Raw genomic sequence first — 61,644 nt, forward strand, 5'->3', positions numbered from 1 at the left:
GATTATATCAAAAAATAATAATAAATTTCAGTTAATTAAAAACTTTTAAAGATGATTAATATATAATTTATATATATATATGTTGTATCATTATCATTTATTAATCATTTTGTTATACTTCAAACATAGATGTTTTTATTCACGTGTTAAAATTTTAAAATTTAATTTGGATTTAAATTATCAAAAAAGTTATGTATTTTATTTTAAATCATTGTAAACAGACTTAATAAAAACTATTTTATTTTTTTTACTAGCACACAGTTTTAATTCAAAATAGATTTTTCAGTTCTAAATATGTAATAATTACATGTTTAAATTATGAAAATTATTATTATATTTTTTTAAAAATAATGTTAATGCAGTATATAATGTACTGTTATAAAAATATTGTACAAATATCAATGCATATTATTATAGAGTTTTCATGATACAATATCAATATTTTCTGTATAAATTATTTCTTATACAATTTATTTCATATTTATTGTTTATGTCATGTACAAAATTTGATATATGTATTGTTAAAAATTTTATAAATAATAGTAGTATTAAATAAAGAATTGCATTTGTTTCCAGTAAAGCATTTAAAATACAAATATTAAACAAATTGACCAAATTTTGAAGATTTTATATTTACACTATATAAAAAACATAATTTTACTTAAGATAATTTATAATAAAATATTGTTAAAAATATTAGATATATATACAGTATATAAAATTATTATTATGGTTATCTTATTTGTTACAGAATTCTATTGAAATTTTGTTTTCGATGATAATAAATTATCAATTAAAAACTATGTTTATATATAAATTTAAAAATAATACCAAAATATTTTAAAAATTATTTTCTATTTTAAATTAATCTGTTTGCAATATATGTAAAATCAAAGTTCTTTGACAAAGTTCTTAAAATTATTTCAAATTAAACATTTTCAGAAGTTACTGACATCACCAAAATGCTCATAAATTTAATTCACAGGTGTTTCAAAGTCTCAAAACTTTAATCCATTATAAATTTTTTGAATTTAAGAAAAACTGTTCATATTTTTGTATATAATATTTTTGAAAAGCAACACACATAAATAACTATGTATTTTTCAAGTATAAATTAATTTGTACCTGATATACAATATTTGTTTTTATTTCTATAACAACTGAATTACAAATTATTTTTAAAAGTTTGAAATGACTTTCAAAAATAGTTTTTTTAATCCAAAGCAGTTTAATATACAATAATAATATATGAGAATTTGCTTCCAGATTTTTTTAATGGATATTGATTACTTGAAAACAATATAAGATGGATTTTTCAAGTTAATTAAATTTATTATGTATTCCATTGATTACATAAATTTAAATTATTTGATTTTAACTTTTTTAATATATTTTCAACAAATTTTATGATAAAGTAAGTCTATTATACTCTACTCTTTAAAAACAAATATAGTAATTTAGATTAATTTTGAACTTGAAGAATTCACAAATTTTAATAAATTGTATTGTACAGTACATCATATTGGCGCACTTTTTAATGTGAGTGAGTATAATGTTATAGCACATTGGTGTAAATTTTAGATTTCTTTTATCATTTGCACTGTAATTTATGGCAAATATTTGTTGTTTTCATTCAATTTTTTAGAGATTAAACTTTTCCCCTCATGAAACTTAAAGTACTAAATTTTTAAATTATATTGTTTTTGTATCATTCCATTTAAAGTTAATAATTATTCCATTGGAAATTATATTTTGTAAGATTAATTCAAGTATTTACTTTATTTATAGGGAAAATTGTGAGGTAATTTCTTATTTTTTAAATACCTGAAAAAATATTATCAATTTGCAAACTGAAATAAGAAAAAACACAATTCACTTAATTATGACAAAAACAGCAGGATGGATTTTATTTATTATGTATTACTTTCATTTAAAAATGAAGTACAAATTCTTTAATTTAAAACATATAACATATTGACATAACTAGAATATAAAATTGTACTTTCTAATTGATGTTATGATAAAAAAAAATAAGTACTTAGTTTATAAAAAATGATATAAAAGAATCAAAGGAGATAAACATAGTAAAGCTTAATTAATCAGCTATCTTTCTACCTCATTTAAATATTTATATTTTATGATAATAAAGAATTTAATAAAATTGGATTTTTTTAATTAAAATTATATATTAAATGATAGAATAAATTAATTCTATCCATTTCTAAAATAATTTTCTTTTTATTAAATCATTTATTTAAAATAACTATAATTATTCATAATAAAATAATTTTTATAAAAATTATGCTTTTGTTTGTTTTTACAATATGTACTATATATCCTTATTTGAACTTGTGAGGAATGCGAAAACATTGTTTTCTCTTTTCAACCAATCACAATACTATAATCTGAGATGTGCATACAGATGGCAAAACAAGTAATGTGAATAGGAGACAAAATAAAACTGTGTTCCAAAAACCTTGCAAATCTGTGATTGGTGAAAACCGGAAATGATGTAATCAAATTTGTTGCTAGTTTATATAAGAATATTACAGTTACCAGCCTTTATACTGAATATTATGTATGTACATGGACAATACTTAATACTTAGAGACTATTGTGATATTAATTTATAAAAAATTCACTACCATCAGTCTGATTTTATCATCTATTTATGATGTTAAACACAAATTTTTAAAAATAATCCTGTTTTTTCAGGCTAAATGCACTATTGTTTTAGTACTTGTAAGATTTAATAAACTGTTTATATAGTTTACAGTAAATTTATAAAATTTTGTTTTACCATTGTTTATCTGAAAATTGATATTACATAAATCAAGTTCATCAATACCATTACAGTAGAAGACTGATATTGCAATAATCCCTTAAGTTTTTGAGCACTGTAAAAACTATGATAAATTCTCCATCAGATCTAGATCTAAATTTTACTTATTTTTTTTTGTTGTTTCCTTAAATGTACTTTTTTTCTCTTCTTAAAATTAATTTTATGTAATTTTAAAAATAAATCTAACATTATTGGATCATCTCAATGTCATAAAATAGCCATGCATATCTGTAATACTATGTCTTCTATCAAAATGAGAATAACTATCACATTGATTATATTATTCATCCATTAATTATAAATAACAATTCAGGATATTCAATATAAATTCAGATCACACAATATTAAATTCAATAATAATCACAAAATAATGAATAATAATAATTTTCTATGCATTATAGATTATCAATTTTAATATTTTCAAATTTGATTAATCTTAATTTAATTTTTCATCATTAATTCAATAGTCAAAATTATTAAAATAGAATCGACTCTTCCGTTTTGCAAATAGTAAATTAATTAATAACACTCAAATATACTTGCATACAAGTATTGATATTTATTTATATTTGTTTGTCAATAAAATTAGCTTCTACAAAATTTATTATTATTCATGATTTTATTTCCTCTGAATGTGAATTTTTTCATAATATAGGCTACAAATTTCTGTTGTATATTAGAGTAATTCGTAGGAACTATTAAACAAATACTGATGGCATACTTGTTCTTAATTTCAGATTCAAAGCAGTTTAATTAGAAAAGTGAATTCCACTATTTTAAGTTATTTTTATGACAAGTAATGTTTTACATTTAATATGTGTATCTGGAGCAATGGTGCTGGAGCTGGAGAAGAGGTATCAGTTGCCCCCACACTAGTTATTATGGGAGAAGTGTACATTTTGCCTCCATATCCGTTTGTGGAAGTGAATAAAGTATATTTTCAAGNGCCTCTTCTTACGGTAGCGTTGAATATTTACGGCCTCAACTATGACGTCACTCCCCACTAACCCCCTGTGGTGATTGTGCATCTCCTGTACGTAGCACGCTTACTCTAAAATCTTTTTCCCCAACTTTAGCAAGTATCCTATCTGCACACCTCCCTTCTTTACCAAAAGTATGTAGTTTTTCTCCCTCGGTATCGTATACCTATCATCGACAAAGACGTCACGGGTAAGACGACACCTGGGTAAACATTGGCAGCATTTAAACTTCTTCTAACCGACGCTCCACAGTGTACCCGAGGAAGGCCTATTAAGAAGGCTGAAAACGTTTGTACTCCAGTTAATAAGGCTAGAAATTAGTGAGAAAGGTTTTGTGCTGTTAGTCTTAGAAATAGTTCTAGCTACATATGCATAGTAATTAATAACACTCAAATATACTTGCATACAAGTATTGATATTTATTTATATTTGTTTGTCAATAAAATTAGCTTCTACAAAATTTATTATTATTCATGATTTTATTTCCTCTGAATGTGAATTTTTTCAGAATATAGGCTACAAATTTCTGTTGTATATTAGAGTAATTCGTAGGAACTATTAAACAAATACTGATGGCATACTTGTTCTTAATTTCAGATTCAAAGCAGTTTAATTAGAAAAGTGAATTCCACTATTTTAAGTTATTTTTATGACAAGTAATGTTTTACATTTAATATGTGTATCTGGAGCAATGGTGCTGGAGCTGGAGAAGAGGTATCAGTTGCCCCCACACTAGTTATTATGGGAGAAGTGTACATTTTGCCTCCATATCCGTTTGTGGAAGTGAATAAAGTATATTTTCAGTATACTGTATTATTAATATATAACAGAAGATTTTTATATATTTTAAATTTGTTTTCAAGTTTTATACAATCCCATAGTCAGGAATAAATCATTGGAGACTAGAGGAGGAAACTGAAAAACTATGAATGGTATATTTCTTTTTTGAATTAGCAATAGGCCTATTAGTGAAGTCCTAGCCTAAAAAGAAGTAAAAGTAGCCTAAGTTTACATTATGAAAGTGAAAGTATATATTATATATAATGCATATGGGCACTACTGACTAAGCTGAGAGGGTTAGCCATCTCATAGTCCCTTTGTAGCTCCAGGCAGGGTTGTTTCTGGGTTGTTGGCTGCTCGGATGCAAAAACATTATTACCCTTATTAGTCAAAATTTTACATACAATAACAGTCTGCAGCTATCCAGGTGCAGGATACCTTTTGCACTCCAGGAATGCTCCTGGTTCCAAATCTGATTTTATATAGTTTACATATGAATATTTTATTTGCTGATTCAAAATAACACGGCATTTCGTTGATTCATATATAATACGATTATTCCCAAACACGAACCTATCAGCAAAAGGTGGCAATTCGTCATAGTGCTGTACTTCCCTTAAATCCATGTTTGTTTTGTGCAATTTCGGAAAAAATATAACATCATGAATGCCATAGGAAATAGCAACTTGGTTTGGCAAGAATTAACTTATAAATGCATGAACGGAGTGTGGAAGAAGTTATGGCTGAAGATATCCAAGAATTCTCATCAAGAAGAGCCTATCACTGTATCATTAGATTGACAAAATTGTCAACTTAATCAATACAGGAGATGTAGACAAGCAGGATATTGGGGAGTTACTTCAGGTTTCTGGAAAGAGCCTTCCTTATCAACGATGACTTCAAGAATTGGCAGAACAAGGAATTCATGTAGAACTGGAAAACTGAGAACCCAAAGAACTTGCTACAGATTTCTCTAGTAAAAGTTTGGTAACGATAACCGAAATCGTTGATCAAATTGTAACGAATGATCTAGATTTTGAAAGGAGTGCAAAAGCAAAACGAGGTGTTTTGGATGTGATGATCTTCTGCTACCAACATTTGCTTAAGGAGAGAAAAAGCGACAAATGAAACTTCATGACTTTATTGCAAAAAAGATGATTTTCAGAAAAGTCAGTACTTTTTATCACAAAAAATGAACTAATTAATATATATGTAAGCTGTAGCTTAGGGCCTAGAGTTTCAAGGGACCTCAAACATTTCTACTAAAAAGAAAATTGAAGTCAAATTTTGTAATAAATTTTTTTTTTATTTTTAGTTGCATGTTCCCCTATCCCTATTTACTCTGTTAAAATGGTTTGGTTTAACACTGTTTTGCTTAGCGCTTTGTCGTCTAGGAACTCATATCCCACATTAAGTTGGGTCTTACTGTATAATACTTTAAGTAAATCTTGTTGATTTTATTTAATAATAACTGATCAGAATTTATGCTTCCCATGTGATTGTAGTAAATATTTCCAGATCACATAGAATAGTAGAATTTTGTAAATGCTAATTTTTTTAGGGTTTGGAATATGGTGGTGTTTGTTTTTGGTTGTTAACTATTCAGTTGCTGCCAACTCTCAGTCATGCTATGGATCAGATCTTTTTAGGACTGTCTCTCTTAGCTGGCACAGAGACAGGCCACTGTCTCTGTGCCAGTTAAAGACCGTGAATGCAATTAGCTTTCTTAAATGAATTCTTGATTAAGCTGTAAATATTGAGACTTTGTATTGACCTGAACAAAGTAATTATTTGATCTTTTTTTTTTTTACTTGTAGATCTGTAATCTTTAGGAACCTTGATATAGTAGTACCAATAAATTAAATGACTTTTTCATTTGATCTAAAGATGAATTTGAAAGTAATGTTTGGTAAATGCTTCATAAAACATGCCAAAAGTCAGTATTGTCCTCATTCAAATAAGCTTATATCCAAAATAAAACATTTGAGATCTAAAAATGTTACGCCAAGTAAAAATTTATGACAATTTTGACCACAGCAAAAATTTTTCTTAGGAGTTTTTCTTTGGTAAAGATAAGTTTGGCACTTAAAGACAAAATGCAAGGTAAATACAGGTAAAAATCTTGTTGTTACCGCTTTCAAGTGCACTACCTAAGAAAACAGTTTTCTTTTGAATGTGATATTCAGAATTACTTCAGGTTTTTGGGGTGGACAAAGCGACCACCGAAAATCGGCAACTCCGATTTCCGTATATATATAAAGTAAGTTTTTTACTTGGCGGGGATTCACTGCCACGACTCCCGATTTTTGTATTAGTCTTAACAGGAAAACAAGATGTCACGATGCTCTTTTTGACAAGTTTAATTTCCTTTTCGATATCTTATTTTCTAGTTAAGAGTAATGGTTGTTTCATCAGATACTTTATACAAGATAATCCTATATAGGAGGAAACTGCAATGGGCTTTTTATAAACCGAAACACAGACTCGTTTTTAAATAATACGATTAATGTTGAAAGTTAACCTTACGTTGTTTGCATTTATATTCTCTATTATAGAAATTTGTCATCATTATTAGTTGCCTACTAGCATATAGAAAGAGCAATGTACTCGAAAACAATGTTTAAAATCACAAAACATTATTGGTTAAATGGAAAAGTTTCTGGAATTTTCTAGATCTACAGAATATTCGATTTGTTCTCCGACAGACGGAATTTAGAAGTTTCTTACAAGATACGTAAATGAATGATATCAAGGTGCACGGCCATAACCGGAAAGATATTCTGCGTGACAATACCAAGTTTTTAAATACATCAAATTTGCAAAGACGATCTTTACGATATCAATTTGGTATAAAATAAACTCAATCTTATTGCCGTATGGTGCAATTTTTTGATAATCACGTCTTCTCCGAGTCTACAATTTACGATTAGTAAATTTAAAGTTAAATAAGTTTTAGGGAAAGATACGTATTTAGAATTTTTAAAATAGCGAGATTTATGAGTTTCGTTAACGATCGAAATTCGAGACCATTTTTATGGTTAGAAAGTAATGCATATTTTTATACTATTAAAAATGCTTTTAAATGGATGACGATAAATATCTTCGAACCATATTAATTGTCTTAACATATTAAGCCAGCAAACGGCCAAGCGATTAGTTAACGAGAAAATACGCGAAAGTATTTCACGTAATTACTGTTCATTTTTTTTTTTTACAGAAATGGCCCGCGGAGATTTATTTTCGGAATTCATACAGAATTTCCAGATCCAGGATATTTCCAACGAGCAAACAAGGTAAATAACGTTTTCGTAGTTTCGTTGTTAAACGAGTGTCCGGAAACATTAGCTAGGAGTAAAAGCCATACATACGCACGAGGAGGGGTTAGCTCGTAATTTACCAAGTCAAAGGGTCTAATGCCGGCTCTCTACTTAGCGCGATTGGCGGAGCGAGGCCATCGCCGCCCTACGTGCTTACACACTTTACGCGAAACGGAAGGCGATTTCCGACCAATTATGGAAATTTCTTTTTAAATCTAATATTTGCACTTTTTCGAAATTTCCACTCCGGACCGTATAAGGTGTTAAGGACGACGTGGCCTACGCTGGGAATTACGGATTCCCTGTACTTTGGGGCCAAAGTACACGAAAGCGATTTTCCTACGCACGAACCATGACAGAGGTCATCGAATGGCCTGAAAATCGCGCTAAGGAGAGAGCCACGCCACGGTAACGGGGAATTGGACCTAACGTATTATCGGGTGGTGGGAAAAGTCGGCAGCCGTTTGGAAGCTTCCAAAAATTAGAAAGTGATAGGAAGAGGGTATTATCCCGCTTCCCCTAGTAGATAGTAAGGCGCTTACGTAAAGCAATAAAGGTAGTTTTTAGTTTTAAAACCGTCACGTTTCTCTTGGAAACGGCCACCAGCTTGTTCGGTGTATAAAATTTCGCTATAAAAGACTTTTTTAAAGGAATTTTTACTTATTTAAAAAGGCCGGGCACCGGAAGCCCACTCTTCGAAACGACTACCACCGAATTCGGCGGTGGCGCGTCCGCTTTGCCGGGACGAGTGCCCCAGGCCGAGTGGGGGCACCCGTCCCGGCCCCGATTTTGGTTTTCGACTGCTAAAGGGGAGATGGTTGCAGGATGTACCAAGATCCGGCGTCGTCGGCCCAGTCGTCCGACATGACCGACGTGGAGGTGGCCATCACGACGTCCAAGACCCCGGCCCTGTCCAGACAATCGAGCATGGGATCCCTGAGCGACATGCCCTCCAGACCCGGCACCAGCACTCCCTCCGAAGACTACACAGACAGCGAGTCCGAATCGTCCAGCGTCGGCGACCTCAACTAGCCGCGCCCCACTACACGCCTCCCGCCCGCCCCACCACCTTCATTTTATACATATTCATTTTCATTTTGCTTCCTGTGTAATTACGTCACTACAAACAACGCATTCGAGTTTTAATTTAAATTTTATTTTAAAGTAGACTCTCGATCGGTCCGCTACGGAATCCGAGCGCGGAACGACCACCCACGGCTTCGTACGGCACGTTATCGGGAAAAACGCACAACCGTTGGTTTCTGCGGTAGCCTCTTAACGCGTAATCCAAACAAATCAAAATTAATCGACGGGCCTTTCCCTTACGTTCGACACCGATTATGCAAATTTCCTTCGGCCCGATCAGTAAATCCACCGCATTTTGCCCGTGCCGCCCGCCGAGCGATTTCGGAAGCGTCCCGACGCGGAACCCACCGGAACCGCGCGTCTCACTACGCAATACTTCGACCACTTCCAGGACCAAGTTTCTAGAAATTCTCTCGTCTTTTCGGCGGCGCGAGCCGATAAATTATTATTGTTTGGTGATTTTGGGGGAGGCGCGGGTGACCCGCGCGTTAATTTTTTCGGGCCTCCTTCCGCCGTCGCTAATTGTGGGTCGCGCTGGGAGTCGACTCCGGACGCGGCCGGAAAGTACGTAGTGCCACTCGCCAATGTATATAATTGTTACCGATTTTTTTTAATTGTATAATCATTTTCAAATGTAGTACGTAATTTCCATTGTATTTGAATATTAATACAAATATATTAAAAGAGAGTAATATTTGACAAGATACTTTCGCCCCAAATAATTGTCGTTATTTTTTTTTTACGCAAACGGGATTCGTACCGACCTACGGACTGGTCGTCCGTTAATTTAATGCTTCGTTTCCTACTCAGTAGCGTTTCGACTCGGGTTAATCCGGTGTATAGCCACGTGCGCGTCCGTCGTCACCTTTCTCGATCGCCTCTCGGATCCGCGGACGTTAAAGCGTCGCTTCTTCCGTTTGTAATTTTTTGGTAGTTTTGAATTGTTAACTACGTCCTATCGTTTACCGTAGTTACGAGCGTTAAATATATGATTCAATAAAACTTAGAATTACCGACGTTCGGATTAAACATGCCATAAACCGATAACCATTTTGAATTTTGTTTTTTCTCTCCAGAACTGCCAAAGAATCCGTAGCCACTTTCACTCTGCGGGGCGAAGGTCGACGTGGCTTCCACGCGCCTTTCTCGCTTAATTCGCTAGCGACGCGCGAATAGCTTACCACCGTCGAAATGACCGATCGCGTTTCTGCGGGATTATTTCGGATCTTTACAACCGGCAAGTTGGGTTTTATCTGTATACGGTCGGGCGAAAGGCGGGCGATCGCTGCCTGCAGGTCTTTCGTGCGAAACCGGACCCGGATTGGCCAAATCGTATGGCGACTTACGACGACCGACGTCGTCGTAAGTTGCGATGCCACGAAATTCGGTATTACGAAACTTGTAACCGAAAGTGTCGTAAATAGGCGTGGTACGTACGACGTAATGGGTTGTAAGTCTAGACAATTTGAGACGACCGACGAGTATTTAGCTTTCTCCATCGATGAATTATACAGTTCGTAGAAAATTGATCGTTTTCCTCGTTCGTCGATCGAAGATCTTCGTTATAACCCGTTCGCACCGAGCATTTCGATCTAGATTGTGACCAAGGTCGGCGACTATGCCGGGTCCGACCTCTCTCGACCGTTTTAATCTCGACTGAAACGAGCTTCAATCGCGATCGACTCGAGAGTTCTTGAAACGGGGTGCGTTTTTTTACTCCGCGTGAGCGACATCCTTTTAAAAATTCCTGCGGAACGCGTTCCTAAATTCCGATCGGAGTGCGCGCCGTCGAACGCCAAAATCGGCCGCTTGTAGCAGTAGTTTACCGTCGTTTCTAAATGCCTACAAACAGCAGCGCACTCCCGTAGTAGCGGAGACGCAGAGCGACCGCTATTAAACGAAAGCACCCTACATCCAGTCATTAGAGATCCCACAATCACACGCGCGCGAGAAAATACAAGATGGCTGAGGATCATGTGTTGGGCTATCAACAGAGAAATAAAAAAAGACATCTGGAGAGACGATGAAATCTATTATTACATATATGGCAAGAAAAAGTATTTATTTATTATTTTCTTCAAAAAGAAAAAGTATTTATTTTTAACCAAAACTTCCATTTTGTTTGTTCGTGTTCGTGACTAATCGCGTAGTTATGTCAGTTTTATCATCGCGTATAATAGCCGGGTTCTCAAGCGAACTGCCTGTGCAAACAGCTCGACGTTCGTCTGGCGACAGTTACAATCCAGATTGTAGGTAAATCGAGATCGAAGTGAATCGTGGATTGTATGCGCACTTAGTATATTACGTTCGCACACGATTCAAACAAATTCCAAAACGATTCTGATTCGGGTGAAAACATTTTTCAGAGTTGTTTTGTGCTAATTTATGATTCTAAGGGTGTGACTACGCAGACGCGAATTTAGTAGCGAGCGATATAGTTCTCGCGAAAGTGATTTTGGAAGAGCGATCTTTCTCTATCGACCATACCGTGATACTCACTACGAAAGATGATAAGGTGTGTAAGGATCGAGTTATAAACTCCATAACGTAAGCGTATCCGTATAGCGCGGTTATAAACTCCGTATCGCATCCGTATTCAGTAAGAAAAGTTTGGATACGGAGAATTGACCAACTGCGCATGCTCTAAGTCGCCATCAGTCTATGTACAATCGGTAGTTGTGCCAGAAGCAACCGACGAAACTTTGACAAATTGATTGAAACGTAATTTTTGACCGACAGTGCTGCTTCTGAATAGTATAAAAAAATTTTGAGATAAGGATTACTTTGGTCATAATAAAATGAATAAATAATTATATTGTTAGATCTGGCAATAACTACCGATGATTTTGCGCATGCTCGCGATGGACTGCTTCGTAAACCGTAAAAAAGTTGTTACGGAAAGGTAAGTTTATAACTATTGCTATAGATATCCGGTGTAACAAACATTTACAATTAGAATTATAAACTCCGTAACGTAAGGCCAGGAACACGCGTAAAATCTAGCATAAAACAAATCGTAAAAATTTTTCCGAAATTTTGGTTGAAACACAACCGAAATCAGAGTAGTGTGTGTGTGTGTACTTTTTAAGCCAAAATTCCTCCAATAAAGAGAAGTCTGTTTTGTGACATCAAAGTAAACACGTGGTTTTTATTCTAACAAAGGCGGCAATGAAGGTTAGGTTTGTGATGCAACGTCCAAAGACTCAGAAGCGATGTTAAAGCGGAAACACTAAAATTCGGCCTATCCATTTTGCATGCCGGAACCCGTATGTTCGAGAGTTTACCGCATCTCGCCTATGAGTTGCCCGTTAACTCCTATTTTTTATCGAAATTTTCTGGAATTTTGCAGGAAGATCTGTGTATTAGAAAGATTCGTGGTATAAGGTCAACGGGGTGGTGAGATAAGAGAGTGGTCGGGTGTCGTAGGGTCGGACTTAATGACGATTTTAATGTTGTTAGCATTTACAACTTTTTTTAATATAAAATTCATCCTTACTCTCAAAATTAAGTTTTCTGCTACTTTATAATAGATAAAAATGTAAACAGTTTTTAAAAATGAAATATCATAACAGATAGATCCACCATGAATTTAAATGTTGCTGGATTTTTTACATTTAAATGGACCTACATTACATTTCTGGATTTCTCGTCTCGATTAATAGAAAATGGCAAAGTTTTATCAAAATCGATCCATTTTGGGAACGAGCTCGATTCCATAAGTCCAAACAAGACACGCTAGCGACCGCAAAACGTCGCACGACAAAGTCGCGCGCGCTGGCGAAACGATCTTATATCTCGAAAACGAAGTCGTGGACCCCCATTTTTACTGCATTTTTGGAATCTGCCATTTTCCGTTAATTGCCATGCGAAGTTTAATTATTATTTTATCTAATAATAATAATAATTATTATTATTATTATTCGATATGTTGAAATTGTACGAAAATGCGTAAAATTTAGATTATGCCATTCGGAGGTTTGTTTTGCATCAGATAAGAAAAGTTGCGAAAACTTTTCCGTCGTAAGCGGGGTTTTAAAAATATTTTCTTATAAGGGGGGTTTTAGATAAAAAGTTTGAGAATCTGACGTAGAGGAACCTAATAATACTTCTATAGACAGAAGACATAAGTGTAACGGATCGTTACGGCCGTAAGATTGGCAACTTTGCTCGGGTCTGATCCAAGACGTTGCCCTCCCGTGACAGAAGAATAGAAATTAAAACGTCGGTCGACATCCGGATGCTACGCCTCGAAAACATTCGTCTCGCATCAGATACTCGGTAGTCAAATCGACCGTACCAAATTTGGCCCTCCGAGTTTTTTTTTTTGCAAATCTCCACGTTTTGAGACCCCGAACCCAAAAGAAAAAATACAGTAGACCCCCCCTATAACACGGTAGATACGNTCTTACAATAAAACTCCAAATAAACAATGATACTCACCCCTTAAGATATAGTTTTTATATATCTTGTCTTAAAAAACGATTAATACTCACCTTGTCGGTCTATTGGTTTAAAACTTACCTTGCGACGACTGTAAACGCGTCTTCCGTTATATAACAGTACGGTTTTATAATTACAAATACCATATTTAAATATACCTAAATTCTTGTTTCTGTTACCGAATTAAGAACTTATATTATCAAATATTTACAATGTACAATCCATATATTTAAATATAAGCATCTTAATCATTACACAATTTTCCTAAACTATGAGGAAATCCACTCGAAAATGTTTGGTTTAATGACTAATTTACCAAGAGTTAAAGTCTTTGGCTATAAGAATTTCTCTTTACACTAGCTGAGAATAAAAATGTAAGGTTATTGTTTTTCTTTTTGTTTGAATTAATTAATGTTTTCCCCTTCTTGATTACAAAAAGATAAAATAAAGGGATTTGAAATTTAGTTATTATTAGTGATTTAAACTGACAAATTTACTGCCGACTTAATAGTAGGAAGCAACTAAATAAAACAAACTGGACTATTGAAAATGCATTATAAACTGAGAAGAAAAGCTGCCACTGTCTAAAAGAATAATGATGATTAATAATCTAGACATTTTTAGTTATTCCAACTAATTATTGTCTAAAAGTGTCTTGTGTTTATTTAAAGTGAATACTAAAATAATTTATAAAGATAAGACTATCATTTTTGAACTATAAAATTTTGCAACAATTAATAGAGGTACCAACTAACTGACATTAGGAATAAAAAGAAAATGCTTTAACTAATAATTTTTTGATTAAAAAAAATTTGAAAAAATTTTTGAATGAAGAATCAAAATAAATGCAATAAAATATGTTTATATACAAAGAGTTTATTTGAATAATTTTATATTTTGAATTCCCTGCCATTATTTTTTTCTTTGTACACAATTACCAAAAAAATTTATATTTTTCTACACTTTAAAATTGACTTTAATTTATATCTGTTTGTATTTTCAAAAATGACTATGCATGAAAAAAGTATGAGATTATATTGAGTGATTTCATCATTTTTAGTTTAAAAATCCCCCATTACTATTATCTAAAATTTTTTTAAACAAAAACATTACAATAGAATTTACATTTTTAGACAAAATTATCAGAATTTCACTTATAACTAAACCTTTTCTTTAAGTAAAAAAAAAAGCAAAACACTCTAAAACTTATTTATGACCTCCATTTGATTGCTACGGATATCAAAGTAGTAAAATATTCTGTCAAAATAATTAATATTACATTATGTAAATTATACGTGCAGCCTAGTTAATTATCAAAATGTTTTCCACAGATCTTTGATATATATGATAAGTCTGTTATTCTTATATTAAAGAATTTTTAAAATAAATTTAAAAATTAATAAATAAAAATTGAAAATTAACACACTTTTAGGAACTTTTTAAAGTGGTGTTTAAATGTTTAAATTTTCCTTCATGTCTAAAAGTCATTTTCATTTGTGAAATACTTATTGCTAATTTTAATTTTTGCAGACTTTTGTAAATTAGTAGATTACAGAATGGTGCAAAATTAAATTTAGCAAGAATTATATGAATGTCAGTCTGAAAATCACTGGTCTATAGCAATCCAATAAAGATCAATTGAAATAAATTAAAGCTCTATTTGCTTGAGTACAGACATTCCAACTTCACTCAAGAATAATTTTATCTAAGCAATATTTTTAATATCCACAAAAACTGGACATTAGAAATAAAACTTTTTTGAGAATTAAAAAATTATTACCAAAACGTTTATAAATTTGAATTTCTAACTTAAATTAAAGATTTATAACAACAAAATTACGACATTTTTAGACAAATACCTTTGGATAATACTTATAATGTATTGATACATACGATTTAATCATGGCCTTCAATGCAATCTTTCTTTCCCTTTCTGCAACCCAATCAATCAAATAACCTGCCATTTTAGGAGCTGATTGATACAATTTAAAAAATTTATGATAATTATTTAATACCCATGCAGATAACAGTTGTAACGAGTGGGCAATAACTTCATTCTTTTTGTCCGTCGGGCTCAGACCGGCTACCAACGAACGAAGTTCTGAAATCGTGTAAAATTTTTTATTAAGTTTCATTATTTTAAATGTAACAGAGAAAAGGTTATAATTGTTATGATAATGATAAGTTAGGGAAACTTACTTATTGTAAATTAAGATATTAAGTATGCAAGATGTTGCTTACTGAACATAAGAGAAAGGGAGAAAACAATAGTGATATTACGATACTAAATTTTTTTTCTAATTAAATCTGATCAGTAGTCAAAATTCTAGAATAAAGTAGTTCACTGCATGCATTCTCACTAATATTTTGGAAAAAGCATTCCTCAATTTATATTTAGCTTGAAGATCATAAATTAAAGTTGCACTATTCCAAAAATGATTCTTAAATTTTAAAAAATAAAATATACTTGCATACTTTTTATTTTGAAAATGTTAGCAATAATCATTTATTGGTATCAAAATTTTCAATGATAAAATAGTATTTAAACAAAACAAAAGATATTGCCAGATTTTAATTAAGCTGTAATATGGCTAATTAATTATAAAGAAAGATTATTAAGTATAATTAATTAACCAGGGAAATACTTTATAATTAATTAATTATAAAGTATATTAAAGTATAAAGTAATTAATTATAAATTATTTCCATGGAATTTGAATGTAAAAGTGCATTATTTTTCTTCTTTTTATTTGGTGTAATGTTTCAGTCAATCCTTCAGATGCATTAATTAACTCTATGGCTAACTTGGTTATGGAAAACATGAAAAAGATAGAAGTTATTGCATCTCACTTGTGAAATAACTTCAGTTTCTTAATTGTGATGTCTTCATTGTTATTTTGGCCTTTTAATATAACTTTTATGTATTTTTATCGTGTGAGTTTAACTGGAACACCAACTGAATGGGAACTAATTTAGAGTCCGAAATGCATTTTGGGTATATTTTATATATTTTATACATATTAGTTTTATTATTTATTAGTAATTATTGTAAAATCTCTTTGTTTTGTAAACTTAAATATATATTAAATTTAAGAAATTTTTGTGTTCATACTCACTGGTGTGATAAGCCCTAACATAAAAAACATTTCTACTAACTTAAACCAGTTAAATTATAAAGATATATAATTTGAACTAAAGGTAAGCAGTTATGCCACATATAGCATTGAAGTTAATACAATAAAACCTCAATTTAACAGAATTAAATTCCTGAATTAAACCTTAATTCAGGAAAGGAGTGGCTGTTAAAGCCAAATTCCATTATATAATAAAGTAGGTTTTACAAATGCATATGTTCTAAACTAACTAATTTGTCAATTTTTCCTGTTTTTACTTACCTAGATGTGTTTGCATAATTTAAACTTCTGATATATAATTTTATTTCACAAAAAAGTTTTCTACATGTTTTATTGCTTATGTACTTATGATAGTTGTGAGACTGTAATAAACAAGTATACAATCTAAATCAAAATAAATAACCATTTTTGGAAAATACATTTTATGAGAAGTGACTCCGATTTGAAAAAAAAAAACCCTGTTAAAATGCTTTTTATATAAAATTAAACTAATTTTAACTCTGGAAAAAAGATTGATTTGAGTGAAACTCAAACTTGCAATTCCTGCTTGCCATGCAGGCAGGAATTGTGAGTTTGTTTCCAACTACACTACTCAGATCTCTATGCAATCTTTGCTTCCATACCAAATTAATTTAAAAGATATAAACTGTGAACGACCTGTATGGATACATCTAAATTAATTGCTTTGGAAGTGAAAACTGGCACAAGATTGTGGCAGCTTAATCATCCACTTTTAGTTGAAATTATATATCTTTACAATTAATTAGCCATATTATAGCCTGATTAAATTCTGGTAGGATCATTTGTTTATAACTATATTTACTTGGTTCATATATAATTTTATTTAATACCCTTCCAAAAATGAAAATCAAATATTATAGAAAAATGATTTACTTACCAAGAGTATTTTTGGTAAAAATATAATATATAATGTGATATCCAGTAAATTCAAGTTTATTGCCCATTCCCGTTTCAGAATACAAAGCTTTTAACTGAGTTTGACACTGATTGAATTCTGCATGGTCACCCTAAAATTATGTAAATTATTTTAAATTAAGAAACATTTTTTTATTTCTTAAACAAAATTATTTTAGATTTAAATTATTTATTTAGAATATTGGAAATTTTTAAAAATTTAACATGAACATATCCAAAACCAAAATAACATATCAGACATTTATCCCATTTGAGAAAAATGTATAAATCTGTTATTTATTGTTAACTTTTTGTCCATATATGAATATGAAGTAATTTGTGCCAAAATAAATTAATAGTTTAGACATAAATGCAGTACAATATGGTAAATTACGTAGGATACAACTTTTTGTAAAAAAGAACAGTTGCCCTAAGTCTTATATGTAAAATTATAATCTATAGGCTAATGAATTCCTAAAATAGCCTTCAGTATGCTAAACTCTAATTTTTACCTAACTCAACTCTTTAACAAAAATGTTATTGTCTAACTAAACAATAATAATACCACTACTAGTTTTAATTATTTAAAGCAGAATTATTCTTAATATTTTTTCAATAATTTAAGGTGATTATCAATAGATCAATTGTCATGTGCATCCAACTCTAATCAATACCGCGTACTACTATTTATTTCAAACCTTGTCACAGTTATTTTATTATGTGAGATGGTTTAAATACATTAAATACTATTTTCCTAAATATTCTATGATGATATGGAAATGCATCTTATATGTGATAAAATATGGTAAGGATCCAGTTCAAACTTTGTTTCAGGAGTAAATGTTTTATATACAGTAGAGCATAGATCATCCAAGTATCGATCAACTGAAACGTCAATTAACTGAAAGCTTTCCAGTCGGCAAATTTAAATTCCCACTAGTGCTGTGATACTACAATCTTTGGCTATGTCTTGGGCTACTCCAATATTATTTTTGTTGCTGTGCGTATTTTAGCTGGCAGCACTGGCACAACCATGAGAGGGTACTTAAGGATGTGCCAGGATTTGAACAAATTTCAACATGAGATAGGTTAATATATTTTTTTGTACATAATCGGTTATCCGAAAAATCAACCCTAGTCCCCAATTGATTCAGATAATCGATGCTCTACTGTATATATAACATCTGGAAGATGCATATTATTTTTACTAATAAAAGTGAAAAGAGATTTGAACAGTAAAAATTTCCATTACATAAATTGTAATAAATCCAAAACAGAAAAATTTAATTAAATTAATTCTAAACATTTCAAATAAAAATAATTATGTGATAATTTTATACATTTAAAAGTATCAAAATGCACATCAATGGCCAAGTTTAAAAACATTGGAATTCAGAATATCAATAAAGTTAGTATATAATAAATATATACACACACACACCTTTTCTAATGCTATTCTAGCATGAGTTTCATATACTTGAACGGTGAAGTTGTCCCTAATTCCTTGAACCTATTTAAAATACTCTCGACATTATTAAAAATATAAATACTTTCAATAACATATTTATTGACATAAGATCAAAATGATTATAAAAAAGAAAAAATATACAAAATTCAATTAATTAAAATTCTTATGTTTAATGTACTTGTAACTTATTTATGTATGTGTTTTAGCTTGTTAAGCTAAAGATAAGGTAATAAAAGAATTATTTTATAGTTAATATCTGGAAACAGAAAAAAAACACGGAATTAAATTATTCCTAATAATACACTCATATCCAAAAAATAAGCATAACCGTCCAATCCACAATAGAAGTTTGGGCATGGTCTAAAAAAGTAATTTCTATCAGATTAGAATTTGGAGATGGCAGGAATTTTGATGCCAGGGGCATATCCAGGTGGAGTGTTTATGGTACTGCAGCATCTCTTGATACCAAAGTGACCAGTTTAGTTATTTTAAAATAAAAATAAATATGGCAACACATACATGATTTGAATTAGATAATTTTAAAGCAATTATAACTGAAATACTTTTAAGGTAATCAAGAAACATTCTCCAATAAACTACAAGTGCAAGTGTCTTAGTCCCCTGCATTTTCAGAATATGGGAGTTGCCTTGAGCAGCTCCCATATTCTGAAAATCCCAGACATGCCATTGCCCAATGCAGTCTTACAAACATCATGAAAAAAGACCTGTTTGCAGATAGTGATATCATGATCTAGGGTTACATTATGCTTTATAGTTGCACCGAGCTTTACATTTTTGCAAGGTGCCATTACTAAAAGAAGGTACAGTACAGTACATAAACAAGGTGTTGTGGATGCAATTTCATTTTTGTGAATGATGATACTTATACACTTAGGGCTCACCAGTTACTTTCTTGAGAGTGGAGATTGTTGGTTATATCATGTTACAAATAAATCTTCAGATGTAAATCCTATATAATATGCATGGGATGCTCTAGGGCAGTGTTCTGCAACCTTTTTCTACTCACGGCACACCTAAGATTCGACATGACTCAACACGGCACACCAAAATGTTATTCCCCTCAAAAATATATGGTATGATACTATTAATAGAATTTTGTAATGCCTTAAACCTATTATTATTATTATTATGTTGAGTTTTGTGAGTTACACTCCGTTGACACTGATGGTTGTGTACTATGCCGGACCAGAGTCAAGACATAGTAACTTCAAAACAAGACAAAAATTAAATAAGTGTGTCGGTGTGTGTCTGTATTCAGGAATTTCTTAACAATATGGCACATATTCAATATAGTGGTCTTCTGTAGTGTGATGTATGTGTTTCTATTCAATTTTAACTTTCCCAAACTTTTGTGTAGCATGTGTGGTATGACGCCTGTAGAGAACAACAGGTACAATAAGCATCCTATCCATCCTCCATAGATGCCTTATTTCCTGGGCGAGTTCTGTGTACTTGCTGATTTTTTCAGTGCATGAGTTTTGTACATTTTGGGAGTGTTTGGAACAGATATGTCTATAATGTATGTGATTTTATTGTGTTTCTCAATGAGTGTGATGTCTGGTCTGTTGTGGTAAATTGTTTTATCTGTGACTATGGCTGTTGTAGTAAATTTTGTGCATGTTGTTTTCCAATACTGTCTGTTGAACATATTTGTAGTATGGTTCGTGGATGTCTAATAATTTGTGTTTCTTTGCAAGCTCTTGATGTATTTGCTACTTAATTGTCTGTGTAAATAATCTGTCTGTGCCAAGAGCTTGCAATCAGAAGTGATGTGTTGTATGGTGCCTGGCATGAAGTGACGTTTTCTGCATGTATCGTTTGTGATTGTTATATTTTTGAGTATGTGTTTTCTGTAGTTTTTAGTATTTATGACCTGATCCTGTATGGCAATCATGAAACCTTCCATCTCCCCAAAGAGGCATCCCTGAGCTAACCAGCTGTTTGATGCAGTTTTGTTAACAAAATCCTGGGCCAGGTCAAAAGGATGCATGGCAGGCCATGGAGTGCCTATCATACTCATGATTGCTTAATGGTGTCTATGTTATTTATATGTTATGTTGTGTCCATACGTTGTGAATGTAAATTTAATGGTTGTATTGTTTGAGTTTGCTAGAGTTACTGCTTTATGTAACTGTGACATTTCTTGTTTTTTGTAGAAAAACTCTCGCAATGTCTGTATTCGTTTATTATGGAGGTTAGCTATGTTGATCAGCCATGTCTGCCATCTTTACATGGAAGGGATATCTATGCAGGGTCTTTCTATGGCAGATTTAGGATGATGTTGTTTATGCTTAGTAAGTATTGTTCTTGTTTTCATTTGGAGTTGCTCAAGACCTGTGTGAGTCCAATGTATAACTCCAAAAGAATAAGTGAGTACTGGGACGACATATGTGTTTATTGCTTTATCATCATCTTATTTCATCAGTGAATAAAATACAAGCATAAGAAGCACAGCAATTGTAATAAAAATATATAAATAAAACTTGAAATTAACAGAATATGTAAAAGTTCACATCACACCTTTCACCTTGTGATGGCACACCGGTTGTGGAACACTGCTCTAGGGTGACAAGTTGCATCTAATCAGCCTTCACCAAGAACACTCCAGGAGCTTCAAGATGCTCTTTGCTCCCAACAGAGCTGATAAACACAATTATAACTGATATGAACAATCACTATGCAACATGCATGAAGAAGGCAACCACATGCCATATTAACTATTTCTGTGCAAAAACATTAGAATTCTTCTTGTTTTTTATTTGACATAATTCAGATTAAATTATTGATTTTCAACTATTTTGTTGCATAAAGAATACATGTTCTGTTCTTATTTTAAGTTTCATGCTGTTCTGATTAGAAGTTCCCAATATATAGGCTTAATTAATTAATGATTATGCTTGTTTTTTTTTTTTGGACATGAGTGTAGTTCAGCATTTATGCAAACTATCAAATACATATTAAATTTGAAGTTTCTTAATGAATTATTAAATGCTGGAAAACTATAGAAAATATTAATATATGCAATTATATAATAAACATATCCTTTTCAGAATTATAAACTGAATTTGCAGTCAAATTATTTTTAGAACTCTGACAACAAATCAAGTAAAATCTTATTTCATTTTAACTGCAAACAAAGTTTGGAATATTAAATTACCGAAAATTAATTACCGTTAAATCCTGACGAATGGATTTCAACTGGTCGCATGCGTAGTGATAATCTTGATGTTTTATCCAGTGATCCCGCACCATAACAAGCGACTGCCGAAGAATATCGACTGGACGAATTGTTGAAGGATCTGGAGCCTGTAAAAGTCATTAATCAAATTTTAGTAGTTTTTAGATTACTAAATGAATCAATGATATAGATATAGATAATTATATTATAATTTTTATTTTCACTTACAGTTGTTAACCTAAGATACTGTTTTTCAATGTCCTTTGATGTTCCTACAATATTGCATGCTTCTGAATCAGTTTTTTCACTAGCCTGCAAATTTTCCATATCTTAGTTTCTCTGTTTAAACGATTCATTTTCAAAATTGTTAAGTAATTTTTACCGTTAAATTATTTATTGTTAAAACTATAGATTGTGTTTTTCCTTTCTTTCCAGAACTATCTGTTTGGAATCTTGCAGCTCTCTTTTGCAATCTTTCAGATGATGAAAATTCTACTTCCATTCCAAAGTTACTGAAATATATATACAACTATAAAGATAAAATTTGTGAAAAATCTACATTATTAACTATCAATTATTAATATTCAACATATAAATTTTAACAATCGAATAAATCAACAAAAACTGGAAAAAAATATATACAGAGTTTGGGAATATAGCTAAATACTGTAACAATGAGATACTTTAAGAAATGCAGAATCTAATAACTTCCTACATCTGCTTATCACCAGCTCTACATGAATCTCCTTTTATTGACAAAGTGTATGTTTCTTTGGCAACCACATTTGAATTCAAAATTTTCTTACAATCCACTAATTATGTCATTTTAGTTTTTATCATCGCCATTCAATAGAATCAATCAGTTTTTTTTTTTTTTTACAAAATCTTATTGGTGAGTAAAATTGGTGAAAAAAATGTTTATATTTATGAGGTGATTAGAAAAATAGACATTATGTATTGTATTTTGCAGTGTAATTTTCGATTGGACTGTAGTAATAAAACCAATTGATTTTCATAAATGTAAGTGGTAGAAATTCAAAAATTATTATAAAATTATATCTTGAATTGAAAAAATTTACTCGATAATGTTATCTGTGGTGGACAGAATTTTCCACTACAGATTAAATATACTAATTTTGTCAGATGGCACATACTTAAATTCAGATGATAAAGTTGGATAAGTTACGATTATGTTGCTGCAATGGAGAGAACTTGTTTGTGTTTCAGATTTGAGTCAACAGAAGAGATGCATCTCTTTCATTAATAACTGAGTTTTATTCTGACCTGATATGACACTACCCTAGAGAATTCTCTGGTAACTAAGCCAGAATATTAATTTTCTAAAAAAGCTAAAAAAATAGAAATACTCCTGATGTACTTCAAGTACAACCTATCAAAACATTTTGGGTACACTCTAAATCAGTGATGCACAAACTATGCCCCTGGGCCAAATCTGGACAAGGTACTGTACATGTTAATTTGGCACACAAACACATCATTTATATATATATGGAATATATAAGTGATGTGTTTGTAAATATATAAAATATTTAATATTTGTGGCCTGCCTAAATACAACTTATGTGCAGTTTGGTCCACCAATCAAACAGTTTGAGCACCAATGCTCTAAATCAGCAGTTCCAACCTTTTTGTGGCTTGTGTACCCGTTGGCAGCCCATTTTCCTAAATTGTAGCCCTTATATTAGAAAAATGTTTGTACTTTATATAGTTGTATTTTAAACTTGTTGCAATTGTAAATAAATAACAGTGACATGGCAAGGAAGGTGGACAGGGCCACCGAATTGATGAAGATTAAAAAAATTATCTGTATAGGTACAAATGTTCAGTGTTTTATCTACTTTTTTACTTATCACACCATTGCTCTTTAAAGTTGGTTAATAAAAAGAAACTAATAATAAATTGTATATATGTATCTAAAACTGAAAAGATAATTTATTGAATTCAAGTTATGTGATGTTGCCAAAGGTCTCAACGCTGAATCTGAATATCATTATAGTACTGTACATCTGCCATTATTAATTTTTCTTCCTGTACCCCTAAACCACCAAGTGCACACCCCTAGTTGTAAATCACTGCTCTAAATGATTTAAAAAAAAAAAAAAAACTTAGAATGTCAATTCTTTCCAAATATGGAAGCCAACTGCCAGGAAAGTCACTGAAAATCATGACTTAGTAATTTTATGAGATATGAAAAAAAAAAATCCTTTGTAGGATCAGAAGGAAGGAGTTTAAGTGCTACTAAGAATATAAAATTGAAGGTAAATAAAAGGATAAAAAAACAATCATTAATAATAATAATAATAATAATAAATATATATATCTTGTTTGTTCAAGTCTTGCTAGATCATGGACATCTCTTATTTATACAGAAAAAATTAAGCAACTGAAATATTTAATGTACATATTCACAACACCACAGTCACACCTCAAATTTTAAACACCCCACTTTTCAAACAATTTGGTTTACAAACAAAATTTTGAACTCATATTTGTCATGGTTGCCAAACAAACTACCCTCAAAAATCAGCCACAGATTAGAGACACATACGATTAACTTCCTACACTTCCTATGTTGATGAAAGTCGCCAGCCTGACCAATCAATGATGGGACTACCGATTCAGAAGTTAGTGACACCAAAATTCCCTCATGTCATTAAATATCACAATACAAACCCTCAATGACATTTCTACTTAAATTAGATTTCAACATGCATGTGGGAAAGATACTACTTCTGTTTTTCAATAATCTAAATCAAATTAATTAATATAAACTGCATTAATTGACATTCACACAATATAAATGGCATCCACGAATTTGTATTTAAATATGCTTAAGTTAAATTAAATAACAAAAATTTATTAATATAATATTAATATCAGATAGCCAGTTAATTAAAACTGAAAATAATAAAATAATAATTAAAATTCTGGCCTTTACTCCAAAACTGAAACTAAAATTAAAATTGAAATCAAATCAATTGAAATGTAATATTTTTCACAAATAGTGGATAAAGTACTTGTCTGTCTCCACTGATTTCCTTATATTTCATCCAGGCAATCAGAATTCAATCTTTTTTATAGCATTTGTTTGTAAAGTGTTAGTTTCAGTTTTAGTTGGCAGTGACAAAACATTTTGCTTTTAATACATGTATATATGTATTAAAAGAATGTAGAATAAATGTATAGAATGTAGAATATTATGAATATTCTACATTATATATATATATTCTACATTCTACATATATTCTATATATATATATAATGTAGAATAGACATAGATAATATTTTATTGCATTTGGTAGGCATTTTTATGCATGAAATACAGTTAAAAAACAAAAATAGGTTTTGTTTTGGGGGGGTCAGAAACAGATTTATCCATTTTATATTGTTTCTTGTGGGAAAATTTATTTTGGTTTTAGAACAAACCGTTTTCAAACAACTTTTAGGAACAAATTAAGTTTGAAAACCAAGGTTTGACTGTATATTGATTACCAATTAAAAGTATTTTAATGCTGATCATTAATCAGCTAATGAAACTAAAGATAAATATCAACAGGTTGTTATAATAAACTTAAAAAAATTACTTTTTATTCTTATTTTTCTTAGACTTCTTTCCTTGTCCAGAACCATTTCCTCTACCACGTCCACGTCCTCTACCCCTACCTCGTCCACGATTTAAATTAATAGATGGCCCTATAATAGAACTAAGACCATGTTTCTTCATTTTACTTTCAGTACTGTCATCTGAGTTAGAGGAATCATTACTGTCGCTGGCAACATATTTAAAATATATTAGTTAATAAATAAATGAATAATTTATGCATATGCACACATATATATGTATTTTACCTGGAATGTCGTTTCTTCTTTGATTTTCTTTGTGGTGGACTCCAAGATTTTGATCTTGATCTAGATTTAGAACATGATCTGAAAAAATTTTTTTATAAGTATTAAAATATTAAAAATAACTTACTCTTGTATAATGATCTAAATATTTTCTAATAAATTAATAGTTGAAAAATCTAAATTAATTATAATTATTAGTATCTTTGACTGAAACGATGTTGTTATCATCATGTTATCTGTATTCAATAATATCCAAATACTTAATTATAAATTCTAAAATTCAAGTCAAACGTTAATTTTAGTTAATTTCAGGGCCTCCATTCTCGTTCATTTTCAACAGCTCTACTTCAGTGTCCCGTGTTGCAGTTTGCATTTTTGTTGTAATTTACAACAGTTCTTTGTACACGATATTAAATTCATAAACTAAATATTAACTGATTCAAAAATTTAATTTTTTAACTGTTTAGTATACTAACACCAATATCTCAAATAAGATTTAGTCAATATTCAACAACAAACAAATTTTTAAAACTTTAAAGACAATAAAAATTTTACAATGTACTAATAACAAAGAATTCTAATAATAAAATAACAACTTTTTATGATAAATATATTTTCTAAGAAAAATATACCCTTGTTCATATTTATTATTATATTCATTTTATTCATCTATGCATTTTTCAAGTCTTTCATTATAAATTAAGTATAATTCTTTGCATTAGATATGCATTTTACACATTCAAAATCCAAAAATCTATGTAACTGAAAGTATTACCTTTCTTGAGTATTCCTTGGAGATTGATTTCCTTTCATTCTTTGTTGAAAGTATGCATCATTTGAATTTGACATTGTGTAATAATTTTGTTCTGTTGTAGCATTAACGGACTGTTCTCTTTCTAATCTTTCACTATGGATGCTAGAGGAAAAAAATAAGCATGTTGAAAATATAGATAAACACCCTAAAAATTTCACTTGTAATAAAAATATAATTTCTACACATACTTATTTCTTAAAGAAAATTCACAATATATATACATTTGTTTTTTGTAAACAAAGACATGTCAAATCTTGCACTTGTACACAATGCATGTCATTTATATGTTGCAATAACCTTGTAAGCTTTGCAGTTAATTTTAGAAACATAACACTAATGTTTTCAATCCACCCTAGGACTGTCTTCANCTTTACTCCAAAACTGAAACTAAAATTAAAATTGAAATCAAATCAATTGAAATGTAATATTTTTCACAAATAGTGGATAAAGTACTTGTCTGTCTCCACTGATTTCCTTATATTTCATCCAGGCAATCAGAATTCAATCTTTTTTATAGCATTTGTTTGTAAAGTGTTAGTTTCAGTTTTAGTTGGCAGTGACAAAACATTTTGCTTTTAATACATGTATATATGTATTAAAAGAATGTAGAATAAATGTATAGAATGTAGAATATTATGAATATTCTACATTATATATATATATTCTACATTCTACATATATTCTATATATATATATATAATGTAGAATAGACATAGATAATATTTTATTGCATTTGGTAGGCATTTTTATGCATGAAATACAGTTAAAAAACAAAAATAGGTTTTGTTTTGGGGGGGTCAGAAACAGATTTATCCATTTTATATTGTTTCTTGTGGGAAAATTTATTTTGGTTTTAGAACAAACCGTTTTCAAACAACTTTTAGGAACAAATTAAGTTTGAAAACCAAGGTTTGACTGTATATTGATTACCAATTAAAAGTATTTTAATGCTGATCATTAATCAGCTAATGAAACTAAAGATAAATATCAACAGGTTGTTATAATAAACTTAAAAAAATTACTTTTTATTCTTATTTTTCTTAGACTTCTTTCCTTGTCCAGAACCATTTCCTCTACCACGTCCACGTCCTCTACCCCTACCTCGTCCACGATTTAAATTAATAGATGGCCCTATAATAGAACTAAGACCATGTTTCTTCATTTTACTTTCAGTACTGTCATCTGAGTTAGAGGAATCATTACTGTCGCTGGCAACATATTTAAAATATATTAGTTAATAAATAAATGAATAATTTATGCATATGCACACATATATATGTATTTTACCTGGAATGTCGTTTCTTCTTTGATTTTCTTTGTGGTGGACTCCAAGATTTTGATCTTGATCTAGATTTAGAACATGATCTGAAAAAATTTTTTTATAAGTATTAAAATATTAAAAATAACTTACTCTTGTATAATGATCTAAATATTTTCTAATAAATTAATAGTTGAAAAATCTAAATTAATTATAATTATTAGTATCTTTGACTGAAACGATGTTGTTATCATCATGTTATCTGTATTCAATAATATCCAAATACTTAATTATAAATTCTAAAATTCAAGTCAAACGTTAATTTTAGTTAATTTCAGGGCCTCCATTCTCGTTCATTTTCAACAGCTCTACTTCAGTGTCCCGTGTTGCAGTTTGCATTTTTGTTGTAATTTACAACAGTTCTTTGTACACGATATTAAATTCATAAACTAAATATTAACTGATTCAAAAATTTAATTTTTTAACTGTTTAGTATACTAACACCAATATCTCAAATAAGATTTAGTCAATATTCAACAACAAACAAATTTTTAAAACTTTAAAGACAATAAAAATTTTACAATGTACTAATAACAAAGAATTCTAATAATAAAATAACAACTTTTTATGATAAATATATTTTCTAAGAAAAATATACCCTTGTTCATATTTATTATTATATTCATTTTATTCATCTATGCATTTTTCAAGTCTTTCATTATAAATTAAGTATAATTCTTTGCATTAGATATGCATTTTACACATTCAAAATCCAAAAATCTATGTAACTGAAAGTATTACCTTTCTTGAGTATTCCTTGGAGATTGATTTCCTTTCATTCTTTGTTGAAAGTATGCATCATTTGAATTTGACATTGTGTAATAATTTTGTTCTGTTGTAGCATTAACGGACTGTTCTCTTTCTAATCTTTCACTATGGATGCTAGAGGAAAAAAATAAGCATGTTGAAAATATAGATAAACACCCTAAAAATTTCACTTGTAATAAAAATATAATTTCTACACATACTTATTTCTTAAAGAAAATTCACAATATATATACATTTGTTTTTTATTTATTAAGTAAAGATACTGTGGCCATTTGGCCTTTTACAAGCGAGTATAAACAAATTTAAAAGAAAACCATATATTATAAATTTTAAATTCTATTAACATTGTTTAGTATATAGTTATAAGAATTAAAAATCCAGACTTTTGTAAACACTATACATACAAAGTGTTTCTAAAATTCTACATTCTTACATACCAAAAAATGTTGATAGATTTAAATTTTTATAATCTATATAATTAAAATTAAATGAAAAATCGTGCATGAAAATACACTTAAATCATTGAAAGAATACAATGCAGAAATAATTTTCTCGTTAATTTGAAATATGGTAGAGCTATTTATAATAATTTTGTTCAATCAAACTAAACAATCTGCTAAATTATCAGGTTATTACATGGTTAATTTAGTGATTAGAAATTAATTAACTTCCCTAGAGGTAGGCAGTTATGCTGCCATTTTGTGTTAATTTTAATAATGATCATATATAACACTTCATGCCAGTGTTCAAATAAATAAAATAATTAACACTTCAGTGTTGTGGTGTTGCAAATTGTGACTTTTTACATTTTAGACATATTTGCTAGCACTTTCAATAGCTTATAGCTACTGTCCTCAGGCGGAAAATTGAATACAATTATTTTCAAATGTTCTGCTTTTGAACATATTTTTGAAATTATCTAATGCATGTGGATGGAATTTAGAATAAATCGATTTTAAAAAATGAAAAATATTCGAAATTTATAAAAATGTACTGCAAATGATGTAATATCCCCAAAAATACTTAAAAAGCAATAAAGTAAGCGGTATTTGGTTATGGTACAAATGAGAATGCAAAATCATAATTTAAATTGTTTGAATAATATTATCCACAGTCGCAGGATTTCTAAGGTCAATGTATTGCATGGTGTTACAGTGGATATATAGGGGTTTTTCCATATGAATAATTCTCTTTGATCGTTGCACCACTTAAGTAATTTTGTTTGTGCCCAAAGCTGTAGATAATTTTGGTCTAGTAATAGTACCTTTTAATAGACCAACAATGGAGTTAGCTAAAAAGGCGCATTGCCAGTTAACTACCCAGGACTCTTCCTAATCTTCATTTCCAGAACTATTAATTTAAATATAACCTACTAGTTACTCATAGCACCAACTGGAAATGACTTCAGTGCCCATGGCTAATTGTTTTTGGAATATTTGACAGAACATAAACTTTTAATAAAATTTAATATTTTTCATTTTTTCTACTCTGTGGGCACTAAGATTACTACCTTTTTAAATAATACCCATTATGGACTTGGTCAGGCCCATAATTGGGACAATTGAGTGGCTAGGGACAGAGCCAGACATCTCATGAAAAATTCATGGAGTTCTCTGGATTTATCACCCTGACCATCTCTGGCCATCATATTTTCTCAATTGACTATGTCAATAACATCTGAACTGAATGCAGTAATAAAAGCTTTAAATATTTTATATGACTATACAACAAATCTTACTTCCATTTATTTTCCATTTAGCTAATGGAAGATAAAACATTCAATAGTTATCAGTATTCTATGAACTTTAAATAAACCATTTCACTGGATAATGATTGATTTGTAGCACTGAATGTACCTTTACAAAGATAATTTTCACTCAGCACTAATTCTTCTCTGGATAATTATAAATATAAATTTACTCAACTTGGCTATTTAAGTTTATATATTTGTACTCATAAAGAACATTTGAAACTAATTGATTTTAGGACTAATGATTAATATAATGGCTTTGAAACAATTGTATAGAAAGACATTTTAATTGTATAGACTATTTTCTAAGTACAGCTCACATCACTTCTTGTGCTGATAGTTATCAATCATTACAACTGTACTTGAGTTCTTATACTGTATTTTTTTTTTTTGTTTTCATTAAATAAATACAGTGGATGATTGGCTAATGAACATAATCTGTTCCAAGACTTTGTTTGTTAACCGATTATCGATTTACCATAGATTTTTATGGGAATTTAATTAATTTGTTCTGGAAACTGCAAACAATAAAAAAATATAAACTTTCTCACTACGTTTATTTATATGTAATAATAAAAATACACATATATACAATCTTGCATTTTTATTAGTCATGTTTTTTCCGTTTGTGGGGGTTAAAGAATCTGTCCAATGTCGATTGCTTTTCTCTCTTCAGGATTTTTCAGATGCAATTAATAGCATTGTAATTGTAGAGATCCCCAAGTCTATTAACCTCAATCTGGTTTGGATGCCATTCTAAGACCGTTGTTCTGACATCCTCCCACTTCTTCGAAAGATCTTTAATAGCAGATATTGGCATTAATCCTTTTTTCAGAAGAAAACATATCTCGCAGAGTTTCTTGGTGTTCTTCAATCAAGAGTTCTTGGCGTTCTTCTGTCATCAGATCAGTTTCAAGTTCAGTCATGAGCTCTTCAATGTTCTTTATTTCTCAGATGTAATTTTTTTACTCCTTTAGCTTTTTAAGTCTTCTTGATTATACTGTATCTTTCTTAGATAAGATTGAACTGCAGCCTACTGTAGACCTGTTTAAGCCATACTGCCCAGAAACATCAGACATTGCACCTTTCAAAAATAAAAACCAATGCAAAACTTAACGAGTGCCCGCCCGACAGTCTTGGGAATACTATAAAAAAATCCATTTTGTCAGAAAAATAAAAGGCTAGAATTACAAGGAAGAGTTTCAAAGTTTGGAGGAATACTATCCAATCAGTATATACCCAGTTGAGCATCGATGTCAACGTCTCCCATGCTCCGAAAAGTTTTGAGTTGTTGCCTGAAGACAAGGGAAGACCAATCGGTATTCATTATTTTATGTCACTTCTTGTGTTTGTTCTGTGAGGTGTTTGTTGTCCAAACATAAAAATTTTTTGTGAAAGTGTTTGTTATCCGATTTGCTCATTAACCAATCACCCACTGTACTTACATATTTACTTGCTTATAAGATGAGGTGTGAGTTTAAAGACTTAAAATAAATAAAATTAGATTTATTAATACAATTCTAATTTTATTTCATTTAATTACAAGTAAAATATCAAATGCACGTAAATGAACACATTGTCTCACAAAAATTACTGGCATTTTAAACTTTAAGGAAAAATCCTATAAAATCGACAACATAATTTGTTCATGTAAAGTTGGACAATCAAGATCCTTTTTTTGCCAATTCTTAATAGTTGAATCCACTCACCGTCGATTACACTTATGAGTTTCTCCAAATTCTGATTTCCAAGTAATCATCTGTTTTAATGTGGGAATGAATTAAAACTTATAATCAGGCTCCTGTGTAATTTTGGAATTCAATTGAAAAGCTTTGCTTTTCCTATTGCTATTCATCTTTACTCCTGACAATATACAAGAACGATTCAAACGACCCAGACAAAATACTTATGTTTTTAAATACAAGAGGGTAAGCATCTGATAAAAAATGCAAATACACGGTTCACAAAAATTATTTGCAAAAATGCAAAGAATCTTTCGCTCGCATGTATAGGAAAACCTAGGAATTTGAAGCTGTGGTAAATGAATAAATACTTTGTCTTATATGCGAGTAAATATGGTATTTGCAAAAAATTATTATTTAATATAAAAGATTAGATAATGAAAATTGTTACCTTGGTAGGGCTTCATTGTCCCAATCTTTTGTCCATATTGTGCCATCACTATAAGCTTTGGTTACTTTTCCTTTAAGAATAATTTCAACTTGATCTTTATCCAAATCAGTCTTGCATTTTTCAAATGCACGTTTCATGTATTCACTGAAAAATACAGTTTTTTAATCTAACAAAGATAAGTTTATTTTTATTGTCAAGAAAGTACCAATGACTAACGAATGCTTTTCTGGTAAACCCATTTTAATATCTGTTATTCATAGTGTTTTATTGTGAAAGTATGTCTTTTATTATTGTATTTATTATTAATAAAACTTAAATAATTAGGTTTGTTAATAAGAAGTTTGCTTACTGTACTACTATAGTTTCCTTGATCTTTTTAATCGAGAAAGATATCTTATAGGTATCAATGTTAAAAATTTATTTAAATATAATACACATCACATATATTTAATTTCCAATTATTAACATGCAATTATTTATTGTGGCATAGTTTTTTTTTGACAGGCTGCAATTTTTAATCATATTCTTAAGTTATTCAATATAAAACATGTTCTCCATCTCAAATTTGTAGTGTCTTGCTACTGTACATCATAGTTTTCCTGATAACAGAAGAATCATGCCAGTCAACTATGTAACTCCATTCAGGGAATATTTTTTAATTGAATTCATGTGACTTCCAGCCTAAAGTGGAAGTTTGTATATAGTTAACCAGAGCCTCCTGCCTCGAAGCTTTCCATTTCTGGTCTTGACTTTTATTTATCTAATACTATTCTTGAGATTAAGGAAGGACAGACAAACTGACAAAGAGATGATAGTGGGAATTAATAAGTCTACAATATTTTTAAATTGCAGTTCAATAAATAATTGGCAGTAAGTTCTGAGGTTTTTTAAAATTTAAATGATATGTAATAATTTACTATTTTATAATTCTTTTATCCTGTGCATGAAACTTGTAACCTGTATTTTGTCAAATTAATAAGTCAGACAACTGTCTATTGGTTTTACAGAAAAACATGTTTAATTCAGAAGTATTTTTGACAGTATAAAACTGTCCTCTTCATGCAAAATGGAGAACAGAACATTAGAATTATAGAGATAAAACATTTTCAAATTGGTTCTCATGCACAAGTGTGGAATATACATTACAAAAAACATGATAAATAGTGTGTCCCAAAAATATAGATAATCTATATGTTTTTATTTTTTTTTTTTAACCCTAGATAACTAAACTTAATTCTCAGTTACATTATAACTACACATTTGCCAAGCAGACTACATATTACAAAATGTTAATATCAACAAAATTGTTTAATAAAAATTGGAACTTGTTACATGGCACAATAGTATGGGTAAGTAGGAACTAAATAAGAACAAAATATTTAGGAAATAAGATTACACACAGTTGCTACATATGTCCACATTATGGGGCTGCAAATTGCATTCTTCCCTTTCATGCAACAGCGTTTTGTCATTCATCGAGCTTTTGATGGACATAAATAGCATATTTTATGCAGATTCAACGCAGAATGAGTAGGAGCTTCTACACTGGGCACATCATCTAGAATATCCTGTATTATGGTTCTGATATCATGCCTTAAAGTCACCGTCTGTAACCACTGTCATAGCCAGGACTCCATGTGTTGGTCTCCCATCTTCATAAAAAAATCTCGACGAGACATCATTTTTTTTTGTTTCTAACGTTATTAGAGACATAGATAGCATATCTGTATATTGCCAATAGGTTTAGCATATTATAAAACATGCATAGTGGCCACCTTTTTGTTTTTTTGTTAATACTCATATTTGAACACATTTGTTCTACTGAATCTATTATTTGAGTTCTTTGCCTCTTACTAGGTCGTATGCGATCATTGTCAGATTCCAAGGAGCTACTCAGAGAATCATAATTGCTGCTAGTGTGCCAGTGTATTTCCTCCTCTAAATTATCCTCAACCTTCAAAAATGAGTCATCAGATTCCTCCCCATACTTGTCTTCCATTTCTGAATTAATCCATTGCCTTATCTGCTCCTCTTGAATCCTCAAATCCATTTAAAAATAAGAAATATACAATATGAGAATAATAAAAATATGTGCAGTATAACAAAAATGAAAAAAAGATGATCATTGTATCAAAAGTACACATTATGTTGCCAGTCTTCAATTATTTCATTAGACATATATTCAAATACACAATTTATCCTGAATATGAAAAAAACATTCTGTATCAACCTATAAAACAATAAAAATAAAAAAAATGTAATGTACAGTACATACCTTTGCAACAAAGTTACATAGCAATTAAACTTTCATCGAGCGGACTACTGTAAGTCAATTTCTAATTGACATGTGAACACAATTGCATCACACACTGCACTGTTTATTCAAATTATTAAGGTAGAAAAAGAATGACAGGCAGGGGGCACGGGAAAGTTTGTGAACTTCACTTTTGAGCAAAGGTGGGTCGTCACATGGATGAATGATTAGTTATCTAGGGTTAAATACTAAGTACAGTAGACCCCCCTATAAAACGGGTTCCTATAATTACGATACCTATAAGACAGCGAAAAAATTTCGATGGTATCCGTAAAAAACGGTAAAAAAACTCCTATAATTACGTAAAACGTCATTGGGCAGCCGAACTACTTTCCACGCCGTCAAGCGCCACGCTATGGAGAGATTACTATTGTCTGTACAGTATTATATATAAATTAGGTAAGTAAGTCTAATACAGTACTGTAATTTTATACATTTCTTTTGAAAGAAACATTCCTTATTCAACGGCGATAAAAATTATTTATATTAATGATGTCTCCAAAGTTCAGCGAAGTTTTCACAGAAAAATAACATCAGAAATCGCGGCCGTGGTTTGCTGAGTTGTTCCACGACGAAAACAAGCTTGAGCAATGGCGATGTCGAATGGTGCACACTCGGTAAGTAATCCTACAATTTTTTGTTTATAGCGTAGTTTATACGGATTATTTCCAAAAAACATATACGTATTTTGGAAATGTTGAGTTGGATTAGTCTAAAATCGATAATTTTATGGAAGAAAACCTTTCAAACAGCCGTAGTCCGTAAACTTCACACGAGTCGGGCTGTGATTGGAAGGACTCGTAAGAAATCAGATTCCTAAAGAATGGAACGTATCTATGATCTTATAAGGGGGTCGACTGTATTTTTTAACAATGAGAGTGGTTATAATTGTTTATTTATAACACAGTACAGTGTTATTTAATTGTCTTTAATCAGTGTAAAATGCTTGTTTTTAGCATAAATTTTTTGAGCAAAAATGCCCCACAAGTTCTCAATTGGATTTATGTTAGGCTTTTTGCTGGCTACTTAGTTGTTGAGTGTGAACAATGAATACTAGCATTGTCCTGTTGGAAAATCTAATCAGGTCCTCCAATTTCTTCTCCAATAGGCAATAAATTATTTTTTAGGATTTCTTGATAACTTTTAGATGTCTGTCTACTAGTTAAAATCACAAAATTGGATAAACCATTAAAAAAACCAATGCAGTCCCACACTGTAACAAAATCATCACCCTGTTGCCTGTTGAAAAACTGCACTCTTCTTTCCTAATATCATGCCAGTAATTAGGCTATCCAAATTAAATTTCTTTTCATCTCTGAAAAGGATTGAGAGCCATTGGTCATTGCACAGCATGTGACCTTTAGTCCACTGCATTCATTCTAATTTGTGTCATTTTGTTAGTGATGGTTAATTTCATCAAGACATCAAATTTCATACGTGGATCTACTTTTGATGAACAGTACTTTTTGATATTTTTAACAAAATTTCACAGAAAATTTAACAAACTGATTTATCCTGTTATGATGCAAGATGCACAATTCAATTATCATCCCTTTGAGATATGACTTTGGGCCTTCCTGATCAATGTTTAGAAGATATTGGTAATGATTTTTCCAAAATTTTATAAATTTCAGGAGTAGATCTGTTCATTAAAACAGCAATTTCCTTGACATTACAGCCTTCTGCTTTTAATGTCCATATTCATGCAATTTCTTCCATACTAAACTCTCTTCCATGTGGAATTTTGGAAAGTTTTGATTTACACATAAATTTGTGATAATTTGGTTGTAGAGATTAATTTTAATTAAATTTTGTAAAATTAATCAATAATTTAATGTAATATTTTAATGTTAAAAGTGACACATTTGTCATCCTTTTTGGAAAAGAGAAGAAAAACTTCCTTTTAAAGAGATAGTATCACCCATCTTCGACAAACATCTGTCATCTGAGTCAGGACAAATACCCCGTCAGGTGTTATAAATCCAGAAACCCAATTGGAGGGAATCTGAGATAAAAAAGAGGCCAAATTTACAATATCAGAGAGATGGCCCTAGAAGAAGATTCCTGTATAGCCAAAGCAGTCAGGCATTGAAGTCCTGTCTTGCTACTCTACAGATCTCCTCTGTCTCCATATCAAAAAGACCTCTCCATATTTTATATTATTTGGATTGCATCAACCAGAGGTATTCTTTTTATAGATTATTGTAAACTCTCTTTCATCCTTTAGAGGTGAATCCTGTTCATTTAGTTTATAGTTTATTTTGTTTTGTACTTGTATACTCAATATATCTATTAAATGCTATGTTTTTGTAAATGCTCCTGTCTACTCATTCAATTTATCCAGACCTTGATCAAACTTATCTGTGACTCCTCCCCGCTCGATAGAATATAGCCCTCCATTAACATCTAGATTGTAACATCACAAGTTAGGGTGCGAAACTTCTACCCTAGCTAGTGTCAGTCCTGACAGTCAAACAGATTGAGAGATCAGGACGACATTCTATATTTTAAGCCATCCTTTAATGAAGTGAACAAGACTAATAGTCCTGATGACTAGAGAGTTTCACACCCATCGTATTCTCACAAAGATGAGCATTGTAATTTACAACAGTAATCATTTCAATGTTTTTAAAAGTGAAGTTTTCACATTTGGAGGATAGGATGTCTTTATATAAGGAAAAGATTTTTCTATCTCAACCAAAACTAAGGTGGCATGTTTCATTTTTACTCTGAATTCTAGTTCAGTGCAATCCAAAATATTTTTCAAATTGGAATTTTTTGATAAACTAGATCTGAGTTTGTCCAGGGCTAAACCATCCAGTACATCAAGCACCTGACTCACAACATTCCACTGATCCTGCATTTCAGTTCCACGTCTTTCCAGCTCGTTGATTTTATCCATCAATAACTTGTATGAATGCACGGAGTAGATCTCTGTGGTCACTACTGAATCAGCAACCAGTTTCTTGACACTGTCGATGGCCACAGAATCGCCAGGAGGAAGTTTGTTGATAAACACATTAATTTTCTCAAAGTTCTTGCAGTAGAATACTACAGTGTTTATCCAAGACCCCCAATGGATGACCACTGGACTGGGTGGTAATGACAGCCCAGTTACGTCTTGGCACAAGCACTCCCGACTAGGACACTTGAAAAGAACCATTTTCATTTTCAAAATGAAGTCGTTGGCCTTGTTACATTCTACAAGAATATGTTCACATACTCGGTGTAGGGCATGGACAAGACAAGTCACATGCTTTAGATTGTTGTAGATGCACTTCAAATTTGAAAATGCTGACAACATGTAAAATGCTTGATCTGTAATGACAAACCAAACCTTTTCGTACTGGACATCATTTGGCCACAACTTGACGTAAACATCATTGAAAGCTTGGGACACTGTAGTTGAGTTCATTTTTTCAAATTGGTACATTTTGAACAACATTGGTTGTACATAGTATCCAGTCAGTGGTGCAACAAGAACATTCAGCATGTACCGTTTTGTGGAATCTGTTGTTTCGTCCAGTATAAAGACTACAGAATTGTCTCCGACAATGTCCAGGATTTTAGATATTGTTTGATCATAAACTGGTTTCATATAGTTTTTTCTAAGAGTGCTCTCGTTGGGGACAAGCTTTCCCATATATTTCTGGAGAAATGACTTCTGGATTGTTTACCTTATATAAGGGTATATTTGCCTGCAAAAGAGTGGTCATTAAATCTGCATAAAATGTATTATTAGCCTTCTGAGATTCTTCTCCTCTTTGAAATGAGGCCCCTATAAATGTCTGCTCGAAATTCCTCCTTTTCTGTTTACCTTCTCTACGCTTTCCCGAACTCATGTGTCACCTGATTTTTGTTTCTTGGTGTTTTCGCATCAACTGAAATCACATAATCTCAAATGGAACAGCAAAGAACTTTTCCATCTGTGCATATGCCTTCATCTCTATTTGCTAAAATGTTCAGTTTAGATGCAGACAATTTTGTCATTTTCTAATGTTGCCGACACCAAACAAAGGAAATTGGAACTGTTGCACTTACAAGTCTTGAAGCAAGAAATTAAAGTCAAGTTTGAATATATGCATAGTTAAAACAACGCTATCTTATTTTCTAAAACAACAAATGATACTAACATCTGAATTCCCAAATAGCTTTTGGCTATGTAATCCACCAATTTAAAACCTCAAAACAGAATTTTCTAGATTGTCCTTTTCTTAGAAAAGAAAACACATGTTGCAGATTTTCCATGAATCTGTTTACATTCTTAGAACAACCCTAAGGCTTAGTTGTTTAGTTCAGAAAATTCCCCCTTTACCCTCTTTTCTCTCAACAAAAGAAAACAGTAAGCTAATTATTGTATTTTTTTCTCAGCATACGTGGTCTGGTTTAACGAATTTGTTTTTCCCCTGAAGTGAATGAATAAAAACCACCGAAAAAAGAGAAACTTGTCAACATATTCTTTAAAAATGTAAAAAAAGGGGGAAGCCGGATGCAGAATATATAGTTTGTGTTCTAGTTACCATTTTGGGTACATTTGGGTGCTAAACAATTTGGCAATGAGTGGGCCTACTGCAGTAAAACCAACATAGTATGTCTTTTTACACTCTGCCCCTTTCAAAAACTGAGTAGATGCAGCACCCAAAAATCCAGATCTTAGTGATGTCATTTATTTTTATTTTTTGTAATTTTAAATTTCTTTTGCTTCAGGTTTTGCAATTTTGTTTTATTATCTGTACTTTTAGGACAGCAAAAAAATATATAATTTTGTTGTTAAATCATTAATATAATGATCTTTAATTTTGAAATTATCAAAAAATCAATGTAAAGTAATATGCATATACAAATGAAATCATTTACATTTCTCTTAAATTCCTAATAATTCTGAAAAACAGTAAATTGTTGATTATATATACTTTTGGAATGCACTGTACAATGATTATCACTAATAAAAATAACAGAATTAATATACAAATAAATAATTAATAACAAATTAAACAAAAAACAAATAAGCCAGAGTGCCATTTATGTTGCAATGTTTTATTGTTATTTCATTGCTGTTTAATTTGTTATTAATTATTTATTTGTATATTACTTCTGTTATTTTTATTAGTGATAGTCATTGTATATCATCTTATTTTTCTAACACCATATAATTTTTGTACTTTTATATTTGTAATTTATGTTCTATGCTCAACCATGAGAAACAATTTGAAAACGTTCCATCTCTAGAATTCTAACGTTCTGTTGTTTATTTTGTTCAAAGAGGACAATTATATACTGTCAAAAGTACTTGTGAATTTATCACACTACACCTTTTTTTGCCAAAATAGTTTTATTGAAAAACTATCGCAGCAAAAAAAGGTGTAGTGTGATAAGTTAATTATTTGCTGAGCACATTCTATTTAATGTACTTGTGAATTAAACATATTTTTCCATTATGGAAAAATATGTTTAATTCACAAGTACATTAAATAGCAACAGATACCAAATAAACAAGTACATTAAACAAGTACGTTAAATAAACAAGTACATTAAACTAAACAAGTACATTAAATAACAACAGATGCCAAATATTAGTATTTGGCATCTGTTGCTATTTATATTTTATTATTTTGTTAAATTGCACACTCTTGAATTTATGAACTGTTTTCATGTCATCTTCCTTCTACAGAATTATTGTGTACAAAGAACCCAATTTAACCAACAGATGCCAGGCACATTCAGACTGAAGTTTATAGTATCACACATTTCCCATTAAGCCACAATCCCAGGAGAAATGTTGGACAGCAAGCACAGTCATTCACAAAAAGCTGCAAATAAATTAAATTTTAATGATTTATTAAAGACCTTGATAAAATGGAAAATATGATAAAAGATCTAACAGGATTTCTGAAAATAAAAAAGATATTGTGAGAGCATTGATCACTGAAATTTCAAAATACAGAAGTCACTACACATGCAGAGACAACCCAAATAGACATTATCTTTCTCTGAAATTAAATCAACAAAGTATACGGCCTTTATGTTGAGGATAGCACAACAGTAGTAAAAGTACCAGTGTTCTTCAGGACATCTGATATTTTCCCAACAGAGTTTAACTTGATTTTGACCACACTAACTTAGATGGATGTAAAACATGCAATAAATATAAGGTAAAGGTTCAGGAAGTTAATACAGTAGAAGAAAACAGCTAGAGAATGACCACAATTTAAATGTGGTGAAGACTGCCAAGGTACAAAGAACGATGGCTTTCATAAAGCTTTTGAAGGAAATGATACTATGCATTTGTCTTTTATCTCCAATAGGCATTACCTACTCTTCACATAAATACTAGTTTAATGTTTTACAGTAGGCAGCTATGGATGTACAGTAGATCCCCCTATAAGACTGGTTCCTATAATTACGATTCCTATAAGACAGCGAAAAAATTGTGGCGGTATCCGTACACAACGGTAAAAAAACTCCTATAATTACGTAAAACGTCATTGGGCAACTGAACTACTTTCCCGCCATCCAGCGCCACGCTACGGACAGTTTAGGCGACTAAATTGAGTTTAGTTTCATCTGTACATATAATTATATATAAATTAGGTACTGTATATATAATTATATATTAACTTAATTTATTATAACTTTATTATAATTATATATATGCTTTCCGCCATCTAGCGCCACACTATGGAGAGTTTAGGCAAACTATCATCTGTACAGTATGTAAATTAGGTACCGTAAGTCTAATACAGTACTGTAATTTTATACATTTCTTGTGAAAGAAACATTTCTTATTCAACGGCAATAAAAATTATTTATATTAATGATGTCTCCAAAGTTCAGCAAAGTTTTCGCAGAAAAATAACATCAGAAATCGCGGGCGCAGTTTGCTGAGCTGTTCTGCGACGAAAACAAGCTTGAGCAACGGCGATGTCGAATGGTGCACACTTGGTAAGTAATCCTACAATTTTTTGTTTATAGCGTAGTTTATACGGATTATTTCCAAAAAAAATATACGTATTTTGGAAATGTTGAGTCGGATTAGTCTAGAATCAATTAATTTTATGGAAGAAAACCTTTCAAACAGCCGTAGTCCATAAACTTCACACGTGTCGGGCTGTGATTGGCTGTGATTCCTACAAAATTGATTCATAAAGAACGGAACGTATCTACCGTCTTATAGGGGGATTGACTGTATAAGTATATGTCTGAGATCATGAAAATCAATCATATATGTACATGTAATCAGAAGACCAAGTCAGCAAAGGTTCTGAGAAAATCATGTCCATCTGAATAACTATATAGATACCAAAATCAAAGATACTGGTGATGGGAATTTCCACAAGTCAGTTTCACAGTCTGATTCTTTTGGGGGCCAGAACAAAAACAGGAATATACTTATTCTGATATTATCTTGTTCACATCAATATGTTTGACTCTGTGAAATATAATTTTCCTAAAACTCAATTTTCCTAATTGAGCAAAAAAAAAAAAAAAAAAAAAAGAAGAAGAAGCCTGTATGTTCTAGAATCTTGGAGCAAACTTGTGGGGTAAGCCAGAAAGTAAAATCCCTTTTAAGAAGTCAAAATGTCACAGCAAACACACATTGTGTTTATACAAGAAATGCAAAATGCACTGAGATTCAAGAATAAAAATTACCAAAGAAACACTAAGGACAATGCTCATTGGGTACACTCATAATGCCATGGAAGCCTTACAGGAAGTGTCTTTCAAGAGGAGAAGGCTTCCAAGAAGTGATGTTGCACTTCCATGCCTCTACAATGGGAGGCAGCCAATTTCTGCTCCCAAGCTTAGAGACACATGAATGCTGCATGCATACATTCCTGTAGAGTATCATTACTTCTATGCAAGGCTTACAACACAGGCAAAGACGCTCAGAAAACTTTGTGAAAGAACACTGAAAGTCAGATGGTGAGCAGACATCCAATTCTGATAGGAACGACTGATTACAAATGGCATTCTTTGAGACTACTTCCTGGTAGTGTAAGATACATTTTAATAGTATACTGTGGGATACAGGATTTTTGCATTGTGATAAGCTTTTTGTAAGGTACTCATTTTTTTGTAAATATTGTGATATTTTTAATACACATAATGTAAGAGTACCCAAATTTTACCTATAAATGCACTGATGAATGCTAAAGTTTGTATTTACCTGAACAAAGGTACGAATCATTAACTTTATTCTCATTTTATTAAATTTAACACACCTGTGGGTTACAGATTTCATGCACAGGTCACAGAATTTGTAATCAAGCAAAGTGATATGAAGTGAAAAAATAAATAAATAGTATAAATAAAATGTCAGAATTATCAATCAGTGTTAATGATCATATTTTGCTACTTAACCCAAATATTTTTCATTTTAATTCTTCAAAAAATGCATATTTTTTGAATGTTATGACAATAAATTAAACAGAAAAAAATTAAAAACTAAATTTGGAAATGAAATTTTTCTATTACATTTGATATTCATGATTATAATGCAAAATAAAATTATCATTATAAATAAACAGCAATGCTGAAAATTCTCTATTAATTAAAGATCTATGGCGATTTTTCTACAGATTTAAATTAATACATTCATTTTGGCATAATAATAATAATAATTATTATTGAATTTCACTAATCAAGAGAGATTCAATTTAACATTAACTTTATAAAATAAATAATGATATATCTATATATATAATCAAGATGGGTTGATAATAATAACAATAATAAGTGCAGAGCCCAAATGGTTAGGACTTGAAAGCCAAGATTTGGTACACAGTTACATCATGTTAAGGTACCAAAAAGGAATTTTTGAAAATTCCCCATGGGGGAGAGAGTTAAGAATTACCCTGAAGAACTCGGCTTCTATTCTACTATTTTAGATGTGGTTTTTCTTGTTTTTGTGGAAAATCAAACATATTTTTAGACCCATCTAAAAATTCTTTAATTAGTCTCGGAAAAGGGTGAACCTAGTTCTTGCACCCGGTGAAAATCAGTAAGATCAGCTATAATCTAATAATATTAATCTTTGCTATCATTACTTTTTCCCAAGCATCTGCTAGTTTCAAATAAAATGTTTCTGAAATAGACTCCAAAACCTACATTTTAAAGCTATTTAATATATTTGAATTAATATGAACAATTAACAATTTCCTATTAAATTTAAAGAATCATTATTATTATTAAATAAAAATTGTTGTTTCTTAATTCAAAATAAAACTTTATGGGTTCACAATTACTGTATATATATTACAGACTTACAGACTGTAACAGTGAGGAGCAAAGCATGAAACACTTCAACCTAAAGGATCATTGTGCAACCCACAAGAAATTACTTCAGAAGGCTGAATGCTTTAAAGAAATAAAACAGACTTCTAAAGAAATGATGGGAGGCACCACCAAAACTCAGAAAAATTGAGATGAAAAGTCTCAAAAATGGTAAAAGGATAAAAATGAAAGTTTCAGCAGGGTTTAAGTTGTTGCTAGATTTTTGCTAAAATGCTACAAAAATTTAGATTTAGTGACAACTTTCTTGGCATATTTCGCTAAAAACTAACGTTTTTAAGATGTTTTAACTAGTGATTGGCCAATACCAAAATTTCTCTTTAATTTTGATTCTTTTCAATACTTTCTAAAGTTTATTTTAGAAAAATTAAAAATAAAGTTTATAAAAATTAACGATTTACATTACGAGCATGATACATTCATTAATTAATAAACATCAAGCATAAGAATGGAAAGTAACTGGAAAATCCAGAATCAATCTTTTGAAAGAAATCTGAAAATTTTCCATTTATATGTAGATATGCATGCTTTTATTGTGTAGTAGAAAATAAATTTGTAACCTTATTACAGATAAAGTTAATATTGCAACACTACCCCCAAACAAATTACAGCTAATTCCCTTTTGCTAAAAAAAAAAAAAAAATAACTACCCCATCATGTCATCTAAAGTCACCATCTTTGAAAACTGTTTCATTGGCCAATGCAACAACCAAAGGAGGGGAAAGGTAATGAGAAGATGCACTTCATATTTTACTGCTTCTCACAATCGGCATGCCTCGTAAATGCTGTAATTTCCTTGTACAGGGTGATTCAAAAGTCATAGAAATTTTTCAAAAATTAATAACTTGCAATTTACAGTATGATGATGCAGTTTTCACAGAAATACTTAGAAAGAAGCGAAATTGTTTTGTGTAATAAAAATTTTAGTACCAAAATAGTTACATTTGTTGCCATTAGGTGACGCTTGATACAATTACATAATTTATGTAGTTTTTACTAGTGAGCTTACACTAAGAACATTTTTATTTGCTTATTCTTATTTTAACAAATTTACAAATGTTCAATGTAGTGCCTGTCATTCATGAGCACAGCTGTTAGACGAGGCATGACGCTACGAACAGCATTAAAGAGCATTCTGGTTGGTATTACTGAAACTTCATGTTGGATAGAGTTCTTCAACATGGCTAACGAAGTTATCTAAAGAACTCTATTGAACATGAAGTTTCAGTAATACCAACTGTAATGCTCTTTAATGCTGTTCATAGCGTCATGCCTCATCTAACAGCTGTGCTCATGAATGACAGGCACCACACTGAACATTTGTAAATTTGTTAAAATAAGAATAAGCAAATAAAAATGTTCTTAGTGTAAGCTCTCTAGTAACAACTACATAAATTATGTAATTGTATCAAGCGTCACCTAATGGCAACAAATGTAACTATTTTGGTACTAAAATTTTTATCACAAAAAATTCCGCTTCTTTCTAAGCATTTCTGTGAAAACTGCATCATCATACTGTAAATAATTTGCGAGTTATTAATTTTTTAAAATTTCTGTGACTATTGAATCACCCCGTATTTAACACTAAATGAGGTTTGGCAAATGATGCAACGAGCCAAACAAATATCATCATCATCATCATGAGTTAAGCAAGTTTTTAATTCATTCACTCGAGCCAAGTTTTTCTAAATGTACAATTGCATGTAATTATTCAAGGAAAAGAAAAATCAAACGTATGCATATAATGATTCATCTTAAAAAAATCATATTTTTAAAACTCAAAACTGCAGTAAATTTAGCATGAACAATTATTTTTACTTAGAATCATGTGAAATGCATTTTTATTGACTGACATTAAAAGGGCATGTTATAACAAAAATTATATGACTTCAAACCTTATTAATTATAATTATCATTAATTATTAATAATAATTCATCAATGTAGTCTGACTGCTGCTTTTATGCAGTAATCTTTAACATAGTACCTAAGTGAAGTAAGAAATGTCAGTAATTTTAAATATTGTACTGCAAATAAATAACAATTAAAATAGTAAATATTTAAATAACTGAATAAAACTGATAATGACTGCACATTATCATCAGGCTTATAGCACAAGAAGTCAAATCATTTTGGCATGTCAATTTTGATAACAATAGATGAATGATGAAATAAGTGTGTACTGTATTTTTGTCAATATGATAGAGGCTTTAAATAAATTGATTTATAATAAAAAACAATAATTCCAAAAATAAATGAATATATCGTTATTAAATATTTTATTTTTATGGTTTTTAATAGTAGGCTATAATGAACCACTTCTCTGAATCATATTAACTTTTATGAGCAGTTCATTTATAAAAATTTGAATGTTAATTTTTTAATGCATTTTATCATTGTTTTAAAGAGGTTATTTACACTAAGAAAATAAACCAATCTCCCTATTTATCTATTAATAAAAAAGTATAGAAAATTTTTAATTATTAAAAATAAAAAAATTTTATTGGAAATTTTTTTGGATACATTTAAAAGTTTAAACTTACCTTAAACTCTTTGGCCATCCTCCTTCAACTTGTGTTTTAGATATTCTACATTAAGTAATTCATATTATTATATTATTATAAGAACAATTAAATTATTAAAATAGCAATAATAATATTTCTGAAATATTAAATAACATTTGGCAAAGAAGTTAATAATTTGAAATCATTAGCTAAAAAGATTATGAATATCTAAGCCCATTATAATTAGATACTGTATATTTAGGATTCATAATAAACATAATGTATTTTTCTGCAAATTATAATTAATAATAAATTCTTAAACAGATACATATTATGAACATCATGTGAACAAAATAATAACTTTTTCTGTAATTATGCTTTCACCTTGGTCTGTCATAGCATTTATGCACCAGTACAGAAGACAAGTAGGATACAATCCATTAATTCCACCATAATTATAATACAATTAACTAACACAATCACAAATTTATTCAAGAAATACTCATGTTTAGATTCTTCACAAAAACCATGGATAATCAAAATACAAATATCAAAACAAGTAGGGTACACTAACTAAAACACATATATTACCAAAATACATTCAACTAGAATCAACACTTTTATATATGTATTGGTTTGTTCTGGTATATTCACTGTAGTTATCCACTGATCTTAAAATACAATCAGACAGACAATCAAAACACAGACAAATAAAAAGCCTGCCTGGCAAAGAAGATGAAATACAAATAAATAACATTAGATAACAACTAGAATGCTCACACAACAAACTGAAAAAACAACATAACACTAAATTTAATGAAAGGGGTTAGAAAATTAACATACATACATAACACAATACCTACATACAGAAACATGCTGACACCCTCAAACAAAAACTCACAGTCAATTCAAAAAGATTCCAAATGCTACAAAATCTTTACAGTACAAAAACAACAAATGAAATATTCATAAACATTGAGATAATCTTCTACAGCTAAGCATATACAAAACCCATCCACACAGTAATAACACAATGGCCTGCCAACAGCTAAATAACTCAGACTAGTCTGCTCTTTAGTGCAATCCAATCATGCACAAAGATTAAGCAATCTGAATTAAAAGGGAAAGAAAAAACATGCCACGTGAAAATAAACATACAAGACATCCCACATGCAATAAAAAGAACACACAGTTGAAAGACATCTGGTACAGACAATATTTACAATTTATGATACAAAAAGTTTACACCTATGCACCAAAAAACTAGTCAAACATTTCACATATACAATCAACAATCCACAATACATGACAAAATTTCTTATGGAGGACATGACACAAAACTCAAAAACACCAGAAACCCTACATAATACAGACCAATCACATGCAAAAAAAAAGCAGCCATACAAAACACATGTGATATAAGTTAATATGGAAATTTTTAAACACAGGCAGACATGAACATCAAATAACTAAAGTAAGTTTCTCTGTAACAGTGCCTTGGCCTGGTATAGCTCTTGGCTCTGATATTACCAGAGTAGGATAAAATCCACCAAAATCATGTAATAATATTTTATTTAAAGAATTGCATACTTACTCTTTTTGTTTTTGTTGATCATGCTTATTTGTAATTTCTGATTCAGTTGAATTTTGTTGATAGTGAGTAAACTGTTGTGTATTAGTTGGCAACTGCTGATTTGTTAAATTAGATGATTGATTGTATTGTTGCTGCATGAAATTATTTTGCCTCATTCCTCTTCCTTTTCCCCGTTGAAAGTAAGAGTTCAAGGGATTGTTAGAATTTGGAACATTTCTTTTTGGAAGACTAATTCTAATGTTTGAAGAAGCTAATATTTAAAAGTAAAATATTATGAAATACTAAGATTTTAAATAATATAATTTATATACACATATATATAATTATCACTTACATTTATTTGAGGATGCTGAAAATTGATTATTTGTCCCGCTATATCTATATGCATTATGAGCAAGAGGTGGTGTTGGTGGTGGCGGAGGTGGTGGCTGAAATACAAGATTATTATGATGAATTGTCTTGGTCCTATCATTTTCTTGATTGCTATTGTCATCTGTACAATCAGATTTAGTACCAGAATCTAAATGGGATTCTGTTTCTCCTGGAGGTGGTGGTGGAGGTGGCGGCGGTGGAGCAGATGATGAAGATGGAAAATAAGATGTTGAATAATAACTTGCATAGCCAGGATACGTATCCTATATTAAAAAAATAATAACAACTTTAAATCAGTTCAAAAAACTTTGAATTCAGAAAATTAAGTTTAAAAATGAAACAAATTTAAGTGAGAATAAATAGTTTCTGGCATGAAGATGGAAAGTAGTCTTTCTAGCTGCTCTACATCTGGAATGTCAAAGCTACCTCTCACAAAAAATTGCTTATTCACTGTTTAATGATGAAATAGCCAGAACAGTCAACCCCCAATGTTTTCATTATCTCCCAATGGATTTCCTTTGGTAAATATCTGTTTCTTAAAGACATTTCCTCTAAAAACAGATATTTAAATTAAAATTAATTAATTAATTAACAATGGTTCAATTCCATTTTGTCAAACTGGCCATTGCTTTCTGCCATTTAGTCTTTGCAACTTCACCTGTGCAAACCTACCATTCATTTGCAATAAAGGTACTGTAAAAATTTATTCTATTGTGTTTTTATCATCTATTTCTACCAATTATACTACTTAATAGTATATTTAGTAAAATGTATCAGCTTGCTCACATATCAAGCCTTTATGCATCCATTGATACTTAACTTTCTAAAAATGCACAAAAGGGATCAAGAATAAGATAATATCATGACTAGCAAATAACTTGTTAATGACCATACTCCACATCCATCTTACAATTCTGACTTTATTCCAAGACACCATTAGTAGATGTTATTTGAATGTGTCTTTCACAAAATGCAAAAATGGAATTGATATTTAAAAACTTTTTGGTTTTCTATTGCAATGTTTGGTAAATAAGAATTGTACATTTATATAATATTTCTGTGCTTGGAAATAAAAAGTTTTTTCTTTCTGCTATAATTTTTTGCACTATTTTTTCTGAAAGTAAAAACTAGGTTTTATTGTAAGTGATTTGCTCATGTTAATTATAAATATACATGATTTATTAAAATCAATGCACAGATGAAACCATTTATTGTAATCATTTTGCAACTCACTTACATTAATGATGATGACCAATTGATAACATTAAACAGGATAAGTAAATAATACTACAATCAGTAGAAATTCTGAAAATTTAATACAAGAGACATTGAAGAGAAGACATGTTACATTGGTTTCTGTCAGTCTCTTTCAAATATCCTTCAATATATACTAAGTCACAAAAGTATCAAACACCTATAAAATGGAAGTTTTTTTAGTTATCACTCATTTCTTTCACAAAATAGGAAAAAAATAATGACAAATGTAAAATCTTTAGACTTTTTTTTACACTAGAGAAAGGTATTTACATGTACAAAAGCATTCATCAAAAAGAGAAATGTACTTTTATTTAAAACTGAAAATTTTCAAATCACAAAAGTATCTGGACAGAAGAAATAAATAATGATAAAACAAAATATTTTATACTTTTAAGAATGAATTGGGCCTCCTTTTGTCCTGATAACAACTAGGCATTTGATTCATCCAAATTTTTATAACAATTTTGTCTACTAAATTCAAAACTCTGCCGATAATGATGTTTTTAAGATCTAGTTTTGTTTGTTACTGATTCTGTTCTTATTATTCATTCAATGGGATCTTATAAATGATCAACTGGGTTGAGATTGGGCGATTGTGGAAACCAAGGAAGCACTTTTATACAGTGCATATCAAGAAACTGATTTTCTAAGTGTGCTTTGGATTGTTGTCATGCTGGAAAACAAACCCTTACCCTGACTTTAATTTTCTTACTAATTTCAATACATTTTTATTTAAAATCTGTTTATACACATATTGATTCATTACTCCATCAACAAATTGCAGAGTCCCACATTCCAGCACTATTTCCAGACATACAACTCCAAATAACACTAAACTGTTTCCACATATCACTGTAGGAATCAGATTTTTCAAATTTAAAAATTCTCCATACCTTCAGGCCATCATTTGAACCAAATACATTGAATTTTGATCATCTGACCTCAAAACAGATTTCCAAAATGTCACTGATTTTATATAAAACTCTTTTGCAAACTTTAACCTTTACTATCGGTTAATGAGTTATAACTAAAAAACTCTTCCATTTTATAGGTGTCCAGATACTTTTGTGAGCTAGTGTAAGTATGTTTATGTTTGTACGTGCATGTTTATTTATAAAGAAAGAAGTGGAATATTTACAAACAGCAAAAAATTTTATAATGTTATGAAGTATTTACTTTATTTTTTAGTCCACCCAACATTCCTTCATTCCACTCTGCCATTAATTTAAAAATTTTTGAGGAAGAACACTCAAGTCGCTTATATTGATTACTATTCATTGATATGAATTTGTGTAATATTAATCTTATAATTTTTACAAGCAACATACATAATTTAATTTATATAATTAATTGGAGTAAGTTAATTAATATGAGGTCTGATCAAAAAGTATCTCACCTGAGGTCACAAAAAAACACCTATGTATCTGTGAGTGTCCGGATCTGATAATCACATAAACTTTTCTTTTTACAAACTTTCATGTTCGCTTTAAAATAAAGTGAAATAACGAATAATTATATGAACAAAAAATGAACTTTTTTCTCAACATTTAATAAAAATCTGGAAGGATATGATCACATCTTTCGCTGGATTCACTTCCTTTCGGAGGTGACACAGCTTCCTAGTGTGTCACCCAGAATCTACAGCAAACAATTCCACTACTGAACAACCGTAGAAAAATTCCGAATAAGACCATGGAAAAAACCCAGGGCAGACCCCCTAATAAAAAGGAGGGGTCGATGAGTCGAACAGAGTCATCGAGTTAACTTTGAACTGTCCACGTGTAGACCGCCGCTCGCCATTCGCCGCCATCACCGTTCCTAGTCACTGCCACTCTGAGGGACTCGTTGCCACTCCAAATAGTGTGAAAACATCGAATATCATTCTACAATTTCTACAGGTATTTATCCTTGCGTGAACTTAATGTGAACTCTCTCTCATTATCTCTCGTTGTTTGGGATGAAGTAGTTATGTCTTATGTCATATTATTAGTGTTAGCTAAGCATCTATAAACAGTTCGTAAATATTATAAATAGTTAAGATCGATTAATAAACATGTATTATTATTATTTAATAACTTGTTGAGTGTATTTCCTCTGGTTCTCTCCTTCCACTCCATTCGGGATCCGAAAATCTGCAAATGCAACCGCTCAAAATAACGAGATAAGTGGCCAATCCAGTTTCTGTGTCTATCCGCAAGACACAGTGGTGTCATCCTGAAAAGGTGCTAAAGAGGTGTCGACCTGTGGTCACATATCTATTAAGATTCAAATATAGTCCCCTTCAAAACAGGCTCCTTCTGAGTTTACACTTCTACTAATAATGCTTTCACTGTTAAAAGCATTTTATTGGGATCACCATAAGGTGCTTTGTCATGTCAGTCTTGATTTCCTCTATGTCCTGAAATCATTTCCTTTGAGTGGCATCTTGAGTTTGGAAAAGAACCAAATGTCTGCTGGAGTCAGGTCTGGGGAGTAAGGAGTAGGGCTGTGGAGTAGTGATGATTTTGAGGTTACTCTTACTCCTACTCCAGAGTTGGATTTTTAAATTTTACTCTTACTCCTTGAAAACTTATGACTCTTCTTACTTTTTACTCCTACTCGAACTCCTCAATAACAATATTTCATCACTGTCACATGACTCATCAGGCTACTTTATTTGTTTTTTGAATATTGATCACATTATATGGTAGCCTAATCAGTAATCAGAATTTAAAATTCAATGGGCTGTAGCTATATTGTTTTTCACTTATTTAATGCATATTACAAAACAAAATACATATTTGATTTAAAATATTTATTCAATACTGAAGAAAACTGAAATAGATATAATGGTTATGACTAATGGTTAGACCTAACCATTAGTGACATCTGGAAACCCCTCCTCCCTAACCGATAGTATCCACATGTGATTCCATCCTGCCCTTCCCTAGATGGCCCACATCTGGTGAACCTAGGTGACCATAAGGGAACCTAATACTAACTTTTTGTTATTAATATCTAATATAAAATTATATTTATAATAAAGTAGATACATGACATTTTCATACATGTTAACTAAACTTGTGTGACGTAAGTACTTTATTGTCTCTAATTACTAAACTTTCAAAACTGTAGATTGTTTTATAATTATACTTATAATTTTTCATATTAAACAAAATAAAAAAATATGAACTTACATAATGATGATAGGAGTAAGAATAATTTGTCATTTCATAGTTCCCATACCTATAAAAAAAACATTTAACAGTTATATTATATTATTCATCTATTAATTAAATTATATTTATAAATTTTATCATAAGATTATAGTTAAATAATGTGGCAATGCCATCTTGATTAACCTAATTCTCAAAAGTTTTAATGCTTTCTCTTATGTTCGAAAAATTTAAAATGTATTTATTATAGCTATAGAAATCCAAAATAAAAATATCTATGTTGTTTCATTCTTCACATTTAGCATTTATTGAAAGATAAAACAAGTCATAGTAAATAATGAACAGAATTAAGAAAATCAAGGAAAAAGAAAAAATTGTGATGATAAAAACGGAAAAAGAGATACACAGTGGTATTTCAGAATTCGAATTCAATTTGTTCCTAGAGGGAATTTGAGTTCCAAAGCAATTTTTCCCATAAAGAATAATGTAAAGTGAATTAATCTGCTCTCATATCCTAAAAATACCCAATTTAATTCTAAAAAACCATAATTTAAGCTAAAATAATACAAGTAAATGTCCTAATTAATGCATAAAATAATTAAAATAATAATAATAAATTAAAAATAATGCAATAAAATGGAGATGAACTGTGTGTAGTTAGGCTTGTTCAATGTGTGATGTCTCAAACTTGTATCAACAGCTTTAGAAAATAACAGATTTTCACTGTATAATCAAAACTAAAACTTAACCCAAATTGTCAGCACTGCAACATCATGTATACCCATACAGATATATACTGTACAGTATGACAGTCTTTGTGTTTGAGTTCAAGAAAAGTTCAACTTTTAGGGCAAAATTTCCCTAAAAAAATATTCTATTTCCAAATTGTTCAACCTCTGGGGCATTCAAGTTTCAAGATACAACTGTATGATATCAAGAAAAATCTAAGCTATAAGCTATAAAAATGTAATACTTACATGTTATGCATAAATAAAAGAATTTAAATTAAGATAAGAGAAAACAATGAATAGAATTTAAAGATAACAAACATTTCAGTTTGGACTCTGCCTAATAATATGATTCAATATTAAAAGAACAGAAAACTGATCAATAATGATCTATTTAGTATTACAATCTTCTTCTAGAATAATCTATTTATTAAACAAAATATTTTACTCAGTCATCTTCATACAAAAATTATCTAAATTATTAAAATTAATTTGTAATTTAAAACCTGACACAACATGATATTAAATATTACAAGAAAAATACATTGATTCGGATAATTGATTATCCGAATTAATTGGGGACTGGGGTTGTTTGGAAAATAACCGATTATGTATGAAAAAATACATTATTAATATACAGTAGAGCATCGATTATCCGACTCAATTGGGGACTGGGGTTGGTCGGATAATTGAAAAGTCAGATAACCAAAAAGTATGAAAAAATCCATTATTAGTGTAGTATATTATTATTATATCCCATGTAATTAGTATATTAGTATATTGCTATTAACCTACTTCGTGTTAAATTTTCAATGTTAAGCCTAACAAAAAAATTTTTAAAATAATAATCGTCACTATTGTATCGTTAAAATTTAGAAAATTAAGCCTCGTTTAAATACTGGCTCCCTTTCATGGTCGATTCAGTGTTGCCAGCTAAAACATGTAAAAATAATATTAAAGTAGCCAAGACATAGCCAAATATTGTAGCACCACATCACTAGCGGACATTTTGAATTTGCCGACTAGAACACGGTCGCTTAACCCAGGTGACGGTTAATCGGGGGTCGAATAATCGATGCCCTACTGTAGTATATTAATATATCCCATGTTTAAATTTTTCTCTGTTGCATGTTGCTTCATGTTGAATTTTCATTGATGTTAAGCCTAACAAAAATTATTTCTTTATTTTGTACAAGCAAAATAAATATATTGAAAAATATAAAAACAAAAAAAAAAAATTATACTTTAGAAGTTAATCTAGTATCAAAAACGTCCAATTCAGCACAACACAGTCTGACTGGAATGCATTCAGTTAACCGACGTTTAGGTTGATCAACATTCGGATAATTGACGCTCTACTGTAATTCACTTTTGTCCATGGGGATCAGTCTCCTTTATGCAATTCAAACCCAAAATCTGTGATTTGGATTAGTCAAGATCAGACTCTTCCTGTTGCACTAATTGGCTCCTACTTGATGCTAGGGTCCAAGTTCTGATTGGAAAGGATGGACATCTCTCTTCATTCCCATGCTGGGGTGAGATCCATCCTTTCAATTAAAAACCTGATAGCCTGTAATTAGCAAACTCCCTTGGGCGAAGATCCATAATCAGGAAAAGGAAGTATTTTATCTCTTGAAAGTGAGAACATCTGGACCAATTACCTAATTGTAATGTAAAGCGCTTCCCTTGTCTTTCTTTTATATATTCAAGCTGGGAATAGCCAGTTTTACAAATCTTAATGTTTTTGTTGATCACTTTCCCAGCTCAATCTCTCACCATGACATCTATGACCTCTTTCCACTTCAAGTTTGACAAATACATTAACTTTTACAACTGTGTTTTCAAAGATCACGAAAAAGGAAAGACAAAAATGTAAACAAGTGAGACGGTTTCTGACCTCATTAACTTTTAAACATTTTTGCTTTTTTCGTTAACTGATTTATTAAAAATTAATTTTAGTCACCACAAAGCTGTTAAGATCATAAATTATGTAACAAACGCAAGAAAACTATGAATATTTTCCTACACTTTAAAGTGATTGGCAAATCACCTTCACAATATCACTTTTGAACTTTCACTAAATAAATGCTGGTGTTATAACCTTAAAACTGTTTTTTTTTTTTCCATTACTACTGTACTACAGTTCTTGTTGAATGATTATGGTACCAAGAATTTTTTTATTGTTTTATTGTATTTTATTAAGTTTCCACATGCCCGCCATCATTAATAATACAAATGGAAATACGATGTTGTAGTTCTCTAAAAACATTTGTCAATTGATTTACAGTAATGCCTGAAATCAGATTAGTTATTTTAGCTTTCAAGTCTTTTAACAATTGAGATTTGGTTGCATACTCTATTGTTTTGATATGTCCCCATGAATAGTGCCAAGTGATCATTATTACGCTACATTGCATTTATAAAACAAATATATTAGAATTATTGATTTATTAAGACTTTAAAATAAGTTATTTTATTATATAAAAATACAATATCTTCTATTCTGAATACCAGTATTTTGAACAATCCCGTATTCGTAATGATTTATATTTCGATTTTAAAAATTTTCGAATTCGAATTGGTTCGATTATAGAACAATTGTAAACGTTCCAGAAAAATTGATCAAATTGAAAATAGTTCGTTTGACTGGATGTAAAAATTCTCTAATTAGTCTGGAAACGTGGACCTAATTCTTGCATTCTGTGAAAACGGGTAAGATTGGCTATAATGTAATTATCTTAATCTTCACTATCGTTACATTTTGCCCACAAATAAAAACCCAGCGAAGCGGGTCCTTGCAGCTAGATTCTAGAATACTTAGAAAAACAGTCTTTTATATATATATATAAAAAAAACTATATTACATACAAATGTACAAACAAATAAAAACCCAGTGAAGCAGGTCCTTGCAGCTAGTATCTAATAAAATTGTAAATTTCTAACAAGAGTTCCTTATTTTTATAAAAATCAGAGATAAATATCTAAATTTCCTTGTTTAATCATAATGATTGAAGCAATTATATAAATTATGAATGATAAAGATATCAATTAAGAATAAACATAAACATAAATGATATAAGTAAAATCTGAATGATAAACAATTAGATTAAATAATCAAGAGGTTGAAAACTTAACAAGTGATTTTGAATACAGAATAAATAATGCACATTTCAATTTTGCAATATAAAACTAGTCCTGTTACATTAACAAAAGATAATATGATTATATTATATCAAATGAGATTTACAGTATCTGTTATAGTCCCAATTGATAAACATAAAAAAGTAATTTTTTTTTAAAATTTAAATTGAAAAATATAATGAAATCTATATTAGTTGGATTAAAAACAACTTATATTAGAATCTCATTAATGAATCATTAAACTTAATTTCAAACTTCATTTTTGTTTTATAATTATTTTACACAAATTATAAATTTGTTAAATACTAACCTTGGAGGATAATTTGGATACATTCCATGATTTGTTTGCCAATATGGAGGATAACCATATAATTGCTGATTAACTGTAGAATCTTGTAAAGTATTTCCATTATTAGAAGAAGCTTTGGTCAACTGAGCTTGTTCTAAAGCTTTTCTTGCATTTTCCCAAGCTTGATTTGTACTTGTTTCTGAAGAGGAACCTTCTGTAGAATTATCGCCTTGATTTCCAAACTGCTGTGACCTGTATACAAAAAAGAAGCTTATTTATAATCCATTATTCCATACTTAATCAATCAGATATTTTAATAATCAAAAATGAAGTGGCTTTAACATAAACCAAAATAATAATAAGGATTCACTTACTGAAATTTTTCCCAATCTAATGTAGACATTATAAATTATAAATAAAATATTTTAAAAATTTTTAAATTGTTATATAATCTAAAATAATAGAATTTGTAAAATGCAATTTCAAAGATACATCTCCACACACTTATCTTAATCTAAAAATACTTAATGACATCTTGCAGTTTCTATATTTATTCTTACTAAAATAGTAGTATCTCTTACTTCACTAGTAACTGCTAAGTGAATAATTTGGTTCCATTTTTCTAGTTTAAACTTTCTTTAAATAAAATTTGAAAAATCTGCATTTACTTTATTATAAATGGATTCATCAAAAACCACCAATGAACAAAGTAGTTCTAATCAATCTGTGAGTATTATTTCAAAGTATTATTAATAACCACAGAATTTACTACTACTAAATAAAGTATACTAAATGGAACACTTTTTCCAAATTAACATTCGTCGTAATTTAGTAATTTTAAACAAATGTATGTATTTAAAGTGAGAAACTCTTTATTTTATTATTATTATTATTTATTTATAAGAATTCAATTATTTAAAATAATAAAAAGTGTAACTGCATAATATTTGAACAAAAAAAAATAAAAAAATAAATATGTCAATTTAAATTAGACCATTTTAAACAATATAACTGCACAGTTCAAAGTCTATTATTAATCTTCTTATATTTTAATTACTATTCAATATTTATAACATCAAAAAATATATCACATAAAGATAAATAACATTAATATGCTGATAACTTTTTAATATATCTTAATTATTTCCATAAAAGCACAAATAAAATATACAAATTTTTTAATAGAAAGGTATAATCTTTCAAATTAATTTTTAAGTTGCAATAACTTACTCTTTCATTTCAAAGCCTACCAATTCAGAAAATTATCAGAAAATTTTTTAATATTTTAAACATGGAATAATTGGTTAATTGTATTTCTAAAATTTTTTGTTTTCAATATTTTCCATCAAAATACATGAATTTTGATTATTGATATAAAATAATTATTATATTTAAGTCCAATAAATTTATTTATTTATTGTAAATTTATTTGTACATAGTAAAATTTGTTTTCACATGTGACTAAAAACAGATCAACCGATAAGTGAATGACATTAAGAGGTAGTAGCTACAGCTGACAATAGATTAACACAATCACATCTTCCTGTTTTGTTGAGTCAATGCAACAATTTTCATTTGTTAAAATAACTGTTTATTTGAAAATCTATTTTAAACTACCCAATTTGTTTTCTTGATTAATAATTGAAAAATCTGAATTTATTTTTAATTATTTATTATTATTATTTTTTAAATTTGTTATATATTTACAATATTTGAAATGTATAGCAAAGTAAACAATTAATGAATTATTATTATTTCTAATTATTAGAGATTAATTTTACACAAAAGTTTCTTAAAATTGTTGAATCATTAAAACTTTAAAGAAAGTAACATAGTCAATGCATTTTACTGTTTATAAGTCACATCTTTAATATAAATATGAATTTTTTTACTTATTGAAATTCATTAATAAGTAATCTACGATTAAAGTGTTATGTTTAAATTCATGAGAATACTAATAATATTAATATTATAAGCAAAGAAGTTAAGAGAATAAGTGTGTCAAGAAAATGAATTGATAAAAAAGTTTTTGGAAATGCAATTTCATAATTTGTAAATCTGACTTTAAATAATAATATAAGTTTATCATAAATTTTCCTGCATGTCTTTCAATTTGATAGAATTACAAAAAAACCCAGTTAAAATTGTTGTGATCAATAGATTTGTACAATGGATAGTCACAGATGGCATTGCATTTATCATATATTAACTTAGATTGCATATACAGGTAACCCCCGTATAACACGGGAGTTACGTTCCAAAAAATTGCCGTGTTATACTAAACAAAGAAAAGGGGGGATTAGGTTCCAAAAATTAAAAAACATGCTGTTAAATCCTTATTTAAATCAAATTTATTATTCATTTTTTCATAGGTAAAATACTTATTTATTATTTAAATAAATATTTTACCATAGGAATATTCATCCTATATGATGATCTCAGCATAAGCTTCATCAACTGGTAACAGTTTGTAGGTACGTTCATTAATAGCGGTCGCTCTGCAACGGGAGTGTGCACCACTGTTTGTGGGCATTTAGGAACGACAGTGAAAGAAAGATGGCGGCGCCAGCACTATCAATAGTATCGTGATAAAGGAATTTATAATTCTAAAATGAGCTTTTAGAGGGAAAAGAAGGGTCCCAATTGTAAAACTTAACCATTAAATGGATTATTTGTTGAAAGAGCATTCAAAGTAGCCACAAAAACAATTAGAATGCTCAAGTGGAGTTACACGGAGGTATAAAAGAATACACCCTTTATTGCATTTCATGTTGTACGAGGGTTTTATTCAATTCCCGAACCGTGTTAGAGTGAACCCCTGCTATAAAAACACTGTGTTATACGGGGATGTTCCTAATTCTCGAACCGTGTTAAAGTGAATCTGTGCTATAGAAGTGCCGTATTATACGAGGGTTAGCTGTATTTCATGTACAGTACATCAAGTACATGAAGTAATTATCATCCTTCATAGACAGGACAAATCCTTAAGAAAAACTGCAAAGGAATTAAAAATTGGTAATTTCACAGTATGGGGACATTATTTCAAAATATCAGCAAATGGTAAAACTCATCCAGAATAATCAACTGGAAGGCCAGCAACCATAACAGACTGATCACAAGCACCTTCATGAAATAAAAAAATTGAGATGCATCACTTGGTGAATTAGTGAACAAATGGAATAAAGTTACTGGGAAGAAAGTTACAAAAGAAATTTGTCATATCCATATGCACAAACTTGGCTACAGGTTCTACCAGGTAATGAAATATTATTATTTTTTACTTAACAATTGTGATAAGTGACATTTCTTTAACAAAGGCAAACACTTCTCACAAAAACACAAAATTCAATTGAAGTGGGCCAAAAAGCACCAATGCTGGACACGACAACATTGGAAGCAGGTTGTTTTTAGTGATGAGGCAAAGTTTGAAGTCTACATTGGTGGCAATAGAAAAAAGTCATTAAAAAGCAAGAGGCATTCCATCTTGACTGTCTACAGTGCACTGTAAAATTTCCAGCAAGTGTTTATGGTATGGGTTGCTTGTCAACCCAAGGCATGGGAGATTTGCATTTCATTGTGGGATCAGTAAATGCAGCAAAATACCAATAAAATATCTTTCAGGAAACCTATTACCATCATTAGAAAAACTACAATATCACAAACATTTTATTTTCCAGCAAAATGGTGCAAGTTGCCATACTGCTAAAATCAGCAAAGCTTGGCTGGCCCAACACATTAAAATGGCCATCGAGTAGTCCCTACCTTTCCCCTGTAGAAAATGTGTGTGGTAAAATTAAAAAAGCATTGAGAAAATGTCCTCAAGGAAGTGTGGATGGTTTAAAGCAGGGGTGTCAAACCTTTTTGTTTCTCTGGGCCGCATTGGAAGAAGTCAAGGAGTTTTGGGCCACAAGTATATATAATATATACTTGTGGCCCAATATACAAGTATATTTAAGGATTAATGTGTCTAGATTATAATAATAAGTATAAAAACTTTATCACGAAAAAGGATATTTTAAAAAATTACTTCTACAGACACTCAATTTTTACTTAGAAATAGATAAATTCATTTATTATAAAAGAGAAATTGAAAATTTATTTGAAAAACACAAATATTTGTTTTATTTGGATCTCTAATTAATAAAAAGCAACGAAACACCATTTTAAAGTACATTTTTATTCGACTAATA

The 61,644-nt window shown here is 30.2% G+C and overlaps 1 protein-coding gene and 1 long non-coding RNA gene across 2 annotated transcripts; one reads left to right on the top strand and one right to left on the bottom strand.

Annotated features, from left to right (window-relative positions):
* Positions 1-7,170: 7,170 nt before the first annotated feature.
* On the top strand, positions 7,171-9,711 carry LOC111619952. Its single transcript, XR_002755843.1, has 2 exons — positions 7,171-7,895; positions 8,744-9,711. It is a non-coding gene; the product is annotated as an uncharacterized LOC111619952 (long non-coding RNA).
* Positions 9,712-14,356: 4,645 nt separating this feature from the next.
* On the bottom strand, positions 14,357-57,968 carry LOC111619953 (leukocyte receptor cluster member 8 homolog). Its single transcript, XM_023361782.1, has 16 exons — positions 57,829-57,968; positions 57,476-57,706; positions 53,318-53,366; positions 48,847-49,147; positions 48,513-48,762; positions 46,958-47,002; positions 32,812-32,955; positions 28,902-29,042; positions 28,130-28,207; positions 27,865-28,050; positions 22,544-22,673; positions 22,390-22,473; positions 22,155-22,289; positions 18,936-19,004; positions 17,478-17,607; positions 14,357-15,546 (listed from the first exon to the last, which is right to left on the bottom strand). The coding sequence occupies exons 1-16, from the start codon at positions 57,855-57,857 to the stop codon at positions 15,293-15,295; spliced, it is 2,256 nt and encodes a 751-aa protein (XP_023217550.1). The 5' UTR covers positions 57,858-57,968; the 3' UTR covers positions 14,357-15,292.
* Positions 57,969-61,644: the final 3,676 nt, after the last annotated feature.

The sequence above is a fragment of the Centruroides sculpturatus genome, unplaced genomic scaffold, assembly GCF_000671375.1.
Source record: "Centruroides sculpturatus isolate CEXI.00-Female unplaced genomic scaffold, Cexi_2.0 scaffold235, whole genome shotgun sequence".
Lineage (NCBI taxonomy): Eukaryota > Metazoa > Arthropoda > Arachnida > Scorpiones > Buthidae > Centruroides > Centruroides sculpturatus.

What these genes read in the sequence shown, in the direction of transcription:
- LOC111619953 (XM_023361782.1), bottom strand. Translation starts at nt 57,857, where the DNA reads ATGTCTACATTAGATTGGGAAAAATTTCA. An exon ending in TTAGATTGGGAAAAATTTCA is followed by an intron (nt 57,707 to 57,828) that starts GTAAGTGAATCC and finishes TTTTGTATACAG; the next exon opens with GTCACAGCAGTTTGGAAATC. An exon ending in AGTATCTTAGGTTAACAACT is followed by an intron (nt 22,290 to 22,389) that starts GTAAGTGAAAAT and finishes TGACTTTTACAG; the next exon opens with GCTCCAGATCCTTCAACAAT.